Below are 71,644 nucleotides of genomic sequence, written 5' to 3'. Positions count from 1 at the left end.
GATATTCAGCATTTTGTGAATGATCTGTATCAGCATTTTATTTAAATGATGGCAGATAACATTCATTTAAAAACTGCAGAGTGTCAGCATGAGAGTAAGGTTTGCTTTGTAAAACCTCAGGGAGCTATTTTTAGTTCATTTTTTATTTAAAATTTAACTTGACTTTAAAAAAAAAGAAGTTGCTGCGAACTTGCTGTTTATGATGTTGAAAGTTCAGATTTGATTAAACATTTGCTAAAGGCGTTTAAAGTTTTGCGTTGGAGTTAGTTATATTCCAAATTCTAAATATTGACAAAGATTTTCATTTTTACTGTAAATGCATATCGGTTCCAAATATTGAGCAGTCTCATTAACTACTAATAATCGGCATCGGCTCTGAAACATCGATATGGGTCGACCCCTAGTCAAAACACACAGGAACTCTCCGAATTTGAGAGCCACATAATTGTAGCAGTTGTAGGAAAAGTTTTACCCAAATCACAAACTTTAAAGAAAACCTGAGAAAGAATAAACGTTAGAAACCATCGAGCTGAGAGGTCGAAGTACTGGTAGTATTTTAAAGAAATGCCATCAAGTTTTGTTAAATACATTTTATCATTATCATTTATACTCAAAAACTGTTGGCAATAGTATGTCATTGAAACACTTATGATCTCCTGTAACAAAAAAGTTTTGCGCAGTAACGAAACCCCCCACGTTTGACCGGAGCGCCTCCTCCCGGGAATGTGAAGGAAAGTCCAGAAAACGGGCGCGGCTGGGAGGGGGCTGAGACAAAATTACTATTACTCACTATGCATATTTATACACACAGTATGAAGAGATTTTATACTTTGCACTCTCATGTCAAGAGTTGGACCTGAATCATTTAAAAACACTATCAAATACCCATAATGTAGTGCTTTTCAACTGGGGGAAAAAAGTGTTTTTTGGGTTTAGTTACTCTTTGAATTAATCTTTTTTTATATGCAATTTTTATACACCTCCTCAGTTACATGAGTTAAATTGTTTTTGTAGTATTTCTTTCCCTTTAAATGTATATGTGATATAAGTTTTATACCTCCGTGCAAGGAGAAGCTGTGGCATTATGTTTTCGGGTTGTCTTTCCATGTCATTTTTTTGAATGTAAGATCTCAAGAACGCCTTGAGGAAATTTCCTTAGATTGGGAACAAATGTCTACTTGGACTCAAACATGAACTGATTAGATTAGTTGATTAAAGGTTAAGGTCATGATGACCATGTGAAGGTCTCATCTTCTTGGTTGTGATATCACAAGAAGCCTTGATATGAGGGAATTTCTTCAAATTGGGCTCAAACCACCACTTTGACTCAGTGATGAACTATTTAGATTTTAATGATCAAGGGTCAAGGTGACATTGTTCTTGTGTCCATCTGATTCTCATGAACATATCTCAAAGAGGCCTTGAGGAAAGGTCCTCAAATTTGGCAAAATGTCCACATGGACCCATTGATGAACTGATATATATATTTTTTTGTGAACAAAGATCAAGGTCACTATATCCTTGCATCCGTCTCATCTTGAACACAACATCTCAAAGGGGCCTTGAGGGAATTTCCTTAACTTTGGCACTGATGTCCACTTGGACTCAAGGATGAACTGATTAGATTTTTGGTAATTAGAGGCTAAGGTCACCGTCATCTTGCGTCCGTCTCATTCTTTTGAACATGATATCTTGAAAAAGTCTAGAGGGAAATTCCCCAAATTTGTCACTAACGCCGACTTGGACTCAATTATAAACTTTTATGATGAAATGTCACACGGATGTCTAAAATGATAAAGTGATGACATTTTATATTTTAAAAGGTCGCGTTGACATCATAATGTTCTGCAACAACAATTTTCTGGCCGTCGTTCATCTTTTCTCAGGAACAGAAGGGGAGACGTTTCTTCAGATACTGAATTGTTGACTTATCTTGAAACTGTGATAACTGTGTAGATCTTCTGCCGGGTTGAAGATGTGTGTAAAGTTTCCACATTTTGTAATTTGTATTTTCTTTGCAGCAGCATCCATATATGAAGCATTATCTTCTGTCATGGCTACATGATTTTGGACAATAATGAATGTAAACTGTAACTTTACTGGTTCATGGAGGCACACAACTGCAAGGTGGTGATTTTTGATGTTGTCATGGATTGAAAAGGTGACACACAAACACATACTGTAGATGGTGCTGTCAGTGAATCAGCCTTTATAATTAATGCAGTGATCAGTGTCCGAACGTGGGCAATGAAATGATTTCTTTTTTTAAGCTTTGTACTGTGATTATTTAAGAAAGCCAAATTCACCCTGAGGTCTAAAGCTGTAAATTCTGTTTATTAAGGTCACAGATGAGCACGACTGACATCAGAGGTAAAAGTAGTCGTAGTGAAGAAAAGTTATTTTCAGAGTGTTACCATATAAAACTCAAGAGCTGTTTAAACGTTGCAGCTCACCGGCTGAAGGTTCAGTGAAGGTATAATTTGTCACTGATCAGTGGAGGAGCCGTTTCATGTTGAACAAATATCTTAGCACATGTACTCGAACACTGTATTTACGAACAACAATGACTGTCCTTAGATGAGCTTGTATGTAAATTCAACATAGATATAAATCTTGAACACTTCTAATAAATAAAAAAAAAAAACATAAGATTTGGGGTATTCTTTGATTACTTTTCTTGTACGCTACATACAGTTTGACTTCCCTGCATTTTAAAAAGGAAAATATTAGACTTTTTAGGCCACAGCAGAGTTTACAAAGTGATTTGACAAACAAAGCAATGCAGAGGCATTATTTTAAAAAAAAAAAAAGCCCAACAATACTAATAAAAGTAATCCCAAACTAAGGCCAGACAAAAATTAAGATAGAATTACACAAAGTAATATCGGCAAAAACATATTAAAAAATACAATAATGTAACAAAAAACAAAGTAAATGCATGTATATGATAATAATAAGTTTAGTTTAGTTCAGTTCAGGACTTTTATTGTCCTTCAGTGGGAAATTTGGTCTGCGGTTGGTGGTACAAAACAATTTAAAAACACAATAAACAGGCACACAACCAAACTTGATTAAAAAAGCCATCCCGATCAACAGTAAAAGTAAACATACCGATGAAATTCACCAAAAATTGTCAATTAATGGAGTGAGCTTGGTTAACCATTTCTTCAAAAAGTCATTAAAACATAGAAATGTCAATAAAAGAAGAGATCAGTCATTTCCAATTTAATAAGCAGGATCAAGACAAAATAAAAATATATACATTAAAAGATAAAATTGGTTTTAAAAAGTGATTTAAAAGATGTCCAGTAAAACGTTAGTAACCGTTAGAACTCGTAGTTAAGGGAACGGTTGCTTAGTAACGCTTGGCCGGTTCGAGGGTTCGAAGGAGCACGCGAGCAGGAGTAAGGGGGTTGGGCAAAGAACGCGACGCTCCCCTCGCTTCTGATTGGTTGCTGCCCGGCGGTTTTCGCGCCAACGCGCTGCATTGTGGGGAGGGTTAGCGGAAGTCCGCCGGGTCGTTGGGGGAAGCTGTTGTCGTGTTTTGGTGTTTTGGGTTGAAACTCTGGAGGTTTTTCTTTTAATTTTTAACGTAAACTTTTAAAAAGTGATATTCTGAACGGATGCGGGGCGAAGAGTCGTCGGATTCGGAGTCGGGGAGGATGGAGGAGAGCTCGGTGCGGAGGAGTTTGGAGACGTTGTGTCAGGAGCTGAACATGGACGAGCAGACCGCCACTGAAGCCATGGAGAACTTCACTGCCATCTGGAACACATACACGCTGGAGGTGACCGATAATAATGTCATGAAACTGATTATCATCTGTGTGCTGACTCGACCTGCTGCGCAGAAACAGACGTGCTGAGAAATAACGAACTTTCCTCGCGCTGTGAACTTCCTGCGGGGTTGCGCGTGCGACACAAACACTGTTTAAAGGGCTCCGACCAGCGCGTGTTTTCATTGTCCAGCGTTAACACTTAACCCTGTGAAGCCCGAGCAGACTGGCCTGATTTCTGTCAAAAACACTGGGAGAAGGCAATGAGCAACAAGAGAAGAAGTGACCAAAAAAATAGCAAAAAGTACAAGAAAATGACCTTTTATAATTAGTTAGAAAATAAATAGTTAAAAAAACAACAACGACGACAAGGAAATGACGTGGAAAAGTGCTTAAAATTATTATGTTGTAACATAATTTTAAATACGTAATTTTGATCGTTATAAATATATTATTTCTCTTGTTTTTTTTAATTGTTTTTTTTTTTTTTTTTTTTTAATTTTCCTTAGTTTTTTCAAAATATTTTCTAAATATAGGCTACTATGTTTTGTAATTTGTGGATCATGTGTTATGAAATTGCTCATCGACTTTTGTCCTTTGTGTTTTTGAAAGAAACTGCAACACTTTACTTACTGTTAAATACTTGTGACAGGCATCTGAAAGCAGCATAAGAAAAGTGATGTCACTTCAGGTTTCAAAGGGTTAAACCTACTTAGGGACTGTTTGGTCTGTGTGAAGGGGTGGTGCAAAAAGGGGGATGCATATCAAATATATTTTTTAATTGTTTTTTTTTGATAATTTTCCTTAGGTTTTTTTTTTTTTAATTCTAAATAAACAATTCTTTTGCAATTTGCGGATTATGTGTTACGAAGTTGGAGGGATTTGTGCTTTTTATGTTGGGTTAGGATAGGGGCATGTAAATTTGAATGGTTGTGTTTTGTATTTATCTTATCTCAGATTTTTAAGGAAAACTCGCCTTCCAAACTCCAAACCCATTTATTACAGCCTGAAACTGTAAAAACAGAAATTATTGTTGGATTTTCACATTTCCGATGAACCTTGGACACACCATCTGTGACAAATGTGAGCTTAAAATAGTGATATTTCATCAGTCATTTAAATCTACTTCCATCTAAAATTTGGACAAAAATGAACAAATAAATTAGCTTCATTGTTGTTTAACATATTTATACAACCAAATGTACTGTGCTGTGCCTAAAAAAATACACACGTCATACATGTAAGCAGCAGCTTAAAGCATTATTGATTTAGTGCAAACTGACATGCCACGATGTGTCCATCAGTGCTTCTCCTCGTGAGACTGGTTCCCCAACTCTGGGCCAGTGATTACATCATCATCATCATCATCATCATCATCATCCTCAGTGTTGAAGGCTGGGATCAATCAGGCTTTACAGCCACTTCATTACGACTTTGCTTCATGGTGTCAGATAAGAGGGGAGTCGCAGCAGCCACATGCTGGTTAAATGGAGTTTAATGGCACTTAATCAATGTACTCAGCTAACAGCTGCTTTGGCGTCTTTCTACAAAGTGACATTTACCAGTTTGAATTATCAAAGCGATTCATTAGTCACTTTAGTGGCATAATTAAGCTTTTTTAATTAAGAATTTTTTATTTATGTTTTGTCACTTTTGTCACTAACCATAAATTTCCAACATCGTTTCCAGTTAGCTCTCTGTTGATTGACTTATAAATTAATGGACTAATAGTTTCAGGAAAGATCAAATTAAATAAAATAAGGTTGGATGTTCTTAAGTTTGTGTTTGTATGCTTGGAGTGGATCATCGAGCATTGAGCTTTCTGATTATGCAGAACAAAGATAAACTTGATGTGTTTGAATGTGTTTCTGTGTTTGTGCAGGGAGAGGTGGTGCACTGGTTGGCCTGCTCTCTGTATGCAGCCTGCAGGAAGGGCTCCACTCCCACGGTGGGTAAAGGGTTAATGGAAGGAAACTGTGTCTCCCTCACGAGGATCCTGCGCACAGCCAAACTCAGGTCAGTCTCCAGCCCATTTTACACAGAGATTGCACTGTAGGGTCGCCACAAAGTCCCTTTTTTAAACCAAACAACGGCTGCATCATGTGGATCAGGTGTTTGATTTTAGTTAGCATGCTGACATCGCAGAAACAAAAGGAGTGTGACGTTTAACACAACAATGTTGGCCTTTTGTGTGACGTTTAACATACACATTGGCAATGCATTCTGAAGAATAAAAATGGCATAACATGACAATAACAGTATTTACTGTCTTTGTTATTATCTTGTCCTCTTCTCGGAGGGTAAGGAGCGATCGAATCTCATTGTTTCCCTGATTTGCTGACATGAACAGTTGTCGTTCTTCCTCTTTTAGTTAGCCACTAACTGCTGCTCTCTGCTTTTTTAAGTCTTTTTTTAACCCAGCACTGGGTCGCACACATAACTTAACTGAATGTTTTATATAGAATGTGGAGGCGTAATGGCAGCAGTCCAAAAAACAAAGATATTCAATTTATATGTTAAAAAAACGACAGAATCCTCTTTTGAGAGGCTGGAACCAACTTTTCTGGCATGTTGTCTTGAAAAACATTTTCAAAAAAGCTGCAAATCAGAATTCTGTGGACCAACTACTCGAACAATAAACTGATTATTGTAGCTGTAGTTTAACATCCAGCTTTGTTTCTTTATGATGAATTGAAATCTTTTTAAGGTTGTATGAAAGTTGTTTTTTTTTTTTTTTTGATGTATTAAATTTCTGTTTGTGAAATCCTGTTTATCTATGTATATTTCTGTTTTATTGTCTTCATTTTTAATCTTGATTTGTCCTTTTAATCTTTTATCTTATTCCTTAATATAGCTTTATTTAACATTACAACAATTACTGTCAGTATGACTTACTTCCCTCATTTTAGTCTCTTGCATGCTTTGGTTCTTAAATTGTTAAATTGTTTTTTCATATGTTGTTTACACGTTCTACTCTTGTTCTCTTATCTTCAGCTTGTCAGTCTTTTGAGAAACACTGAACAGCACTGACTTGTATGAAAGATACTATTGAAAATAAACGTGTTGACGTTCTGGTATGTCGCTCCTCACACGTTTTGTCCCCGTCCTCCCAGTCTGATCCAGTTCTTCTCTAAGATGAGGAAGTGGGCCGACATGTCCAACCTGTCGCAGGACTTCAGGCTGCGCGTCGAGCGACTCGAGCGCAACTTTGAGGTTTCCACTGTGATTTTCCGCAAGTTTGAGCCCATCTTCATGGACATGTTTCAGAACCCGCAGGGAGGCGAGCCGCCACGGCAACCACGGAGCAGGAAACACAGGTTCCACACACACACACACACACACACACACACACACACACACACACATTTATACTTTATTGTTATTCTCCCTCTTGTCCCTTCCCTTTGTCTTTGTTTGAACTCTCTGACCACACACACACACACACACACACACACACACACACACACAGACACACACAGTCCCTCAGGGGCCAGTCTAACCAAGTGTGTGTGTTTGGCTCTGCAGGCGGCTGCCCTGTCACATCAGCGATGTGTTCAAGTTCTGCTGGACTCTGTTTGTCTACACCAAAGGTACCAAGAAACAACCAGCTCAAAGCGCCGTCTCATTTTTACTGACGTCAGTGAAAATGTTCAAAACGAGACTTTGTCAGAACCTGAAAATGCCCTAAAATGCCATATTTTCTTTTCGCAAATTCCTCCACAATGAACCAAGAATCCAGATATGGCAACGTTTTAGTAAAAAAAGCTTGTGTTTGGGAAGTACTAAATAAAGTACATACGACTAGATAAGTAAGATTTAGTATTATACTATAATTTCAATTTATAAATAATTCAGTGCTGAGGTATTCAAGAAAAGATAATAATTGATGTACAAATGAAAATTTGCGGATGAGGTATTTTTAGGCTCTGCTTTAGTTTTTGGTTTTCATTATATGTTTAATGGACCAGAAATGTCTGAAAGTCCCATAAACGTCCTAAAATTGTAGAAATGTCCTAAAATCATACAAATGTCTCAAAATTCTAGAAATGTTTTTAAATTGTAGAAATGTCCAAAAGTTTTGGTTTTCATTATATAGTCAACCACTTTATGTAGCTGAATGCTTACAGTGTTTCGTTTGGAGCTAAAATTAATGAATACTTTTAACTATTAATCTGAAAATGATTCCCTCTATTAAGGCAAGTTTATTTGTGAGACACACTTCAGACACAAAGACAATTCAGAGTTCTTTACGTGAGGCACAAACATACATAACAGAATATTATAAAAGAAAGAGCAGCTGCTCTTGTGAGGATGCAGATTATTTGTGTGTGACGTATGATGTGTATTTGTGAAGGTAACTTCCGTATGATCGGTGACGACCTGGTGAACTCGTACCACCTGCTGCTTTGCTGTCTGGATTTGGTGTTTGGCAACGCTCTGCTGTGCGCCAACAGGAAGGACCTCATCAACCCGACATTCAGAGGTAGGCCTTGTTTGAGTCTTACATTTAAGGCAGCAACGAAAACCTGGTCTTCAGTCAGAATGAGTCGACTGAGTCTACTGGCATGTAAGCTTAATTATCAATGTTTTTGTGTGTGTGTGTGTGTGTGTGTGTGTGTGTGTGTGTGTGTGTGTGTGTGTGTGTATGTGTGTGTAGGTCTGCCTGCTCTCTACCGTGCTGATGGCCACGTTTCACCAGACGAGCCTCCCCCGTGTGTTTTGGAGAGGTTATGCGAGCTGCACGACGGGCTGGTGGTGGAGGCAAAAGGCATCAAACAACATTACTTCAAACCCTACATACAGAAACTGTTCCAGAGACAGGTACACACACACACACACACACACACACACACAAATGTATAGATTCATTCGGGCACGAAACATGCGAGGACCCTCTTGAAATGCCAGGAATTATTATTTTTCTCCCCGGTGAATTGTATTTTTGGAGGCCTAGACATTCCCGAAAACTCATGACAAGTGGTACGCTCGTCCGTCCTGGCGAAAAATTTCGTCTTTTGGTGGTTTCGGAAACAGGCGTGGCAAAATGGCAGCACCCCCTAATGTGTAGTTTAACCTACATTTATGAAAATCAGTACACTTATGTATCACGCCCAGACGCACAAAAAAGCCTCTTGACCCCCCCCCCCCCCCAAACCTGAAATTTGGTGCTGATTTATTGCGATTTTTGCGCCTCGTACTTTTGCAAACTTGTCTTACAGGATTAATCCGATGGACTTCAAATTGGGTGTGTCCAATGCTAACCCCTTCATGATTAAACCCTAGCAAAACTTTTACGGTTTTCCCGTGGTGCGGCGTACAATTTTGATGTCTCGCCATTAAACAGGATATTGTGGTAACTTTGGTGTACATTGTCTGATCTGCCTGAAACTTCATAGGTTTGATGAAGGTCCCGCCCTGAACACGTCTGCGTGACAATATTCACCAGTCGTAATAGCACCACCTAGTGGCTACGGGAAATGATGTTTTTACTTTCCTGAACTTGGACAGCCCGCTCCAGCGCGCGGACATGTCCAACAGCCAGGTCCAGCGCGGTCCTGTGCGAATTCCCACTCCAGCACGGACATGTCCAACAGCCTGCTCCTGCGTGGACATGTCCAAAAGCACGCTCCAGCATGCAGAAATGTCCACCAGCCTGCTCCAGCGTAGACTTGTCCAAATGCCCACTCCAGCTTGACTTTGTCCGAAAGTCTAAAATCCCTGAAACATGTTTGGGGCTGCTGCAACTGTCCCCTGGCCTTCTGTTATTTTTGCAAAAGTGGCCCCCAAGCAAAGCAAGTTGAATCTCCCTGACGATCTTCAACCTAGGTTTTATTTATTTGTTTTTTCCTAAGCAAACGTTCTACGTTTCATTATTGTCATTGTAAACTCTTGCTGGTCTTTTCCCGATCAGATCCTGAAAGGCAACGAGGACCATTTAACAGAACTGCTGGATCCTCAGAACTTCATTGATAACAAGTAAGTCAGTCAGCGATCAGAGGTCAACTCACAGGGAAAAGTCGCGTTTTTCCGTCTCCAAGTCAGCGTGTCTGAATTAGAGTTAGTTCTGAGAGATAACGCAGTGTTTGATTGTCTGTCTTTGTGTGTGTTGTTGTTTACAGTAAAGCCATTAACAGGGAGTATGAGGAGTACGTGTTGACGGTGGGAGATTTTGATGAGAGAGTGTTTCTGGGAGCCGACGCCGACGAAGAAATCGGGACTCCAAGAAAGATCATTCAGGAACCATCTGTGAGCCAGACGACTGCGCAGAACCAGCTGCAACAACATGTACAGAAGGTACACACACACACACACACACCTCACACCTCAGCAGCACTTTTTTCCCTTTCTTTTAAAGATAATTTTGGGGCTTTTTAGAGATGACATACAGCAACTTATTATCATAATTTCATATTTAAATTATCATTACATTTTAATCACTTTTCTCCAAGAATTTTTTAACTTATTTGTTTGTTTGTTTTACACTTTGTTTGGGTTTTTTTGTTGTTGTTTTTTTCATTTTCAGGTAACTTTCTTAAAACTCTTTTTCTAGCAGTTTCTCTCAGCTTGGCCCACTGAGGACAAAAATCTTACATCTCGTTAATAAATTCACAGTCAACACCATGTAAAGAAACAGAGAAAAAGCAACTTTATAGAGACACACAGACGGCTAAACTCTCTGTCTGCAGTCGGGCTCTCTCGCGCCCTCCACCCCTCTGACGGGACGAGTTTACCTGAAGGAGAAGGACCTGCTGGTCACGCCCGTCTCCTCTGCGACGCAGAGCGTCAGCCGGCTGCAGAGCATGGTGGCCGGGTTGAGGGCGGCGCCCAGCGACCACCTGATGCAGATCTTCAAGTCAGTTTCTTTTTATCTCTTTCTGCTTCTTGTTGTTTGTTGCAGTCGAGCAGCGTCAAGTAATTCTGAACCAGAATAGAGTCAAATAAATGAATGAATGAAAATTTATTGTGAAAACAAAATACACAACAAAAAGATGAATCAGTTCCAACAAATAAGCAGAATAAAGTGAAAAGCATTGACATGCCCGTAGAAAGAAGTTTACACTTATTTAATTCTACCCCTTCAGTCATTTTTCTTAATTTTAAAGAAATATAATACATATACACATATATATTCATAAACCCACCTATTTATGATAAAAGTGGAGGATTTTCTGGTCGAGTAGAAAAACTTTGGAGGAGAGCAGATGAGACTGCTGTGGGTTTTTTTTACTGTAGATTTGTTTTGTTTGTCCTTTATTCAAGAAACAAGAAATGTGGAACGTTAGCGGTCATTATGACATAATGTCATTTTATTTCGTGAACAGACATACCATGTACTGATTGTAAGCATGAGGCCTATTACAGCACTTAATAAATTACAAATCATTCACCTTAATAAACAAAACACAGTAAAAAAACAGTGAGGATGTGCCAGCAAACACATTCCTTATTTTAATAGATATATTCCACGAGTCTTTCCACGAGACTGCTGTAGATTTAAGAAGCAGAATAACATTAAATTCTAGAAAATTGTTGTAAAAGATTAGAGGCAAAAACAGAAAAAACGTATTCTGATCATCACACCTGGAGCTGCAACTAAAAGTCAATCAACAGAAAATGAATCAGGAAATATTTTGATATTTAAATAATTCTTTTTGTATTTTTTGAAGCACAAAACATCAGCATACTCAAACTTTACCCAGAATAATAACAGTGTGTCCTGTGACGTAAAGGTCGTGCTCCAGAGATCCCACAGAGTCCGTCCTGGGCAGAGTGAAGACGCTGGGACAAACCTTCAAAGAACATTACACCAACGACTCCGAGGACATGCCCGGCTCTCATATAGGTACAACACGCACGCACGCGCGCACACACACACTCACACACGCTCGCAGGGACAAGCTGGGACAAATGACTGTAATCTGGAGTCTGTCTCTTTACGTGGACCTCTTACCTTTCGTCTTTTGTTTCAGACTTTGCAGAAAACCGTTTGAAGCTGGCGGAGGTCCTCTACTATAAGATCCTGGAGAACGTCATGGTTCAGGAGACCAAACGGCTGCACGGCAAAGACATGAGTGTAAGCAGCAGCCACACACGTGTCTGTCATGTCTGTCTCTTTTCTCCACAATTAGTGAATTTTTTAAAGTTTTTTTTAAACGTGCTGTTTGTAAGCTGTCTTAATGTTCTCAATTTTTCAACTAGATGTTGTTAAAAAGTATTAACTATTAAGGCTTTTTGAGTATAAAAACTGTTCCCAAGAACATTAATGTAGAATGTTTTATTTGATTTTACATCAACTGGAAATATTTTATATCATAGTTCATAAAAATTGTCCAAAATACCAGAAATCTCTGCTTTCCCTTCATCCTTTCATTAGAGACCTCCACATGTGTTTGCACAGGATTACATCCCTTTTTAATATAAGTGTGCGTGTGCGTGTGCGTGTGCGTGTGCGTGTGCGTGTGCGTGTGCGTGTGCGTGTGTGTGTGTGTGTGTTTTGTAGGTGTTATTGGAGCAGGATATCTTCCACTGTTCCCTGATGGCGTGTTGTCTGGAGGTGGTGCTGTTCGCCTACAGCTCCCAGAGAAGCTTCCCCTGGATCATCAACATCTTCAAACTCTCCCCATTCTACTTTTTTAAGGTTAAACAAAAACACACACAAGCACACACAAACACACACACACTCACACACTTTTACATCTTTAGACAGATCAAATTCATGTCTCTTTTTGCTGTTTGACTCTATTTGCAAAATAGTTTAAACATAAGAAAATGATTTATCGTGTGTGTGCGTGCGCATCTGCATGTGTGTGTGTGTGTGTGTGTGCGCGCGCGCAGGTGATCGAGGTGTTTATCCGCTCAGAGGAAGGTCTGTCCAGAGACATGGTGAAGCACCTGAACCTGATCGAGGAGCAGGTTCTGGAGAGCAGAGCGTGGAGCGCTGACTCCGCCCTGTGGAGCGCCCTGCAGGCTGCTGGGAACAAAGTCCCCACAGTGGAGGAGGTCAGCGAGAAAACACACACATTGTTATTGTGTATATAGAGGAAAAACAAAATGCAGGCTGCTTTGAACTGTGGAAATATAGAGATGTATAGAAGTTCATTTGCCAAAAAGTATTGATTTTAACTTTCATTTTCTTTTCTTTTTTTCTCGCAGCCGCACTTTGCACGTGTGTGTGCGCAGTGTTTTTCTATTGTGTGTCATCCAAAGTTACAGCGCCAGCTACTGGCCTGGCATGCATATTGCAGCGTTTTCACTTGTTTTTTGAGGATCCGTGTGCACAAGAATCCGAAATGTTTTCATATAAACCCTTGTTTTTTTAACGCAAAGGAAAGACTTGTGTTTTCAGTCGGGCTGTTGTCGTCAAACGTGTCCTGAGACAAAGTAAAAATATACAATTAAGAGTCCTTAAATTCTATATGACGCGGCGAGTTTGGCGTCATGGTGGCGTGATAAGTAGCAAAGGAAACAAGAACAAGAGAATTAGTTAAAACAAAGCTTAAAAACGGTTTTATCGTTCTCAGTATGTCCACAGGTCTGACTTCACTTTCAAATTGTGTATTTTCAGGACAGTATTGATATTTTGAAGTAACTTATTGTGCTTAATCAATAGACCATTAGGTTATTAAAATGCATTTCTGTCTTACGTATCAGTTAATGAGCGTGTTTGAGTAACGGCTCATCACAGCCGTCCTCACAAACTTTCCTCCTCTTATTGATGCTTCCTTTCTCTGTCTTTATTTAGTTTATTTCTGAAATCTTACTCCTACTTTCTCTCTCCTTCTCTCATTGGCTCCCTCTCCTCGTCTGTCTGCAGGTGAATTTCTCCTCCAGTCTCGACACTGGTTCTGGTCCTGGTTCTGGCTCTGGTTCTACCAGCGCAGGTCAGTCCCACCTGCCTCTGGTCGCCCTCTCCCCGATCATCCACCCCCGCATCAGGGAGTTCAGATCAGGCCTGGGCAGCGCACGGAAAGGTGGGTGTTTGCGTTCATGGATTTTGTAGTCTCACATGAGCTGTGAGGCGTTTCTCTAGTTTTTGGGCTTTTATCGCACAAACACGCGGTCACACATGTTGCCGTGAGAACTAAAAACACGCAAAATCAAGAGAAAAAATGATCAGTACAAAATGTCTCTGAAAATTCAACAACTGTCACTACCTCATTAGCAGAAATAATAAGTTCAACTCATAAAAAACCCCTCTGTGCCTCGTTGGTGGCGTAAACTGAAAGCTCGTAATTTTATCTTCACAATTCATCTTCTGTAGCAGTTGGACTCCTCAGCCTCTGGTACCTCAGAGGTAAGGAGTTCAGCTCCGAACAGTAAACAAGGGACTTTATCAGTTCTGGTTTTCCAGTACACAGTTATATTTTTATAATAAAACTATAATTAAACTATATGAATGTCAGTTAGCTAAAAACACACAAAAATTAATTAATTCAACTCAAATCTTAATAATGAAAATGAAGGGTTAACTGCCACTCATGGCAGATATAAACTAAATCATCTGTTTCCTTCCTCCAGATGTGCCTCCCTCTCCGCTGTCGGTCCACGACAGGTACAGCTCCCCGGCGGCCGGCAGCGCCAAACGGCGTCTGTTCGGCGACGATCCTCCGGCCGCGACATTAGGAGCGCCCTCAGGCCTGAGCCCGATGTCGTCGCCGGCCAAGAGGTTGACGTTTGGCTCGACCAGCACCCTGAAGATCGGAGCTCAGGGCGCCCAGGCCACCGTCCTGAGTATCCCGCTGCAAGGTAGGCGACACATTCACACCTTTACACGAGTGAACTCTCCCTCTCTCTTCCTCCCGCTCTGTCTCCTCTGTCTCTCTCATTTCTAAATATCATTTTGAATCTACTGTAATTTAATTGTTTTTTACGACATCTATTGCACATCTGCCCGTCCTTGAAGAGGGATCCTTCCTCGGTCGCTCTTTCTGAGGTTTTTATCATTTTTCCCCGTTATAGTTTTTTTTGGGATGATTTTTTTCTCCTTTGCTATGAGGGTGTAATGACAGGGGGATATCATATCCTATAAAGCCCTCTGAGGCAAATTGTGATCTGTAATAATTGGCTTTATGAATAAAACTGATTGATTGAGAATATAAAGGCGATGCTGATGCAAAAACGACTGCTGTCAGAGCCCCTGATGACAGTTTCATATCTCTGCCTCACGTCTGTATCAGCGTCCTGTGACCTTTTGTAAAAGTCACGGTGTCAGTCAGACCGGGTGACATTTCTGTTTCACTTTCAACACAAAACAAGTCTGAACTGAAGCTTCAGCAGCACAGAAAGCGAAACATGCAGAGACACAAAGATAAATGTGCGTGTTTCTTTTACTTCTTAAAAGATCACTGCTGTAAATTTAATGTCTTCATCTCTTCTGCACAATAAAAAAAACAGTTTTATAAACTATGAAATGCAGTGAAAGAGCTCTTTTTGCATTTTTCTCTCGTCAGATCAGAGTGTCCTACAGTGAGACCTGCTGTTTGTGCCTCAGCTGCACGCGAGTCAAAGCCTTTAACCCCGACAGGCTGAAAAAAACCTCATAAAAAACATTTTTTCTTATCAATAATTGTGTGTGAATGTTTGCAGGTCTGAACAACGACCGCACTATCACGCTGATCCCGGTTCAGCCGTGCGACTCCTCTGGCACCATCACTGCTCAGTTCCTGCTGAACGCCTCCCCGAGCCGCATCGCCACCGCTCCCACGACCTCCGACCCCCAGACAGGAAGCGGCCGGCCACGACGCACCGGATCACTCGCTCTGTTCTTCAGGAAGGTCAAAAAAACTTTATTTTGAATGTGATTTCAGCAGAAATTGAGGTTGCTGCATGTTGTACAGATTGCAAAACCCTTTGAGTGAAGTAAATGATTTTGATCACAATGTGTTAAAAGATAATTTGCTTTGAAATTAAAATGTTTCAGATTAACTATTTTTACATTTGTCTATCTGATCTGATCATTCGCTGCACTTTTCTGCAGGTCTCTTCCTGAAAATCTGTCCAGGAAACAAAAAGAGAATTTAGCATGAGATATTTCATTGATTAAGTCTCATTGATATTGCTGTTATGACTCCCCACTGGAGCTGCAACTAATAATTATTTTAATCATCGATTAATACGATTTTTTGTCACCATTAATCATTAAGTCCTTAAGAAGTTTAAATTTGATTCTGTAGAATTTTATTTGTGTTTTTATTTTATTTTATTTTATTTCCATATGAGGAGATTAGTTTCCAGTTAGTGTGATAGAATATATAAACTTCCAGTCGCTTTTGCAGTCTGGTATTTTTCTACACTTGTTTCATGTGTCAGTCTTCTGACCAGCTCGTCTCCTGTGTGTTGCTCTGCAGGTGTATCACCTGGCCAGTGTCCGTCTGAGGGATCTGTGTGTGAAGATGGACGTGTCGTCGGAGCTGCGAGGGAAAATCTGGACGTGTTTTGAACACTCTCTGGTTCACTGTACCGGTCTGATGAAGGACAGACACCTCGACCAGCTGCTGCTGTGCAGCGTCTACATCATATCCAAAGTGAGAGAGATTCACGTTTAACATATTTGACCTCACAGAGAAACATCTTTCTGACAGATAAAGAAGGTTTTTAATTCCTGAATCTAAAATTTGTCCTTGGAGGAACCGATACGATACGATACGATACGATACGATACGATACGCTTTATTGTCCTCGTAGGGGAAATTACTCTTTGACTCAGCAATCATTAACTTCATCATAAAACTTAAAAATTTTATTCTGTAGAATTTTTATTTTTATTTTATTTTTAGGATGTTTTCAGGATTTTAGAACATTTTGGGGATTTTAGGACATTTATCATTATGACTTTGTCATTTATATAATTTCAGGACATTCCTCGAATTTTAGGACATTAGGGCCTTAACCTGAGCCTCTGAGCCTCTGAGCCTCTGTCGGGGGGTGTGGGGAACTCTCCACTGGCACTTTTTTTATAGAAAAGTTTTCTCTATGCCAGAAAAGCTGAAGCTTAACCAGGTAGAAATATTATTAGGACTTCTCTGCCTCGATTACAGAAACCAGGTTTCTATTTTACACGACATTTAAGAAATCAGCCGACTGAATAACACTGACCTGTTTTTAATTCCTGTGGTTTTATCTTTCCTCACAGATCACCAAAGAGACTCACACCTTCCACGACATCATGAAGTGTTATCGCAGCCAACCACAGGCCAGCAGCCATGTGAGACACACTCACACACACACACACACACACTCACTGTCATACAACAACCAAACTGATAATGATACTAAAAAATTCATTTATGTGGTTCTTTTATAATATTGTAATATTATTGCATCAATTTACTTCCTTTAAATGAACAAACCCTGTGATTTTTGTTTTTGAATTGATTGTCACGCTACAGTACAAAGTTTGTGTTTTAAAAAGTGTGTTTGTTTGTGTGTGTGTGTGTGTGTGTGTGTGTGTGTGTGTGTGTGTGTGTGTTTGTGTGTTTGTGTGTGTGTGTGTGTGTGTGTGTGTGTGTGTGTGTGTGTGTGTGTGTGTGTGTAGGTTTACCGCAGCGTGTTACTGCGTCACACTCCCAGAGAGCCGGTGACTGATGAGAACATGGAGGTGGATCCTGTTTCTGGTGGTGAATGTAAGATGTGCTCTCTGTTGGTCACTTTCACTGAATTTATTAGCAACATTTCAATCTTCACAAAATGCAGTGACTAACTTGGCAAGAAATATTGCAGATATTGCAAGAAATTAGTCAAAGGTGATAAGACAAAATGACCTAAATTTTTTATATTTTTTAAAGGGTGATAATTATTACAAAATTATCAAAAATCCAGAAAACCATATATATTTTCACTGAATTGTGTTTTAAAAAAACTATGTTACAGAAAAAAAACCTTTTTGTTGGTTATTTTCAAGTAATTTTCCTGCAACTTTTTACTAATTTCAAATTTCCGTTAAGTAGTAATAAGTTTCCGTTGCCGTCTTCTCGTGTTTTTGAAAGAAGTCAAACCAGTTTGCTCAGGTTTTAAAGGGTTAACAGACTAATCGATGTGCTGGTATCAGAATAGCTGGAGCTCACACACGTTTGCCAGTTTTATGTGATAAGTTATTAAAACAGTCGATGTGTGTTTTATCAGCCGCAGAGAAAACCAATCAGGTCTCAGGAGAAACGAACTCCGACCAATCAGGGGAGGAGGAACGCGGTGACCTCATCCAGTTCTACAACAACGTCTTCGTCCTGAAGATGAAGAGCTTCGCACTGCGATACGCCGTCCACGATAACCGGGTACGACACGATGACCCGGAGCAGAAATCTGGGTGCAGTATAGTGAAATTAACACAATACATTAAAAGTGTGTGTGTGTGTGTGTGTGTGTGTGTGTGTGTGTGTGTGTGTGTGTGTGTGTGTGATCCTCCAGGCGGACGCTCCTCCTCTCTCTCCGTTCCCGTCGGTCCGGGCTCAGCCTCTCTCCCCTCGCCGAATTTCCCAGAGACACTCGCTGTACGTTTCTCCTCACAAGAACTCTGCAAGCTGCCTCACTCCGAACTCCTACACCTACAGGATCAACAGCAGCCCGTCCAAGGCAAGAACACACACACACACACCCACACACACACACACACACACACACACACACACACACACACACACACACACACACACTCTCCTGATGAGTAGAGGTCGACAGATTATCGGCCTGGCTGATTATTGGGGTCGATATTTGGCGTTGATGGTTATTTGTATGAGTTTTTTATTTTATTGATCGCCGATGAACTCAATTAATTAAAAAGTGGAAAGAAATTGTCAGCATGGGAGGAACTTTTACTTTGTAAAATCTCAGGGAGATTATTTTATTTATTCAATTTTTTAAGTTAAATTTTCACTTTAGTTGCTGGGATGTTGATGTTTCAGTTTTGATTAAACTTTTGCTAAAAGCATTTAAACAAATTTTTGTGTTGGAGTTCTTCATTTTCCAAATTCTTAATATTGACAGAAAGATTTAGATTTTTCCTCTAAATCCATATCGGTTCCAAATATTGGTTATCGGTCTCATTAAATACTAATAATGTGTATCGTATCGGCTCTGAAAAACCAGCATCGGTCGACCTCTTCTGTTGGGTTCAGTGATTTAAGCAGCCCGTTTTTGGTTTTTAAGTTTTGCGGTGTATCGCTGCTGCTCACGCACAGACACGAGCTGACAGGCAGAAACGCGAGATCAGCTCGATGTGTGCAGCAGATTTGCTTTGTCGTCGATGACGTTACCCCTGCTGCCTGTTCAAAAATGTCATTTTTCTAATTACAGAAAAATAACCAAAAAAAATGGCACTATTGGACACCTGTTAGTCCAGATATGAACGGTACCCGAAAAAAGAGAGCAAATCCAAAATAAAGACAATTATTTAACTCTTTCTTCCTCTTCTGCCTCGTCCCTCCGTACAGGAGTTGTCCGACATTAACCGGATGATCCGTCAGGGCTCTGTGAGCAGGAAGCGGGCCTTCACCATGGAGGGCGATGTGATGATGTCGTCATCCTGCGACTCTCCCAGTAAGAGGGCGTGTCCGGAGAACGGCAGCAGTCCGGACGTGCTGCTGAAGCGGCTGCAGGACGTCGTGTCCGAGCGGCAGAGTCACTGACGGAGCGACAGACGGAGAGACACGTCAAGACATTCAAGTACTGAATTAACTTTCATTACAGAACTTTAAATTTAATGATGAAAAAAGACGCTAAGAGTCTTTTTTCATCAGTTTAATTGTGACCTTTTATGTGTGATAACCCGAGAGTCATAGAACCTGAGCTGCAGATAATCGCATGATTCGTGCCATTTTATTCTGTCCAAATAATCCACCTAGAGTCTTGTCACAACCCCATAAAATCTGGATTTGAATCCAGTAATAATATCTAAAATGTGACATTCGAGCCCCATCAGGAATCAAAACACACAATCACGACACACTTTACCTGTTTCACCTTTTCACCTTCGAGGACTTTTTAATTTCAGCCGAACTTTCACTTTTCAGCATCTTCAGTCACTGTTGCACCAAACTGCGTGTGATAAAAGCCTCCTAACTCTTACAAAAGTCCCTAAAAATCTCTCTAAAAATCTCTGAACTTGTATAAAAGTCTCTACTTTTGTAAAAGTCTTTTAACTCTTCTAAAAATCTCTTAACTTTTATAAACTTTTATCCCACAAATGCAGCTGATCGCGCCCACGTTAGTGTCGCACGATTGTTTCAGTGTTTAAAGTCAGAACTTTGAACCAGATGGCAGCACAAGCAGGTTTTCAGGATTTTTGTTTTTCCAGCAACTTTTGTTGAGGAAAAAAATACTTTTTGAAGAAAGGAAAGATTTTGTGAAAGTTGCAAAAGCTAGTTGAAGATTTATTTTATTTTTTTCAAATTCAGGTCCGTGTGGTAGAAACTTTTATTAAAGCGCAGTACTGAATGCTTGTATTTCTCGGTGTTACAGACGACGAATCACACTAAGAACTAAATCACTCAACACTTCAGTTTATTCTAAGCTTTGAGTCTGACGACCTTCTTCAGCTGTTTTCATCTTTCATTTTACTGATGTGAAATCAAAATTTGGGTTGTCATGACAACAGCGGAGCACAGATGTTCTTTTAGCCTGGGTCTAAATCGAACATCTCACCCTGGCAGTGTTTTCTGCAAACACAGATAAATAAATATATAATCAGAGTTAAAAGTTTAAATAGTAAAAAGTAAAAACTGACGCTGGAGTTTGAACCTGATGTTGATGATAAATATCGAGGACTGAAAAAGCTGAAAGCTGATTTCAGTCACATCCTGAAGTTGTAGCCCACCGTTCATCACATCAGGTCGAAATATAATTGAAAGAAAAATGTCAAAAATTTGAACCTTAAATTTGTGTAAATAGTTTCTTTAACAGGATTTGACAAATCAAGCTCTATTGTACATTTTCTAGTATTAAACAAGTCTTCCACGACTATTTTTTCAGAGGTCTCTACTTTTGATAGAGATTCTGTCGCTGAGGGAAAATAATTCTTTTACTAATAACTTTTACTGTGTCCTTTTTTGTGGTTATGAACCATTTCATGTAAAATGTTGTGTCAAAAGAGTGCTCGATTGGAGCAGCATTTGTTTGTGTTGAGTGTGTAGTATCTACACATCTTTTTTTTTTTAATTGAATTTAACATTTTAGAAAACAATTTAATATCCGCTGCTTTGTTCACACTTGGTTTGCTAAAAGCACACGAGCAGAGAAGCTCGTGAAAAACTAACCATTTTCCCGAAATGCAATAAAGTGTAGGTTTTGCTTCCAGACAGCTTAAAAAAATACAATAATGGATGTGAGTTTGTAAGCAGGGAACACGTTTGTGTTATTTTTGTAACTTTTCTGATCTCTCTTCAACCCACAAATTTGTATTTTCTACAAACAGTCAAAGTTTTTGTACAATAAAATATACTTTGTGTTCGTTCATTTGACTTTTTAATGTTTCAGTTGTTTTCCTCGCGTCTGCAAAATGTTCTTTAATATGCATTTATTGATTTTATTTGCTGTTTCAAAGCTTCCCACACAGGATTAAAGTTTAGAAATACTGAATTATTTTTATATTTCATATGCAAAGTTCAGTCTAAAAAAAAAAAAAAAAAAAAAAAAAAAAAAAAGTCATGTTTCAAATAGCAATTTCCAGGCCTTCAAAAGTTTTCAAAAAGTAAACATGCCCTGAAAGTTTTGGAAAAGTCATGGAAATTTGTTTTCACAAACCTGTATAATAACATGATATGTTCAAGGACACAAAAACAAACAACTGTAATTTCAGTTTTTACAGTTTCAGGCTGTGACAAATGTGTGTTTTTTCATGATTTTTAAGTTGTTTTTTTTTTTTTTTTTTTAAACTTACCAAAAATGTATACAAAAAATTACATTATTTAAACTTAAAGTCTTTAAAAAAAAAAAATAGAATAAAACATGCCTTCTAAACCAAATATTTTTTAAATAAAAGAAATCACCATTTCCTTTTTTTTTTTTTTTTTTTATTTTTGTGATTTGGAATTATCATGAAATTTCCAATAAGGAACCGTTAAGGATAATCGAGGGTCATGTCAGAGTGCGTGTAGTCCAGAATATTTGCCTAAAATCATGGAAATTTCTTGGTATAATGTGCATGAACTGAAGCGTTCACAGGCCCCTGAATCAAAGTTGTATCATGGCAGACTTTGTGATATTAATATATTGTAGCTTTGATCAAAGACTCGATATAATATTGCATGATCGATGTGTCAGTTTTCACCTCCTCTGATTGGACCGTGTGGTAAGTTTGGCTGTTTTCTCTACTTTGTATATTTGCTTTCTGTTGGCCTTAAATGACTCATATTCAGTCTTTATTTAAAATGATATAATGATATACTCACCATGTGTATATGTACAAGTGTTAAGTGTAGTAGTAGTAGTAAGTGTAGAATAGGAAGTTTATCTTAACTTTAACAAAGTAATGTCATTTGGAAAGTATTATAGTATTTTCAGGCTTGGAAACAAAACACTGGAGCTTGTTATGAAACAGTTACTGTCTTCACTAAATCTTGAAATGTTTCATTTTACATATTTGAGGTATTTTCTTGGAGTTCAAATACCAATAATGTCTTGGCAAAGTATTGTGCTCATTAATCAAAGTTTATTTGGTTATTTTAATCATTTTAATGTGTGTTGCACATACTGAATGATTTTTTTGTGTTTGCATGTTTGGGACACTGCAGAAACAACACGGCAGGCTCCCTGAAACAGGACCGAAGGTGACGAAAATACTAAATTCATATTTTCAGGTGAGTATCAACTAATTAAAACATAGTTACGAATATTTCATTTCATTTCTGCCAATGTATCCCCCGAAATCCAACACCCTCGATCTTTAACGGTGCATTGTGTAAGAATTAGGTGAACGAATCACTGTATTAAAATTGAGTCGCATGCCTTTTTTGGTTTTGTAAAGCTGAGTCATCTGTAATTAAGTTTATGACTCGGGTCCACACCTCTGCTGCTAGTATAGAGCAGTGATACTCAACATTCGGTCCATGGACCAAATCTGGCCCCCGATAGAGTGCTGGCTGGCCCCCAACCATTTTCTAATTCACAGTGAAATAAAGTAACTAATGCTGGGAAATGTTTTTGCAATTAAGCTGTTCATAAGGTGCCATGTCGTAAAATCAGAGACGTGTCCTTAAATCCTAGAGATGTCGCAAAATCCTAGAAACGTCCTAAAATCCTAGAAATGTCCCAAAATCCTAGACATTTTCTAAAATTTAGAGATATGTCCTTAAATCCTAGAAATGTCGTAAAATCCTAGAAATGTCCTGAAATCAAAGAAATGTCCTAAAATTCTAAAAACGTCCTGAAATCTTACAAACATCCTTCAATCTGAGAAATCTCCTGAAATCCTAGAAATGCCCTAAATCTAAAAACATCTTAAAATCAAATGTAAAATCCTAAAAATGTCCTAAAATCCAAGAAATGTCCTAAAATCCTGGAGACATGTATGGGGCTGCTGCCACTGGCCCCTGGCCTCCTGTCATTCTTCAAAAGTGGCCCTAAAAACAAAGCACGTTTAGAGTCCCTGACTTACGCTGATGAAAACACTGATTCGCTCCCGTCACTTCGTCTCACGCATGTGACAAAAAGCCCCCAAATCTCTGAATGTCATAATAAGGTAAACAGATTTCTGCAGCGGGGTCTTAGAAATGGAGCTCTGCATATTGCTTCATATCCCCGTGAATTCAATATCCGCTCTCCGTGCTGTTAAACTGAATACAATGACCTGATCTAAAATTAGCCGGCTCAGTATCGAGGCCACCTCGGTGAGGAGCGCTCCCTGGTTTCTCTCCGCGCTGACTTCACTTCCTCTGACCTTACGTCTCCGCAAGGTCAGCGTCTGATAATCTGCCCGAGGCGGCAGAGACGGCGATCCCAGCCGCCGTGACACAAGATTATTCAACATTTCACGGGCGGCTGCCTTTTTACATGGATGACTTCTCGCAGGCAGCTGGTGTTTCCTTCTCCGAGAGACGGAGCAGTGAGTTCAATACCTGTTTGTCCAATACAGAGACAGTCTGTGGTGTCCTGTGTCTTCCAGAGACTGTTTTCTATCACTTTGAACTTTCTTTGTTTTATTTTATTTACTAAATAAGCTGTCCCATTGTCAGATTCACTCTCTGGGCCCCCAATGATGATGATGATAACAATAATAATAATAACAATAATAACAATAATAATAATAATAATAATAATAATAATAATAATAATAATAATAATAATAATGACAATGATAATGAAATGATAATAATGATAATTAATAATGATGAATAATACATAAATCTAAAAAAAAACCAAACAAAATCAGTAAAAGCAAGACAGACAAGCATGAAATGTGCGTAAAGCAAACATTAAAAGCAGATTTAAAAAGGTTGGTAAGATGAATATTTGCTCAAGGCCTCAGGACTTTCATATGCATTTAACCCTTTGAAACCTAAAAATGTTGTTTTGATTTCTTTCAAAAACAAAAAGCAAGAAAAGAAGAAATGACCCAAACATTTGCTAACAATACCTGGAAAAAGAAGATTTTATAATAATTCTTTTAACATCATTTTAAATTTGTAATGATGATAGCTATGGAAACAGTTTTCCCTAGCTTTTTTCCTGGCTTTTTAAAAAAAAAGAAAATTATAACCATACCTTTTGACAGTTGACAGAATAGGAAATTTCTCTCGTCAGACACGAAAAAGAGTCATTCAGCAGCTATTGAACATGCATGTGCTGTAACAGAGTATCACTAAAGTGTGACACCAGATTTTGCAGAAAAGTATCAAAACTCGATATAAATGTACGTTTCCACTGGAGAGAACCAGCACGGTGAAAAAAATCAATCTGCCCATCACAGCGTAGAATTTGGTAAATACAGCTTCAGCAAATAACCCTTTTATTTCCATTTTATCCCGTTAGTTTCCATGGAGAGTTTCCACTGAGTACTATTGAAATGTCGCAGCCTTGACCAAATCAAAAACGGCCCAATAACAGCGGTGACAGTTTTCTGATGAACCTGAGAGGAACATCTTTTATTCAGCACCACGTCGTGAAGCTGCAGCGTTTGAACCAGCTTTTCTTCTATCATAGATTTTTTTGTACGACTGTTAAATGTTGTATTAATAACAAACTGTTGTTCACTGTGTTGCAGACATGAACCTCGTCAGCTCAGGATTAACGGTGAAGAGGACGAACACGTCACGGTTCAGAGCAGCACACACATCAGTACGTCGTACAAATCACAATCTTTTATTCACGTGAAAAGATTTTTTTTTGAATGAGAGGAGCTAAGAGAGAAAAAAAAAGATTTTTTATGATGACGGCTCGCTCATGTCTGCACTAGATATGTGTTGCCATGGAAACGGGCACGGTTTCTCGCTCTCTGTGGAGATTTTAATCTTTTTTCACACGCCGACATGCAGCAGATTTTTCAATTCATCCTCCAAAATCTCGAGGAGAGCCAAAGGCCAAAGTCACAGCATTGTTTTTGAATTCAAAGCACTGTTTCTGTTTTTTTCTATTTGCAAAACAGATTTAATAAGATGGAGAACCAGAAGGTCACAAATTTAGGTAATTTAACCTTTTATGTATTTCATGATAGTATTTCCTGTTTAGTTTGCAACCTGCTTTGTTTGAGGGCCACTTTTGCAAAATGAAAGGAGGCCAGGGGCCAGTCTCAGCGGCCCCATACGTGTTTACAGGATTTCAGGACATTTCTAGGATTTTAGGATTTTCTAGAACTAACCGAGGTTTTTAGGATTGCAGGACATTTCTGGCATTTTTCCAGGTTTTTGGACATGGATGCATGCATACAGGATTTTAGCATTTTTCTAGGATTTTAGGACATTTCCAGGATTTCAGTACATTTCTAGGATTAACAGATGTTTTTAGGATTTCAGGACATTTCTGGTGTTTCCAGGATTTTAGGACATTTACATGATTTTAGCATGTTTCAGCATTTTAGGACATCTCCAGGATTTCAGGATATTTCTAGAACTAACAGATGATTTTAGGATTTTAGGGCGTTTCTAGAACTTACATGGTTTGGGGATTTTAAGTCATTTCTAGGATTTTGGGATGTTTCCAGGATTCTAGGACATATCTGATGTTTCCAGGATTTCAGGACATTTCTAGGATTTTAGGATATTTCTGACATTTCCAGGATTTCAGGACATTTCTATGATTTTAGAACGTTTCTAGAACTAACAGATGTTTTTAGGATTTTAGGACATTTCTGAGATTTTAGGGTGTTTCCAAGATTTTAGGATTGTTCTGGGACTGGGATGTTTTTAGGATTTTAGGACACAAGATCTCTATGATTTTAGGACATTTCTGGGCATTTCTAAGGTTTTGGGACTTTTTAGGACTTTTCTATAATTCAGGACATTTCCAGGATTTTAGGACATTCGGGCTTTGCTTTGCTCTGTAGGCGGATGCAGGGGATCCTCCACTGGCATTTATTTTTCTTTTTTAATAAAAAAGCTCTATTTTGATGCTGTTTTTTGCACTCTTGCACCTTATGTATAGTAAAAGTAACAAAACACTTCCCAGTGTGAATCAATATAGTTTTATTGTGATTTGGAAAATGGTTGGGGGGCCACCTGGCACCCTACTGGGAGCCATAAATAAGTATCACTGCTCTGGATTAATAAATAGCACTACAGGAGAAAGTGGGGAAATGATTTGGGGGTGAACTGTCTCTTTAAGTTTTATCTTACTGATTGATGTCACCCTTTCATCTATTTCCCCACCACACCTTTCTGATGACTCCACCAGCTCTTCAGACACCAGCAGGGAGAACCACGGGCTGGTTTTGCGCATGGTCAGTCTCACCCCCCGGTCCTCTCCCTCCCTCCCTCTGCATCCTCCTCACACATGATCCAACAGCATCCATCTCTCCGGATGCGATGTCTCACAGCCGTCTGGATTCCCGCCTGGTCGCGGCTTCAGCACCAGGTAAAGACCACGCGCTGTCATCCCGGCACCTTTACGCAAAAACCTCTCATCGATAATCCTGCAGATGATCGATTATATCCGCGGTGTTTGTTCGGATTCAGCGGGGGGAGCTGGGTGGATGCTGCCTGGATACTGAATCCATCCCCGGTGTTTCCCTCCGGAGAGAAATCGGCACTTAATGTTGCTCGTTTGCATATTTTCTCCCAGAATAAGATCCTCCTTTGACGCTCCCTCCTCTCTCTCCGTGTCCGTGTTATCTGCAGTCAGATCGGGGTAATGAATAACGTGTCAGTCGGTGTGCTGCTTATCAGTCAGATATTATCTTTCACACACACACACACACACACACACACACACACACACAGGCGGAGTGTAGTGGTCCAGGTTTTGGGCTGTTTGGCGCATCACAAGGTCACGGTGGTGCTGACGGCCAGATTCCTTGCTGCCCACGGGCTCCCAGGCGCTCCTCTGCGGGGCCACGGGGCTCGATCTGCGGATAAATGATAACTGTGTCAGTGGGCTACTTTAGCCTGGAGCTCCCCGGAGATTAACGGGCTGTAGAAACTATAATAAAACTATTATATCATTCATTCAATTATAGAAAATAAGAAATTATAATAATAATACAAAAATGTCACATTTTATGTCTTACACCCCATTGTTGGTTAAATTATGTTAGAAATGCTAGATTATCCAGCTGTAGAAACAATAAAAAATGTGGTTGTCTTTTAAAATAATAAAATAATAATAATAATAATTAGATTAAGATTAAATGAATAAATACATAACAATACAAAAATGTTGCATTTTATGTATGAAGTTACACCTCATATTTGGTTAAATTATGTTAGAAATGCTAGATTAACTGGCTGTAGAAACAATAAAAATGTGGTTGTCTTTTTAAAAAAATAAAAATAAAATAACAATAATAATAATAATTTTGATTGAGATTAAATAAATAAATACATAATAATACAAAAATGACATATTTTATGTCTGAAGTTCTGCCTCATAATTTATTAAATTATGTGAGTGTGTGTGTGTGTGTGTGTGTGTGTGTGTGTGTGTGTGTGTGTGTGTGTGTGTGTGTGTGTGTGTGCGTGCGTGCGTGCGTGCGTGCGTGCGTGCGTGCGTGTGCACATGAACAGCGTTCACACCCAGAGCTCAGAGGTGTTAAAATGCAGAGTGAGAGTTCATTCTCTGTAAAAATGATGCATGATTTTAAATATTTGCAAATGTACCGTTTGTCTCACTGTTACCTGTGCCTGTGCTAAGTGTGTGTGTGTGTGTGTGTGTGTGTGTGTGTGTGTGTGTGTGTGTGTGTGTGTGTTGTGTGTGCGTGTGTTTTACAGATGTGTTGGATTTAGGATCTGATTTTAACTCTCTGTAGTGGTCAACGGGAAGTGAAAGCAGTAATGGTGATTAGAAGATATGGAAATGAATAACTATCAAGGTGAGATGCAGGTGATTCAGATGTTCATGTGATGTTCTGTGTGTGTGTGTGTGTGTGTGTGTGTTCCCCTCTGAACAGGCCTGCAGCATTAACTGCTTTAATGGTTTTATTTAGCTTACTGAGATTGTTTAGAAGCTTGCAATAATTTTATTTATTTTTTTAGTAATTAGTGCCATAACTAAATTAAAACTGCCAAAATACAGAAGGCTAGTCGAGAAACTAAGTAGTTGTTTTTTATTTGTTTGTGTGCGTGTGTTTGTTTGTTGTTGTTTTTAACTGTACTATGTGTGCATGTATGAATATATATGTTTGTTAGAGTTGATTATAAGTAATAATTTATTTGTTAAAAAAGCATAAACACAGTTTAGAAAAATAATAAATGAAAGAGATACCATAAATATGACATAAAACCTCAGTATGTTGATCATGTCTTTTAACAGATAAAGGCCTTTGTATTAGACCTTCTCTGCTCACTCAGTTATTATTTTGTCTTTTTTCAGTGAGGATATCGCAGAGAGGAGGGATGGTGAAGACATGAGCACATCCAACACATATCGATGGAGTCCTCTTTTAACGCCGTAGAGCTCCGGGAGCTGCGGGGCGGAGGAGGCCAGCGGGGCGTGTCCCCGACGCCGGCCTCAGCGCCCTGGACAGCGGCCACAGCGTGCTGCGCCACCCGGGGCTTCGAGAACGCCTCCTACCAGCAAGACGAGGAGCCCGAGTACCAGCATCAAGGCGCGGCTGCGTCTGCGGGGCTGCCCGCCATCAACCTCAGCCAGCAACAAGGTGAGATCAGTTGGGTGTTTTTGTGTGTTTTTGCGCTCACATAAATGTCTTTAGTCCGGCTCAGATGATAAAATGTCTTCCCGAAACCGTTTGAATCCGCCAAGTTCAAATTAACGGACACTGACATAAGATACAGCTGAGGGGTTAATGGCTAGCTGCTAAAGTTAGCAACAAGTAGCGAGGTCGTTACCGGAAAACTTTAGCCGCGAACAGCCCGCGAACAGCCCGGGATGTTATTACTTAACCCTTTAACAAAAACAGTCAAATCAGACAGAACTCCAAATGAAACATATTTTTATTGCAACACGAACGTTACGTAACAAATAACAAAATCTTCTCAGATGTCATTGATTATATCCATGAATGCACCAACATGATGGCCTAAATCCCAGCAGGGGGAGCCAAAAAATGTTTTAAAGATTTTTTACAAGTTTTTACCAATTTTAAACCAGACAGAATCACACAGTAATATATATATATATATATATATATATATATATATATATATATATATATATGTATGCAACAGAGAAACATGGAAAATAACAGTGATAATGATCATACTAATAAAACTTAAAATAAAAAAGATAATAAAAAAAATATGATAATCATCAAAATAATCATAATTAAAAGTTAAGGTAAAATATATGATAAAGCAAAATAAAAAAAATCAATACAATGAAAATAATATTGATGTCTATTTGTGCACATACATATACCCATGCATACATACGTATCTACATACATATATATATATCACTACAGAAATTTTTCACATATAGGAAGTGGACTAAACATTTGAAACAGTGCTGTCTCCATGACTGTGCACTGCACGCCGTCCAGAATCCTAAATACAAGCTTACACTGAATCCCAGGTTAAACAAAGCATGATGGACGGGATAAACCGGGACAGCAGCAGATTGTGGAGCTAACTTGTCGCCGAAAAGCCTCAAGCTCTCGAGCCCCGAATCGATCAAAGTCTGAACTCCGCCAGAGTGGTGAATTACAACCAAACAGGAGCACATAAAAGGTTACACGGGGAAGTCATTTTATGTCAGGAATTCATTGTTTTATTGGAAAAGCGCTGAAGAGTCTGGTTACACAAGGAGAGATTAATTTATTGTGTAACCGGAGATTAACGTTAACAGAAAACATGATATGCTCATAAAGACATCAAAAACCTTTTAGCCTGAGGCTGAATAATTACTTTATGGTATGATTTATTTTTCTGAAATAGTTCGGTTGCACTTAAATTAAAATAGTCGTCTCATGAATTATCCCAACAAATACTACTAACAAATGAACAAATTCTCTCTAAATATATATAAACAGATTTAATTTCATGATATTTTGGAACAAGAATGAACAATATACAAATGAAAAAGCCAAAATAATCAGTTAACATCAAAATAACTCAGTTTTCTTACAATAAATGTCTCATTCTCGTTATAGTAGATGAAAAACTCACATGGAAATACCACAATGAACTGAGTGACTAGCTTTGCTACAAGATACGACTCATCTGCTTCTTTCTTCAGAAAATATCAGCTTCTATTGATTTTTAACATGAATATAAACATATAGCAGACTTGTGTATTCGTGTATAAATATGTGAACCTAACTCGTGTCAAGCTGAGTGTTTTCCAGAGCTTCTTTAAGCATTTCTCAGACGTTCACTCATTCAACGACTTTTATTTTTCGTATTATTGAACCTTTTGTAATCAATAGTCATTGAAACGCAGAGGACCATCTCTTTGGAACAACTTAGTCCCATCTGTGCGATCGCTATCGACATTATTGTATCAAAAAACATCTGAAAAGTTTCTGATTTGCAAAGACTGATAGGATTTCATTGATTTCTTTGAAATGCATCTCTCTTTGCATACAAACTTTTTATCCTTTTTTTGGCTTCTAACCTCTCCTGTGTAATGATTAAACTTTAATCTTCTTTTTTTTATATATATATATAAACGTGTATGTGCAAATATACTAAACTAAACCTTTCTTTACAGTATATTTCCATGGTTTTTTTTTTGTGGCAGCCACTGTGGACCAGATTGTTGGTCAGATGCCACTTCAATGAGATGTTGAATTATTAATATTATAAAATGTGACTGATGTCGACACTAAAAGACTCTTTCTTGTATTTGTGCCTGTTTTTTCTCCGTCTTTCATCAATAATGGGTTTATTCTTGCTCATTATGCTGCTCTGATTTATCCTTTTTTATGCCCTATCTTGTCTTTTTTTCGTGGTTTTTCTCTTTGTGTTTTTCTTTATTTCTTAATTCTTTCTTTCTTTCGTATCTTTCTTTCTTTTGTTATTTGTTTTTCTTTCTTCTTTCTTTCTTTTTATTTGTTTATGTATTCATATGTTTATGTCTGTGTTTCTGTCTTTCAGGGGGAGCAGCAGCATCAGGAGCTGTCTCCGCGATCATACGATGAGGAGGAAGGAGGTGGAGGGCAGGAGGAGGGCCAGGATTTCACAGAGTTCCACCCCGCCGACGACCACTCTGCGGACTACGGCTTCATCTTCGCCCTGGTGTTCCTGGTGAGCGGCATCGTCCTGGTGGTCATCGCCTACACCATCCCCCGAGAGGCCAAAGTCGACCCAGACTCCGTGTCGGCCCGCCAGATGGAGAAGCTGGAGATGTACTACGCCCAGCTGGGCTCCCACCTGGACAAGTGCATCATCGCGGGCCTCGGCCTGCTGACTCTGGGGGGGATGTTCCTGTCCGTGCTGCTCATGGTGTCCATCTGCCGGGGCGAAATGTACCGACGCAGGGCGGCGTTTGTTCGCCCCAAGAGGACTTACGGCTCCATCAACCTGAGGATGAAGCAGCTGGCGACCGGAGAGGCAGGAGGCGAGGGAGGGGACGGAGGTGAGGAGCTTTGGGTGGAACACGCAAAGACAAGGAATAACATACAGCCAGGTCCGAGCCGGGACTCCAAATCAGAACCAGGACCGAGCAGGAATCCTCCTCCTGCTGCTGCTGCTGCTGCTGCTGCTCAGTCCTCCTCTTCTGCTGCTGCACACAGAGTCAACTAGCTGTCCTTTATTTTCAACCTGCCTTCCTCTGAGTGAGGTGCAAAATGGGGATGCAAAATGGTGCTGCTCCCCTTGGTTTGTGCTGACAGGAAAAGCACATGTTGGGCACAAGGCTCTCTGCTGCAGAGCTTTAACCCAGCGTTTTGGGAAGAACCAGTTAATGAGATACTCATTCAAACCAATCATAAAGGATGTAATACTTAACAAACGAGGGCTCGATCCGGTAGAAGATTTGAGGTAAGCTTACAATATTTGGGCGTGGAAAAGAGCACATTTGGAGGTGAATGGTCGTATAATCAAAGTTCAAATATAAATCAAAGTATGTTAATCAGTAAACAATGCTTTTACAACAGAAAGCACATTGTGTCCGACAGCCCTGGTGGTTTGTCACCGCTGCAGAAATAACTCTTTATTTATGAAGTCCAGAACAGCATTTAGCCATATTTTAAACCCTAATAATAATATCTGACTTGTCATGCTGCTGCTGCTGTGAATATCACTGCAAATCTATTAGACATTACAGCCATCTGATAGAAAGTGTCATTACTGGACTGTCTAAATGAAGTATCGTGGAAAGTTTGATGCTAGCCCGCACACAAATAAACAGAGGCAACAATTTTTTTAAAGTAATAATTCACTCCGGTGAGACGTTTACACTCACCACCTGCATCAGCAATACACGGACGATGAAAGTAAAGAAGATAAATAATCTTAAAACTGTGTCACCACTGGCCCTCTGAAACCTGCAGGAACCTAAATATCAGGCAAAAAGGGTCAATTTAAACCTGCATTAAGCAAAGCAATATGTTTAATTGATAAAATGAGTCATGTGAAAGAAACGCTGAGTATCGACATGAAACTCTGCAGCTTTATGCTTTATTCATTATTTGGTTCTCTGGCTGCACACAGACTTAATGGTTGAGCTTCTCAGTTGGTTCTCTGCAGCCTTTTCCTCGTAATACTGTGACTTAGTTCTCATAATATCACTCCCTTCTCCCTGTAATATGACAACTTTATTATCTAAATACTGTGACTTTCATCCTTTTAATCCTTTGAAACCTCAACAGTTTGGCTTGTTTTCTTTCAAAAGCATGGAAAGAAGGCAGTGAGCAATGAAGGAAGAAGATATGCAAAAATCTGCAAGAAATTAGTGACAGGTATAAGAAAATTACCCAAAAAATTAGTTTTTATTTAAAAAATTGGAAATGTGCAAAGAAAAAGAAAAAATGCAAAAAAAAAATATAAATAATTTTTTAAACATAATAATAATAACAATTTTTTTTTTGTTTTTCCCTAGCTTTTTTCTTTTTTCTAGAGATTTTTTTGCTAGCTTTTTAAAAATAATTTCTCAAAAAACACCTTTTCTCATTTTTTTTCATTTTTTAATGTACGTGTGCTTTGCAAGGCAGAAGCAGCAAGCAAAACACTTCACTTTCATTGAAAACGATCCGCCCTAAGCTGTTAAAACACACTGACTGATCGGGGCCAAATGCAGCTTTAGTATTTGACATTTAAAAATATTTTGCTGATTTGTGTTCTCCTGTGAATGCAACAGTGTGATCAGCCTTTATTTACCAGAAGGACAAATGTGTACGATAAAAATAGACAGCTTCTATAATGAAATACAATAAGATACAGAGTGAAGAGGTGACTCAGAGCTGATGTGTTGAGGGTGACACACATCACCCAGAAAGCATTGCATCAGCTCCAAGAGCTCTTCTTACCAGATTTGCTCGTCAGTAATCGTCCTCGTCCTTCACTCGAAGATGTTTTTTGTGTCTTTGTGGGTTTTTTCTCCCCGCAACACGAGCAATGAAGATTATGTCTCTGCGTCTTGGTTGCAAATCGATTCCGTTTTTTTATTACAAAAAAAAAAAGCAGACTGGGTTTAATCACAGGAATGTCTCCACCAGGCTGAATCGATTTTCGGGTAGTCAAGTTGAGATTGCACATGTGTTTGGAGGGCAGACAGCTGGAAAAGACGCGTCGTTATATAAGAGAGACAAGAAAATCTGTGAAGTGAAGGCGTGAAAATCAACACTCTCACTGCTGGTGGCTGAAGAAACGCTGCCTTCAGTGAATCCAGCGTCACATCGAGATACAAAACAACCCAGAACTCAGCAGTCACATATCCGAGAGTCTCATGCTGCATCACCAAAAAACTGTTGCCTCATGTTTACTAATCAGCATTTTTTGCTAGCATCACTTTCCAGCAGCATTAGGAGCGAGTCTTTGTATCATGTTGCAAGTGAATATCCACCATCAGCAGCTCCTTTGTATGAATAGTTATATTTATCTGAGGCCCTGAGTGTTCGGTGGATGATGAAAGGAGCTATTGTGCTAAAGGCTAGTCGCTGCTGCAGTAAGAAAACCTCACGATACTAGCTACGCTGTAAACGAGCGGATTGTACTTTAAAAAAATCTAGAATTGCTGTGAGAAGGGTAAGTGAATATAAGCATCAGTCTTAATTTATGTTTATTTCATAACTTATTGTGAAGTTTGCTTAAATTTTAGTTGTATGTACTTTTGTGAAGTTGTGTCAACTTAAAAATGACAACTTTAATTAACTTGTTTTTTCTAAGTGATAGCAACTTAAGATTTTAAGTAAACAAAGTTGGTCAGACTTTACCAAAGAGTTTTTTTGTATTTTGTGTCATGATGAGAAGGATTTTGCATGCACTATAAAAGAAAAAAAGATTCGGCTCAACAACAAACAAAAAAATGCATCAGTTTGCATCAGCAATTTCTGAGTTATGACAGCTTATAATGAACTCATGTGCTTCAGGTGCACTACACTGAGTTAGGAGAATTAGCGCGTCTTCGACAATCAAAGGCATTTTGTTTTAAAACAAGAAAATGTCATTTGTGTCGTATATTTGTTTTGCCTGCAGGTTCCTAACACAGTTTTAACTGTCTGAATGTTCAGTGGGGGAGGGGGATTTAAAATCCTGAACTGAAGGTAGAGAAAAGTTGAATTATCGGGCCAATTTCATTAAGTTACTATAACTTGAATTTTGTTTTAAATCAGTTAACACAGTAGTTTGAGTTTAAATTGCACACAAAAATAAATAAAGATAAAATAAAATTAAAATTAAAAACGTAATCTTAAAATGTTCAGTTTCCAAAATACTACTTAGTAAATACTACTATCAGTTAGGTCAGACTAACTTGGTTCGTTTGAGTTACTATCCCTCAGGAAGAACGAGTAATTTCAACTGTCATTTTTAAATTGACTTCACAAACTGAAAAACATTTTAAGTAAACCTTACAAATAGGTGTAAAGTAAACATAACAGAAGAATAGTTATATTTACTAACTTTTTTAAGGCAATATGTTTCCTAGACTTTTTTTAAAGTCTGATCAACTTGTCATATTTTACAGTGTATCGTGACTCTCTCAGTTCATAAAATCTATAAAAAAAAATTCAAAACTGCTCTTTAAATACAAAATAGCTAACTTATTTCAAAAAAAGCAAACATCAAGGTGCTTTGTGAGTGTTTTTTTCTATGTGACTGCAGCTCTTAGTCCGGAGACGAAGCCGATTTTGACTGGAATGAACCTTTAATGACACAGCGCCTACTTACCTGTATTATATGTAAACAGATGTTATTTATGTCATGTAAGGATACAATATGCCTTAATGAGTTAACACTGACACTGTAAATTGTGTATACGCGAATATTATTATGCTAATGTATTAAGGTCTGTATAGTGAGCCAGTTAGCCAAGGGCAACGTAGCCACACACACACACACACACACACACACACACACACACACACACACACATAAATGTCCACATACGTCAGCTGACCTCACAAACCAGTTTGTGGCTCCGTTCTTGTGAGGACATCTCGAGTCTAACGTACTAATCTCAAGCTGTTTATTAGAGTATGTCACTTTTTGCAGTACAATTATACAGTAAATACTACACAGACATGCTGGATGTCAAGGACAAAAGCTAAACACTCAGAAACCACAAAGTGTGCAAAATCTCGTCACAGCTGGAGCAATTTTTTTCAGTTTGCAGCAGCTTAACTAACTGATCTAATCAAAGACACAGCTGATGAACAAAACATTTGGGCTTCATTATTTAACATTTAGATAAATTTAATAACACCGACTTGAAGGTGGAGGACACCCCATGACAGAGGACCTAGCTATGTCCCTAATGTCCTAAAATCTGAGACATGTCCTAAAATCCTAGAAACATGTATGGGGCTGCTGCGACCGGCCCCTGGATAGATTTATTAGTAAATTTGCCAATTAATTAATTAATTAATTAATTTGCCATTTTATCACCCAGTGTTTTCAGCTTTAGTAGATATGCAGCAGATGAAATGCTGACTGTAAATGATGATGATGATTAAAAAGGAAGCACACTTAGCCTCCCTAAAATGTGCTGCAGGAAATTCAGAGTGTCCATTACAGATATTAAAAAGCAAAATGAAACGATGCATACTGGTTGGTGCTGTTAGTCTTTGAGGCAGCAGGGTGATTTTACAGAGTGGACAGTCTTGATCCGCGCTGCAGTGTGTCTCTGCTGAGGCGTCCTTGAGTATAAAAGACTCGGTTCTGCTGCTTCTGGTGGAAAATGTGCGGCTTTATGGCTAAATCCCAAAACGAAACATCGGCCTTATGTTTGGGTGCTTGTTTGGACTCGACTGTGTGTGGTTTGGAGAAAGTGGTGCAAGTTTTTGAGACTCTCCACCCCAATAAAAAACAACAGAAAGTGCCCAAAAGATCACTGTTTGCATCCCGATTCCCTCCGACAGTCGACGGTTTCTTTTAACCTTCAGTTCAGTCAGTCCAAAACTGTGACGAAGTTCTTATTTTAGAAGCAAAGTCAGACTTTGTCATGATGCAATAGTAAAAAGAAATTTTAAGTAGCATCTCTGCAAAGAGCAACAAATCAAAAAGATTTAATCCAGCTCACATTCCCTAAACTTGACAACTATAGTTGTGTAAGATCTCAAAATGCTTTTTAAACCTCATTTCCACTGCACAAAAAAGACTCTAACACCTGGCTATTTAATGCAATGGGAATGCGTAAAATTGGCATTCGGCTGTGGCTCAGAGGTAGAGTGGGTTGTCCTCTATTCAGAGGGTCGGTGATTCAATCCCCAGCTCCTCCACTCAACACGCTGAAGTGCCCTTTGGCAAGGCACTAATCCCCAAAATGCTCCTGATGGCTGTTCCATCAGTGTGTGAGTGTGTGTGAATGGTCAAAGACCTGAGCAGCAGGTGGCGGCTTGTACGGTAGCCTTGGCCACGAGTGAATGACTGTGTATGTTAATGTAGGAACTCGTAATGTGAGAGCACTTTGAGTTGTTAAAAAAAAATACTAGAAAAGCACTATACATTAATCCATCAATCATTTCAAATGACTCTGCAGTTCGTATTTACCGACTCAGGCTCAGATCGGCGTTGATGGAAACACAACGTGAACAAGTGAACGTGCTAATTTCAGCTCCTTAAATAGCGAGATGCAATGACGCACAACCACTAATAACATCTCCTCCAGAGCGGCGCTAAAACATCGATCCAAATTAGTCTGCACCGAGTTTGAAAGACAGACTGAAGGAGTGAGACTGTTTACCTGTTCCTCGGTCGAACAGACACACCAAAACAACCCACACACACATACTAGTCTGCTGCAGAGCCGTGTACACAGCTCTGCTCTACTGGTAGTGGGTTTACACGTGTTTAAAAAAACCTGCTAATTGTGGCGGGAAGAGGCTATTTGTATTGTTACAAATAATGCAGTTGGAAAATTTATAGGACTTTTTGCAATGTTTTGAATGTTTGTACTTAAGATTTCAGCGGTTAACGGTTAACTGGTGATCATCTGATATATTCACCAACTATACAGAATGATGCAGAAACATCTGCATGAAGATGCTACTAGATGTTGTAGAGCTGAGACTTATCTGTCCAAAATTACGACAGTAGAGTTTGCTTTTTGTACATCTCTAGTCTGCAACAATAGTAAGCAGCGCACAGATGATGATATTTCTGTGACTTCAGTGTGATTGAGAGAAACAGAACTGTGAAGTTAACAGATGCAGAAGAGTTTTTGTGAGAGTGAAAGAGATAAAAAGATGAGGGAGAGCTGATAGGATGCGGCAGAGACGCTGGATGACGTGAGGTGATTCTTGAAGAGATTTTCCATTTCGTGGAGGAGTGACTCTGCACGAAGCGAGGCGCTTTCGACGAAAAACATCCCCTTAACGTCGATTGTTGTTGGTAGATCAGGTTCAGCCTGCAGGTCTTCATTAGGAGGTGGAAACAACAGCAGGAACACAACACGAATGGGAATGATTGTCTGTGCAGGTCGGACGCACACTGCTGGAAGAAAAGAGCTCTGAAAGCATTTTTAGTGAGTTTAGTGACAGACTGATGGATTGAATCAGGTCGGGAGGAGGCAAAAACATTGTTGATTGCTTTTGTGTAAAAACTCTTAAAGGGGAAGTACGCCAATATTATTCATCAAGTGTGTTTCCAGGTGAAAACAAAGTAGTGTGAAGCCCAAAGTGTCTCCAGGGAGGGAGCTGTGTGATGTTTGATGAATGGCCTCAAGTGATGGAGTTGAACAGGGTTTATATGGTCATGAAAAACCTGGAAAAGTCATGGAATTTACAAATTGCAATTGCCAGACCTGCATACATTTGGAAAACTAAATATAGTTTTGGAAAAGTCATAGATATATGTTTCATAAACCTGTTTAATTGCACATGTTTTCAGGGAATGTTGTAAATTTGAAAATCAAACCATAATTTTAATTTTTTAATGAAAATTGCAAGACGGTATCTTTAAAAACACCAAAAACTATAAAAAGCAAAAAATTTACTTTTAAACTTGCAAAAAAGGGCCAAAAGAGAGCGCGTCTTCATATGGTGGTTAAATAAATACAATATACAGCCATATAAAATTGTATTCCTCAACCCAAAGTTGAATTTAAAAAAGCATAGGTCCCTCCCCAGTGCTTATGAGTTTATTTGATATCCTGTTTTTAAATTTTATTTTGGTGAACTCACCATTTTATTGATGAGAATCACTGAATGAATCAACATTTACTCGAACTTAAAACAGAAGATTGTATGAACAGATGAAGAACGAGAGTTCGGAGCGTCTGAAAAAGAAACTGAACTATGTTTCTGTTCGTCTGTGATGCGTCTGAATGTCAAGACACGAACACGAGCACCTTGACCAAAGTCACACAGAAAATCAATCTTTATTCTGTCGGCAGCACAATGACTCCGTTACCATAGAAATAGTCTATTTATATCAAGGACTGTTGGTGCTCAGATGTCATGGAAAGTCCTTGAGAGGGCACCACAGAGGAGACGATCTTACAAACTCTTAAAACGTCTAATTGTTTCCCCAAAGAGAGAAATATATGAACCTTAGGGGACAAACAGAAACCCTTCATGGGAATAAATGACACATTTTTACTATAAATCATCTGTTGGTGGAAGTTTTCCAGGAACCAAAGCTTTATTTTACACCAGACCAAGGACAGCATTTAGCTGAGTCATCAGAAATAGCTGCCGGAAATCAGAAGGACAAAGTCACCTAAATAAAACCTCAGCATTTAATTTTCTATTCAGTTTGTTGCCACAGTAGTTTACATACTAGTACAGTGATGCTCGACTCACAGCCCGCGAGCCAAATCTTAACCCCCACAGGGTGTCAGGTGGCCCCCCAAACATTTTCTAATTCACAATAAGAAAAGTGATTCATAATTAAAATAGAGCTTGTTTATCAAAAAATGTTTAAACGTTGAGCAAAACCGCCTTTAAATGTTTAAATGTGAAGTAACTTTTTCGGACTGAAAGCCGTCATTGTTGCTGTGTAGTCTGACTTGCATTAATATCATCACTCATCATCACAGTCGGGTGTTTTATTTTGCAAAATATTTGGGATTGTTCAGTACTTTTAGAGTAGCCCATTCTCATAAAGTTTACTTTAGTCTCCTAAATTTGCTTAAAGTGCTCTTTTTTTGTACGCTCTTTGGGAAGCATTTAGAAATCTGTGGCTTTTTTTAATTTATTTATTTATTTATTTTTTATCTTGTCCACACAGGCTGCGTCACTGCTGCTGTTAGTGTGAGTTATGACATGAAAAAATATCAATTAGCATTTACACGTTTGATTATGTTTCTAAATGTTTCGTGTTTTTCTCAACATTTAGTGTTTAAACATTTAGAAGTCACCTCTTTTCACTTTCCACCACCAGTTTACTGCTTAAAAAAAATTCAAAATGAAGCATTTGAATACTGATTTCGATATTGATTACCATGGCAACAACTGAAGCATCAATGCATTCGAGTCAGCCTTCGTAACGATGCAAACTGCAGAAATCATTAAGGGTTTTCAAGTAACAGCCTTCATGAGCTTTGTGTGAAATCAGCGCTCTGATTTACAAGACGACACATGATTCTGTTTCTCTGCGGATGCAAAAAAAAAAAGTCCACTCTCCCGAACAAAAACACTCCCCATCCCCACCTCCCACTCCTGCACACTGAGGGGTCAGAGGTCAGAGGTCATACACAGTGTTCCTGCAGCTGCTTGCGATTCAGTACTTGACTCAAGGACACTTCAGCAGCAGTTTGCAGGGTCGTGACCCCGAGCTGAGTCTCATTAATCACTACACATCCTGCTGCTGCAGAAAAAAAAAACTCCTGGTGAAAATACAAGCTGCTGAAAATAGAGCAAAAATAAGAGTTTACGCCTAAAAACACTCCAGCTTTTGTTCTGCTAAAACTAACCGCACACTGAAAGACAGAGAGGTCCTTCCTGCTCACAGGATGCTTCCCTTTATGTGCAGATATGCACAAATATACAACACACACACACACACACACACACACACACAGCCGTAGCATTTTACTCAGAGACTCAATGAATGTACAAATTAATGCTGTAACGCAGGAGGAGGTCGCAGCAGTGTCACGCAATATCACAATATGTCGGTCACATGGTGTAAACAGTCACATGATTTCAATGCAGTTGCCGTGGAAACACTATTGTATAAACATTCCTTCTCTTTTTTTTATTATGTGTAAACATACAGAGTTAATACATGTGTATTTATCGAGATGAAGCAATATTTCACACAGGTGGAATTCTGGTTTTAGGCTAAAGCTGTACTGTAACATTTTTAGCCTTCAAAATAAAAGCAGGGACAAGACGGATTCAAAAAGGATTTTTTTGTCACATGCAGCAAAAAATTGAGTTGCCCTGACCCACCAATGTGCTGACTAAATTTTAATGAACACACAATTAAAAAAAAAATAAAAAATAAAAAGCACCAATACAGGAAAATCTCTTTCACTAAAATCTGTGTAATTTAAATTAAACTGTGTGTAAATTTGTGCAAATGTGTCAGCATGAATTATCTTCCCATAACAAGAGAAAGTGATAGAAAGTTGTTTAACCCTTTGACACCAGAGCAAACTGGATTGATTTCTTTATAAAAACATGGGTAGAAAGCAATGAGCAACTTAACAAGACATGGCCAAAAAAATAACACAAAAAAACCCAAAAAGAGTTACAAAATTACCTGAAAATAAGTGGAAAAAAGTCAAGAACAAACAAGAATATGGCCTTTAAAGATGAACACACAATTAAAAAATAAATAAATAAATAAAAAGCACCAATACAGGAAAATCTCTATCACTAAAATCATTTTTTTTTCTTTAACATATTTTTAATTATAAAATTATTGTAATTATAAATAAAATTGTCTGGACATTTGTCCCTGTTTTTTGGATAATTTTCTAAAAATCTACTAATACACTCATTTTTTTGGAAATTATCTTGTCACCTCTTAGTAATTTTCTGCAATTTGTGGGACTTTTTTTTTTGCACAGTTGGTCATTGCCTTTTTATCACACTTTCCAAAGAAATCAAGCAAATTTGCTCACAAAAAGGTCCAGAGAGCGTGTCAAAGCTGCACTACAAGAAAGGAGGAGATGATGAATTAAAGAATTAAAATGTTTTTTAGAAGAAGGAATTATTCCATCAAGGTGAAATATCGCTTTAAGAAACCAGAATGAAATGAAATGTTATATTAGAATCTATGAAATGTATGAAAAAAAATATTATGTGGCCTGAGAGAGAAGATGTGTTTTGTGAATCAAAGATGTGAATCTTTTTGCAATCAGTACCTGACAGTGATGGTAACATTTAGCACAGAAAAACATGGACTTAAAGGGATATATCACTTTTATTTTAAGAGGCTTTTGACTGTCAGCTGGTGGAAATGTTTATGGATTACAGAGTTGTTATAAAGAAACTGATTTCTGTTGTAGATGTTTGATGTAATGTACATTATTAAAGTGACATATCCCTTTATTCTAAGGGAAAACCAGGGTCTTTAAACTGTTAAAGAGCAGACGGGGGACGTTTTATATTTCAAATTAATTTTTTTCTTTGCATAACTGTAAAATATGAATTCCGGCAAAAATACTATTTAAAAGTTATCCACTTTTTTGGAGAAAAATTGGTAAAACATGAGCTTTATATGTTGCTTGATTCAGATCAGCTGCCAAATAAAATTTGCAGCTGATCTGTATTGAAGCAAATAAGAGACCAAGATATTTTAATTCTTACAGCTACGGAAAACTTAAAATCAAAATACTTTCAAATGTAAATACTTAAAATACAGTGAATTCATAGCATCAAAATATTTTATGGCAAATACATATCTGAATTTATTTGAAATTAAAATATGAAATTTCCAAAGATGTTTTTTTACACGTCCAAAAATTTAAAATTTAAAAAAATTAAAATTATAAATAGACTTTTCATCTTGAATTCTTAGATCTGAATTTGACCCATAAAATTCAACTGAGTTCTTTTTCTACTTAATCTTTGTATCTGACTTTGACCAATCACATTTAAGCCACCTGATTTTTTTTTTTTTTTATTTCTATTTATATTTTTGGTTCTACATTTTTTGAAAATTGTTATTATTCTGCTTTTGATTGAATTGCAAATCAAGAAAATTAATATTCTTTTTCAAAGCGGTGAATCTAGAACAAATAAATTAATTGTTTAAATACATGAATTCAATGGTGTTTAAATATCAATTCTGTTTGGGTCCATGCAGTTCACCTGTGTCGATTATGACAGATTATGCCAGATTATGCCAGTTTGGCAGGTGATCTGAATCAATATTTCAATTTTTTTATGCTTTGAATTCAGTGGTGTTTAAATTTAAATATTTTGGTCTCTTGTGTGCTTCCGTAGGTCTGTTTCAGTTTGAGGTGGTGTGTTTACACAGAAGTTTATCCTTTTCTCACAGAATTATAATTTAACATGGGATCATTTTTTAAATCCACATTGTAATGACGCCTCTATAAGAGTTTACATTTTTTTGGCACAGACTGAATAAATTGAATTTGGTTCAAAACAATCCAAATATTTGTTGTTATTACAACGTCAGCTCTACAGAAAGTAAAAACTGAGCTCTGTGTTCATTTAAATCACTTTTTTGATCCCCGTTTGCTCTCAGTTTGTGAAGAGCACAGTTAACTTGTGTATTGTGTGTAACCGCAGTTGTTAAAGTCATATCATAATCTGACATTTATTAATTTACAAATCTTTAAAGTCCTGCTCAAGATGGACTCACTTTCCCTTTTAAATCAAATAAAGATGAATGTAGAAAATTTAAATGTTCTATAACTGGAGAAAGAGAAAAATCCTATAATATATTCTCAATCTAGAAACGGATTCATTGAATACAAATATTTATACATGTATCTATTAACATATCTATATGAATTTCTCCTCATTATTTGGAGAAATGGGCTCATCTCTACCCACAGTTTTAAAAACGCTGCTTTGTGTGGAGGTCAGTGAATCTGCATGTTCTGTGACGCTGTAAAGGTGTAAAGACGTTCCTGTACATACTGAGGAGCTGTGTTCTGTATGTGACGACGACGACGATGGTTTTTAAATATGATTTTGTTAATGTGACCAATAAAATTTCTGTTTTGCTGTCGTTTTTAAATCCAGTGAGTCTGACTGCGCTCTGTGTTTCTCTCTTTCTCTCTTTCTCTGAATTTTGATTTTGCATTTAATGGTACTCAACTTATGGTCTGTCAGCCAAATCTGGCCCCCAAAAGGGTGCCAGGTGGTCCCCTAACCATTTTCTGATTCACAATAAAAATAAAGTGATCAACACTGGGAATAGTTTTTGTACTTTTAGTGTATGTAGGGTGCTAGAGCGCATAAACAGCAACAAAGTAGTGCTTGTTTATCAAAAAAGTGCCAGTGGAGGATCCCTCACACCCCCTGACAGAGGTCCGAACTAAGATCCTAATGTTTGATTAAATATCACATTTTTAAGCTCAGACTTGGTTATTGTTTTTTCTGATAAGTGTTTGTCACACATGATGTGTCCATGGACCGCTGGAAATAACTTCTGTTTTAATAGTTTCTGGCTATGATAAGTCTGATAAATGGTCCTAAAACCAAATGTCCATAAATGTTTGAAATGTCCTTAATCCAGAGAAAAAAAAATCCTACAAATGTCCTAAAGTCATCATAATGTCCAAAAATCCTAGTAACGCCCTAAATTCCTAGAAATGTCCTAAAATCCTACAAATGTCAAAAACTCCTAGAAGTGACGGTGAGTCCTATAAAATACAAAAATCCTAGTCACGTTGTAAAATCCCAGAAATGTCCTAAAATCCTAGAAATGTCAATAAATTATAAAATTGACCTAAAATCCTAGAAATAAAATTGTTTATCAGTTTTTATGACATTTCCAGGATTTTAGGACATAAGGCTCTTAGCTTGCACCTCTGTTGGGGTATGTGGTGGATCCTCACTGTCACTTTTTTATTGATTTATTTTTAATAACCAAGCTCTATTTTCATGCTGTTTAATGCACTCTGGCACCTTTTGTAAACTAAAAGAACAAATATAATTCCCACTGTCAATCACTTTATTTTTATTGTGAATAGAAAATTGTCAGGGGAGCCACGTGGCACCCTATCAGGGGCCAGATTTTGCCTGCGGACCGTAAGTTGAGTATCACTGTCCTAAACTCTGCACACTGAACCTTCAAATTAATTTTTCTGCTCATCAATCTAAACTCATTAAGTGAACAAATGAGTTTAGATCTTCACGTTCTTTTAGCTGAGGTGTCTCCCACTTCTCTTTGTTACCTCCGAGACTTTTCTAGCACCCTGACTGGAGAGTCCACCTGTGGTCACTTCAGCTGATTGGACCTGATTAGGAGACACACACACACACACACCTGCTGATGTGAGATCTGACTGCTGAGAGCAGAAACAAAAGACTCGAGGTGGAAGAGACAGCCTGCAGAGCTCAGAGACTCGACTGTGTGTAAGTTACAGCAGTTCCTCCTCACTGTGTTTGAAGTCAGTTTGTGGAGTTAATCCAAACGTGTGTTTGAGGATAATAGTAATCCAGCTGGGCCTAACACACACACACACACACACAGACACACACAGACACAGGTACCCCTCTTCTCGTGTGTTAATCCCTCTGTCAGTCTGTCTTTTATTGCTTTTCTTTTTTAGGTGAAGTTTTTCTTTGCTGCTCTGTCAGCTCGTTTTGGTCTTTTCTCTGTTTCACTAGTTATGATGCAAACTATTTATAAGATAAGACTTTATTGATCTACACAGGGGAAATTCAGGAAATAAATTTATATATATAAAGAAAGTTAAAAATAAAGAATAATTAGAATTTTACCAAATGAAAACATGTTTTAAAAAAAAAAAGCAATTGGACTTAAAAATAAAATTCACGCAGTGTACAAACAGACTGTACCTGAACAACTGCCTCCAGTGAATTTCCTCCCTGTGTTGGGTCAGAAACTTATTTCCATCTTTATTCAAAATGAAGTTTTTAGTTTGGCTTTGAATGTGTCATAACAACTTTCACGTTTGCAGCTGGGTGCAACTTAATAATGTCTATCAGAGTAGAAAAACCAAGATGGACAATATTTATTTCCATGAGTTGACCACATCATGTGTTACCAACACTGCATGCATTTTCCTCAAGTTTATATATATACATATATATACAGAATAAATCTGAACATTTACATGAAATGAATTCAACACATCAGCAAAGATAAACTGGCCTTTTCATTTCCAAAAAAAGAAAAACATTTTTAGAAACTGCACACACTGATGACCAGGTCACTGTTACCCATGACCCCTTGCATAACTGAATCAGCTCACACTAAATCCCTGTGCAGCATTTTTGTTTTGTTTGCTTGTTTTACATATTTGCTAATTACCTGTCTTATTATTCCAAGTGTGCAGACATTGTGACTCACAATTGATCATTTTGTTACTTTTTGATTCACACCGTCCACCTCAGAAACATTAAGTGAAAGTGAGGTCGACGTGAACACTCTGAGTCACGCTACAACAAACTACGCAGCTTCAGTCAAAAACAAATAAGAAAACACCTGGAAATGTGAAATAATTATCTTGTGGGAGTCAGTTTTGTACACTATGTGTCGTAGGCGTTCCTTGCTCCGTCTCTCTTTGAGCCAAGGGTCCCCTGACCTAAATGATTTTATGACAATGCGCTTTTATGATGATGGATAAATTATATTTCAGTCCTGTTGTTGCATGAAACAGTGGATCTTATTGTAGGAAGGAGCTTTTTTTACGTTTTTATTGTAATAAAATATGCATGATAACCCCTTACCCCTTTTTTCCCTCCCATCTTACTTCCCCCTCTCTCTCATAATCATCACTGTCAGTCTTTTGTCAGATTTGGATTTTAAATAATTGCCTGCATGTTGCTCTTTGTCTCTTTTTGTCTCCCTCCTTCTGAGTCTTTTCATTTTTGCGTCCTCAGGATGACTCATGTCGCAGAATAATGTTTCCCACGAGACAAAAGGAGACCCTCACGTCTCTTTCTTCCCACAGAGACAAAGAATCAACTGCAGCCACCTGCTGAAAGTGAGTAAAAAGTGTTTCTACAGACACATCAGCAAACCTCTGTCACACCCTCTATAATTAAAATTAACAATGTCAGTGAGCATTATTTGCATCCCCCTCGCTAGTTTTACTCCCCGAAGAAGAAAAAGCAGGAGCTGAGACTGTTTAAGTGGTCATATAAATTCAAATGGTCTTTTTTTACAACGTGTTGGAGCATAAAAATATGTAAATGAATGAAGAAACAGCTCAGTTCAGCGGCTGAATCTGAATTAAGAGTCAGAGGAAGACGTGCGCCGACTGCCCAAAGAGACGAACGAGACAAACAGATTCAAGAGACAGAGTGATGATGATAATATTTCTGTCTGCAGGTTTAAAATCAAGAGCTGAGAGCAAAATACCACATTGTCTGAATAATAAAGCAGGAAACACACAGAGAGCTGAGAGGAGACGTCTGATTGCTACAAAATGTTCTTTAGCTGAAAAAACACATTTTCTCCTAAAATTAACGCGACATAAACACCGATATTTAGCATGCAGGTAAACATTTGATGTGGTCACCACTTTGATTGTGTCGGGATGCTAGAATTTAGGACATTTCTTGGATTTTAGGACGTTACTAGGATTTTTGGACATTTCTAGGACTTTAGGACTTAAGGACATTTGTAGGATTGTTTTTACATTTCTAGGATTTTAGGAAGTTTCTCTGGTTTAAGGACATTTCCGAGATTTATGGACATTTCTTGGATTTCAGTACATTTCTAGGAATTTAGGACATTTCTGGGATTTTACGACGTTACTATATTTTCCGTACGTTTATAAGACTTAACGTCACTTCTAGGAGTTTCTGAAATTTCTAGTATTTTAGGGGATCCTCCACTGGCACTTATTTGATAAACAAGCTCTATTTTGATGCTGTTTAATGCACTCTGGCACCTTATGTTCACTAAAATTACACATCAATTCCCAGAATGAATCAGTGCAGTTTTGGATGATAACACAAACAACAGTTAACAACAATGACTCGAATGTCTGAGATTTTTATTTTGTTGTGACATATTTTATCAACCATCTTGTTAAATAAACAATCCAAACAAAAACAACCAAAATAACCATATTAATCTTTAATAAAGTCACAACAGGAACTCAAGGACCTCCTCTTTATGAATAAATTCTAAGATCTAAACAGATTTAGGAAGCAGAGGAAAAAACCTGCTAATGCGTTGTTCTTTTTCGATAATTAAACACAGAGTCGGGAACTTTTTCAGTTATATACACAAGCTGTTCATTAGCACATCAGAAATAAACAATTAGAAAACAAACCCTCTTTAAAAAACAAAACAGGAGGAAATAAAAAGGCAAGCATTTTTACTTTGGGGCCACTACACCAAATCAAACGCTGGAGGAGGTGAGGATGATGAGGACGCCTCCTGGCTTCCTATTGGCTGGAGGACAGGATGTTGTGAGTAGCAAACAGGAAGTAGAAAGGCAGGGACTACATGAACATGTCGTCGTAGCCGGGCGGGGGCATGTGGTCCGGGTCCGGCCTAAAAACACAGACTCGAGTCAAATGTCACCGTCATATTCTCAGTTTTAAAATAGAAGTGACGAACAGTAAATGTTCCCAGATTATCGGCCGATTATTGGGGCCGATATTTGGCATTTTATCAGTATCAGCTTTTTAATTTAATGATTAATGATCGCTGATAAAAATTAATAAACACTCAACTGACACCAGGGAGGCCAGTCTGAAATACATGCAAAGAATGGGGGGAACTTTTACTTTGTTAAACATCCGGGAGCTTTTTTTATTCGTTACAATTTTATTTAAATTTTCACTGAACTTAATTTTAAAAAAAGTTTCTGGGAACTTGCTTTTTATGATCTAAATTTTGACAGAAATATTTTCATTTTTATTGTGAATGCATATCGGTTCCAAATATCGGTTATCGGTCTCATTAAGTAATAATAATCAGTATCAGCCCTGAAAAACCAATATCGGTCGAGGCAGGCTCTCTTTGACTGGCGTGGAGATAAGAGATACCTCGAAACTGTCTCTGTTAACTCTCTCTGCTTCAGGCTCGCAGCACGTTCGCGTAAAACGAGTTAAATAATCCTTTAAGCACATCATTTGACACTTAAAAATGAGATCGTGGGGGCGCTCCATGCACAGAGGCTATGTCATCCCCTCTTTTTCCCCCTTTCACACTTAATCTGCCCTATCAAATCAAGGCAAAAAGCCCAAAAAATCTTTAAAAAAAAACCCCAAAAAACGATCATGTACCACCCATTTCTGCCTTTAAAGAATAAAGGAGCCATTTATTTAATCTCTATTTAAGTGTAATATCTCACCTAGCCACTAAGAGGTTTATTTTACCTGCTACTGCAGGTCTGCAGAGATTTAAGTTCATGCCAGTAAACAGGTGTTACCGACTGACGGAAGCAAACAATATTTTAAAATATCAGTGTGTATCAAGATACTGCCTTAAAAATATTACGATATAATTTTCAGCAAATATCGCCCACCCTTAGGCTATATATTATCGATAATAAATACAGATGGACTAATCTATAATCTGTAATAGACCAGCGGTGAAAAACGGATTTCAGCAAATCAGAACCAAACATATAAACATTATTCACAGTGGAAACACCATTGTTTGATCTGAAGGAATTATTCTGCATTTCATATGTGAGTGAATGTCATCCTCATTAAAAATATAGAGAATTGTTAATGTTTAATGCTACCTGTGGTTTTATGAAAGCTTGTAGAGTCACTGAGGACCAGAGGACACAAAAACACACTCAGTACTTCACTGAGAGCAACAACAGCCACGCAGATAAAATAAATCAGTATTCCTGCTTCGATTTTCACATCACAGAAACTGTAGATGCCTGTGTTAAAAAATATGATGCTGTGCATACAGTAAACACTGCTGTGCCTGCACGGCTTCATTTGGTGGCTTTTTTGTGACATTAATTTGAATAAAGTGTTTTTATAAGGTTTTCACTCAGCTGACGATCTGTCATATACTGACACTGATTACAGAGTGTAGCTACTCAATGAGCTGCAAAGGTGCTTTTCAGCTAATTTTAAACCAAAACTCAGAAAAAAACAAAAAACAAAAAAAACCCTGCTTCAGATTCATTTAATCTTGCAGTATGAGTTACCATGGCGATCTAACCAGCTTAAAAGAAGCCTGTAGTACGGGAAAACTCCAGCTTCAGACTCAACAAACACTGATGTCGCTCTGCGGTGCCTCCGAGTGCAAAATTTACAGTTATCTCATTTAAAATAAGCAGAATATACATTAAATGCTAATATACATTTTCATGCTTTATCAAGTCACGATTTAGTAATGTGCAGCTCTCCTTTTAAGAGTGTGTGTGTGTGTCTCACCCCGGTCTGTGACGTCCGACGGGTCCAAACGGGTCGAAGCGAGCCCCCGGGGGAACAGCTCCGGGAGGCAGGATGTCCGGTATCCCGCTAGACGGATCAAAACCAGAGCGAGGATATCCCGATCTCAACGGGTCCACTATCATGCCGCCACCGCCACGAGAGCTAGGAGGAGGAGGAGGGCAAAGAAAGAAGGAGAATATTTCACTAAATTTGAGTAGAATTAATGTTTTATTACAGCGACACTCGACCCGCTTTGTTTGGGGGCCGCTTTTCTAAAATGACAGGAGGTCAGGGGCCCCTCGCAGCAGCTCCACACGTTTATAGCACTTTAGGAGGTTTCTCAGATTTTTAAGATGTTTTTAGGATTTTAGGATATTTCTAGGATTGTGGTATGTTTTTAGGATTTAAGGATGTTTTTAGGATGTTTTTAGGATTTTAGGACATTTGGGGGATTTTATAATATTTCTAGAATTTTAAGACATTTTGGGGATTTTAGGACATTTCTAGGTTTTAAGGGATGTTTCTAAGAATTTAGGATTTTTCAGATATTTTAGGATGAATTTAGGATTTTAGGATGTTTCTCGATTTTGAAGATGTTTCTAGGATTTTAGGACATTAGGGGCTTAGCTAGCTTTGTCCCAGATTGCGTGGGATCCTCCACTGGCACTTTATGATAAACAAGCTCTATTTTGATGCTGTCTGGCATTGTGAATTAGAAAATGTGAATAAGAAAATGTTGGGGGCCACTTAGCACGCTATTACTTGAGTATCACTGTTTTATTATTTGGCATGACGTTGACATCCCTCAAAAGTTCAAACCAGGAAACATCAGGAATGATAGAAAAAGCAATTCAGTTTTTATTTACGTCTGTTTAAAACGATGTAAAATGAGTAGTATTTGACTTAAAAAAATACTTACAAAATAAAACACATTAGCTGTATGTTACAATATTATTTTCATGATGCAGGAGATAAGAACAACCTGATGATAACTGACAACAAAATTGGTAAAGTAAATTTCTTTGTGACTCAGTCCTTTGGGAACAATCAAACTTTGACCATCATTAAACAGTAACTTTCTGCAGGACTTTCAGTGACGGACCACGTCAGGACGACAGAAAAATGAACATTAAAACTAAATGCAGACTGCGACTTGATTGCTTTGGTTTGGTATTTTCTCTTCAGCGTGCGTCCTGAAGGTTTTTGTGAATAGGGCTTCACAGTCGGCTGGCAGAGGGAGTCTGGACAAGCGCCAGTAATCCTCTGCTGTCTGTCTGTTACTGCGCCGACGGACTGTTCATCCCCCAAAATCCCAGATTAGAACAAAAACCACACTGGTGCTTAAATATATATCTGCAAAACAATTTCCATAAACATTATTTGTAAGGATTTATTATGAGGGAGAGAGACAGACTCACCCGAAAGGATCCAGATCTGCTCCTCCAGCTGCGAACGGAGGAACCATGGGGTCACGCCTGAGAGGAAAAAATTATTTAATAATTAATTTAAAAAGCAAAGGTGCTGCTGCTGGTATTTTAAAAGTTTCTCACATGTATATATGTGTAACTTTTCACTATTTTGAATTATTTCAAACTGATTATCTTTGGTTTTTTTGGTTGGATAAAACAGAAGAAAATGAAATCGGTATTTTAAACTTCATGATAACATTTTCTGGACAAATCAGCCAATATGGAAAAAACACTGTGGAATTGTGATTGTGCTAAAAACATGAAGTGCAATAAACGAGATGTGAGGACACAAAACAAGGATTTGTTGTAGCTGTTGGAATTATAAGAAAAGATGTAAATGTGATATTGTTAAATGAAAATAACTAAATAGCTGCAGTTCATGTTTATTTTGATGCTGATCTTTATAGAAAACATGCCGTCAGAGGCCCGCAGGTTTTGAAGGCATGTTTACTTAAAAAAAAATAATCTTAAAACATTTTTGGAAATTTTTCAAGAATTTAAATTTGGCCTTTTTTTTTTTAAACAACATTCTAGTGACTTTTAAACAAAACATTTATTTAAAAAAAATCCCCCCAAAATACAGCTACAAACTCTAAAATAAGAAATTGTTGAATTTTCAAATTTCCGATGGTCCTCAAACACATCGTGTGTATTAAATTTGTGAAAAAAAATTCAATTACTTTTCACAAACTTTCAGGGTATATTTAGTTTTCCAAAACTTTTCCTTATTTGCAATTTCCATGACTTTTCCAGGTCTTTCCATGACCCTGCATTTGATCTGATTTGTCCTGTCATCTGTCTCTCTTTGCTGATGCAGCGACCCAGAATCTACACACAAGTGTATAAAATTAAATTTATGACAAACCTAATCCTGTAACTCAACATTACACATCACATATCCCCATTCATAATCGCAGTAATGCCGTCAGTAATTAGAAATATTCACAGGGAATCACTCAGACAGGCTGCTTTGTGATGAAACTGTAGTAAAACATCTGCTTCTTTTAGACTCTGTGCGTTTCTCTCCTCCTCCTCCTCCTCCTCTTCCTCCTCCTCCTCTGCAGCCCTGACTCAGTTTTTGCTTTCTCATTCATCATTCCTCGTCTCTCTATTTCTCTTTCATCGCTCTCTCCATCCGTTTTTCTTATTTCCTCTCCCTTTTCGTCTTTTCTTTCTCTCTCAGATTTTGGTTTCCTCCATCTGTCATTGTTTTCATCTCCCTCTACTCCTTTTCTTCCTCTCCTCTCCCTCCCTCTCCCTCTCTCTGTCTGGAGACGAGGAGGCGACGGAAGCGAGGTCGATAAAGTGCTGACATCACCTCACATCTCATCTGATCGGGTCACAGCAAAGAGGACGAGGAGGAGGAGGGAGAGGAGGATGAGACAAGGAGTGAGAAACAGAGTGATTCAGTCTGCACACACACACACACACACACACACACACACACACACACACACAAGCTGCCTGAGCTCTGCCCTCATTTACTCTCTGCAGTTGCAGTTGACCAGCAGCTCCTCCGTCTAGACTTTGTACAGGTCACAAACTCTGTGTGTGTGTGTGTGTGTGTGTGTGTGTGTGTGTGTGTGTGTGTCAAACAGGAGTCTATTTTAAAGTAAGGTCCCTCGTGTATGCGGTGTTCTTGTTTGGCACACTTTTATCACCTGTGGCATTTAAAGGAAGAAAAGACGTGACCGCTGCTGTATTCATATAATCCTTGTTAGTTTAATCAGTTGTCGGGCTGCGACTAATAATCAATTTGATGATCGATTAATCTTACATGAAATATTCAGAGATACTTATCCAATTTTCAGCCAGCTTTTTATCAAAACAATGTGGGTTGAATGTGTAGATGAACTTCCCTCCATCTGACCAGTGTATAGATTTATTTACGTCACTCGGCGTTGTTTCGCTGGCTTTTATTCGCTGTTACTCGGACTACAGGCTGTGCTTCCACATCTTTGTATTACCCTCTAACCCTCTAACGCCGCGTCCACAGACTCAAAGAGAATGCAGATGATCAAACCCATTTTCTTAGAAAAAACAACAAATTATAAAAATTGCCCCAAGAAAAAAAATTACCTATTATTTTTTGTGCTCTATAAAAACACGTTTTAATTTTATTTACAACATTAAAAATCTGTGGTAAAATAAATACAAAACACAGCCATTTAAAGTTGTATGCCCCTCCTCTAAGCCTTTAAAATGATTTGACACGCTCAGTAGTTGAACATGAAGAGAACATGGGGAGAAAATTAGGAAAATTAAATATTTTTCATGATGAACATAAACAACCAAAACGCTGTCACACGTCGACGCATATTAGAGCTACTGAATGTTGTCAACTACAGAGAATAAATTCATTATTAAGCATGAATGTAATTTAATTTATCACTCACAACATATTTGCATTATTTTTCCAAAACTTTCAATGACATTTATTAGTTTCTTGACTTTTCAAGGTTTTCCATGACCGCTGGAAGCCTGAAATTTGCTATTTTGGTGTAAATGAGTCTGAAACTGCTGACATCAAGTTATCCTTTAATTCCCCATTTTTCTAAATTATTAACTATCTTATTTATGCATCAGCTGGAAAACAGCAAACACGCTATTTTAAACTGAGGAAATTAAATATTAGTACTTTTTTGGCACAAAATACCTCGTGGCTATTGTTGCTTTCAGCAGGTATTTACACGTGAGAGTATTTCTGTGTAGAGGGAAGTTTGGACGGACAGTGTCCTGTCTTCACTCACCAGTGTGGCGGCTGTCTGCTGGGGATGCGGAGGGGGTCGCTGTCCTCTCGTCTTCGTCTCTGCTCCGCCTCCTCGTCCTCCTCCCTCCGGCTCTTCCTCTCTGCCTTCTGTCCTGTCAGTCGGTCCTGGGGGGGCAGCAGCTGAGTCGTCACCTTCTCTGACAAACTGTCTGCGTCTTTGTACACACTGCAAAGCAAAAAAAAGCTTTTAACATAATTCATCAAAATAAGGTTTTGTGAGTACAGCTGGATCTGTGGCAACAGCGTCCTGTGTTTTCTGATAGTACTCTGATAAAGTACTGTTATGGAAAATAAATAAACTAAAAGTACTCTGTCATGAAAAAACGAAGTATAACCAACAGGCATCAACTAGTTTTACTTTCATATTGACTGTTTTCAAATCAAAATGCCAGAAGACAAACTTTAATGTGTCAGAAAGAAAACATATTTTCTGATGTGTTTTCTGATAACTTGGTCTGCTTAAAATGCAGGATTTTATTTAAAACATCTGGGGCCAGATGCAAAAATGTCATGTTTGCACAAAAACCTTTTTCCCACACATAAACTGTTTCATAATAAGGTAAAATGTGTGCACCTCGTGCCTTCTTCAGAGCAGGCATACACAGGATTTTAGAGACAGCTGCAGGTAATGTGATGAGATTATGAGAGGAAAGATGGAAAACAATGTTTTAAGGTCGTTTGCCAACTTTGACTGTTTTATTTTTTTGCAGGCTGCACAGCGTTCTGTAAAATGTCAATCAAAGGCACATTTAAAAAGTTATCTTAAATTATTTATGAGTGATACAATTCGGCATTATTTTTATTTACATTCATTGTCCTGATGGTGATTGTTTCATTTTAACATGTGAAGCATTTTGTAAAGTTAGTTTCTACATGAGTGCTAATATAAATGAATCATTTTTCATCCTTCTGACATTTAATAATAATAATGACGTTTGAGATATCACTGCAACGATGATTTGCAGAAATGTGATGAATTGGTTGTACAGATGCTACAAATATCTGCAGCCCAGCTGCTCGGACACCGCTGGAGAACTTCGCCAGTGCAACACAATGAGCGGGTTTCCAGTACAGATTTGTGCAAAAATTAAGCGATATCTTCAGAAATGTCGATAAAACACAATTATGAGATGACTGCTTTTCCACTGAGTGATGTTATGCTACTTTTCCTCTGGTGATAAATTTCCAAGAAGCATGGTGATGGATGTTAAAAACATTTGCAGGTTTATTTCTATTGCAGCCACCACACTAACCGTCATTATTTCCAACTGAAGGCTATTTAGGCGTGTTATGCGAGTGACAAAAAACCTGAAAACTTAATGCCTCCGGCCATGGCTGTCTCTGACACAAAGGCATAAAAAAAACTACGCCTACCTGTCAAACGTGTGCAACTGGTCAGCATCCACGTGATCGCTGATGTTCACCGTCAAGTCTGACACCTGCTGAGTGCCGCAGTTCTTCACACACAAACAAAAACAGAGTGAATTCATTAAAATGACAAAAAATAAATAAATCACAGAAACACGCCAGTAAAAGATCAATACCAGCTAAACATTCGTTTCTCAAGACAAAACTCAACACATCAGGCTAACAGCAAACTGAACAGATTATAACTTTAAAGACTGACTTATTATTCATAGTCTGCTGTTTTCATGAATAATGTCAGTGAAGAAGCTTCTGTTCGTTGTTGTTTTGTCTCATCGTGTCGTTGTGTGTTTGCAGATTCGACTCAAACATTTAACAAACCATCAGCATCAAACTGTCATTCAAAACACATTATGAATTGGTGGCGTCCACATTTCCCTGTACTTTTGTTTGGCTGTTCATACCATCAGGTTGAAAATTAAAGTGGAGTCGACAGCGATGGCTTTGAGCAGCGACTGGGTGTCGCCGTCTTTGGCTTTATATCGCAGACTGTACAACTCCTTGTTGCTGCTCCAGTCAGCGGGCAGCAGCTCGGACTTCTTATCACTGCTGCGGGGCTAAAGACGTGGAAAAAACATTAAAAAAGAGAGATACATAGAGGGGGGTTAGAGGACAGTAAAAATACATAATAATTCATCAGAATATGTGTTTTAGTCAATTGTAGCATATAACTAAGTACATTTACTAAAGTACTGCACTTGAGAAATCTGAGGTACTTGTACTTTACTCCAGTAAGTCCATTTTATGCAGCTTTATACTTCTACTCCACTATATTTTTCTGACAGCTTAACTTTGCAGATTTCCATCCCCTCCCTCGCCAGTAAAAACTGTGTGTCTCCAGATGTGTTGACATTGAAAATGTGTGATAAACTAAAGGAGAACATTCTCCAACTTCTTAAGCTAAATAAACTATTTTAAAATCTTCTTGGATCTGGAAAATGCATCATCAGAAAGCTGAAAAAGGGGCATTAATTACTGCACAGTGAAAACAGTGTTATAAAGAATAGTTGTCCCTTAAATCCCCATTGCACAGCAATTAATAGATAATAGTATTTCATACTTTAATTCTGCTGATAGTACGAGTGATGGTGCAGTTTTCACAGTGTTGTATTACTTCTTTCAAGGATCTGAATATTATAAGTCTTCCCCCCTGCCTGTAGTTTCATGTTGTACTGTTACTGTTATAGTGACTGGCCCCAAGTGGCACAACACTAGGTTAGCTAGCTAAACATGACATGACAGTTTTTAGAGCTCGTCCTAAAAAAAACACCAAATTAAAACAGCTGCTGTTTGATTCTGCATCAAAAAACACGACGGCTCATTAACAAAAAGCTCAAATATGTTTGCCACAAATATTACAGTTTGAAAGATGACGTGAGTAACGGTCATTTAGGAAGCTAACGCTAATCTAAACTGAGTAGCAAATTAGCACGGACAGAATTCCATTTAAAAACGGACAGATTCAATTCTTCCCGTAATAAAAAGATCAATAACTGTGGTGGAAACGAACAAAAAATATAAATCTGAATAATTAAGAAGTCAAGCTTCAATTCGGCTTTAGTAGTTTATAAAGGAGCACGTATTTTACTTAAAATCTAGTCCAGATACTATTAACCCTGCAACTCTCATCATATGAACTCTATTATATGTTTACTCGTAGATCAGTAAAAAAAATGTAATGGAAGTCTTCTATATGTATTAAAGAATATTCAATACTGAAATTATCTTAAATGAAAAAAATAAAGCGATGTTGACGAGTGATCACGACGTTAAACGGCTAGATTTTTAAACGGACTTTGGTGTATCGCGGTCTTTAGTTCGCCACTGAAGTTAACACATTAGATAATATTAGCTAACAGTTTCTATTTTTTAATTTACCTCGTCTCCGGAGCCGATGCACCTGTATCCTCTCTTTATCATTTCCCAGTGAACGAAACACACAACGGCGTCCTGTGGGCAGGTGATACTGCCACCGACACAGGTGTATAACACCTCCAAGCCTGCCATGTTTCTTTAATCTAAAAAACTATAACAACATCGATTCAGTTTCAGGAGCAGAATCGAAAACGAAAGTCTCCGCGAGCTCACGGCAAGACAACCGCTTCCTGTGCGGGCTTTTCAGCGTAAAAGCACCAGCGGACACTACTCAGGTTGACAACTCAACTTTCATACAAATAAATAAAATACATACATACATACATGATAAATAATTCGAGGCTAAAAAAACCAATTACCCAAGTCATTTACGGCCTGCGGGCCAAATCTGGCCCCTGTGCTTTTATACATAATGTGTCAGAGTGCATACACAGCATCAAAATAAAGCCCCCTCATTTCCTAAAATCCTGGAAATGCTCTAAAATTCTATAAATGTCCTGAAATCCTAGAAATTTCTTTAAAATTCTACCAACATGTATGAGGCTGACCTCCTGTAATTTTGCAAAAGTGTCCCCCAAGCAAAACAACTTCAGTAGTTGAGTATCCCCGCCCTAAAATATGGACATAATGATGATGATTTCAGCAAAAAAAAAAAAATTCTAATAAAATTTTGTTTGATTTTTAAATTTGTTTTTAGATATGTCTGCTGTTTATTCAACTCCATATATCCGTAGTAATAATAATAATAATAATAATAATAATAATAATAATAACAATAATAATAATAATAATGTATAATAATTCTCCAGAGCTTTTAACCACACTTCAAGTGAACTTTGAACCTTAAATTGAGATTTTCAGGCTGTAAGTAGGAAGGTAAGTACTTTATTTGCACCCAGGAGTAAATACTCATGTTACAGCAGCAGTACACAAACAAAACCACCTGGAACAACACTGGTTTAAAGAAGCAAATATCAAAAACAAAAGTGTCAACATAACAGTTGAAAATTTCCACATTGCTGCAAGGTGTATAAAACTGAAATTATTATGAGTCATAAATTAAAAACATATTGTTTTTGTTGTTATTATTTAATTATAGATTACACAGCAGTAGATTTAGTAGTTTAGTGGCAGTATCACTGATGGAGTTGGATTACTGGGTACTTTTTGTGCAGCAAGGTTTCACCATGACAGTGACAGTTAATTTTTTTTTAACAACAAATCTTTTTTAAATGAGGTTTACTTTTGTAATAATTGTTTTCTTCTTGGGGTTAGGTCTATTTGTGTAAACCTTTATTTAAAAGATACGCTGTATGCTTCATAATCGTTACACTGTTTTGAGTTTGTCAGTTGTTAAAAAACTGTAATGAGTGATTTTTGTTGCAACAAAATTAAAAGTATTCATAGCGGAATAACAGTGGTGCAACGTGTCTAACTTTACGCTTTGTCAATTGTGTTTTGATCCTATGCATAAAGAGTCCGGGGTGAAAACATGTAGGGTTTATGGTTCCGCTTTTTAATAACGTTTTTAATTTAAAAAAAAAAAAAAAAAAAAAAAAAGAAGAATTAGTATTAATTAGTAACTCTCAAAATAGATGAAAAAATCGAAGAGTAATCTTTTAGAAATTATAATGCACAAAAACACGAATCCATGGTAGACTATCCAAGTGGCGTCTGAAACAACTGCCAATTTCATTGTAATTTTAAAAAAAAAAATCAATTTAAAACATACTAATAGTACTAATACTACTAACTAATAGATAGCAATAATAAATAAATAAATTTTATTATTACTCCTAATATTGTTTTGTATGTTTCATGTTTTTCACCAAAAAAACCCTTGTCCCTTGTGTGAAAACCTACCGGGCAATATTCCTTTCATGATTCTGATAATATTAATAATAATAACCACAACATTAATATGATATGTATTGCTAATCATCCGTGTATATATATATTTCGATTCCCTTCAGTTTCCGCTGTAATAACAAAAGACACCATTTCCCATCGTGCACCTCGCAGGGCGGTGAGGGCTTCCTTGTGAAGATGGCGGCTCCCCTGACACTACTTTTGATTGTAGCCGTTACGGTCCGTGCAGCTCTGTACAGATCCAGTTTGGCGGACCTGATCTCGGAGAGGGTGGAGGTGGTGTCTCCGTTAACCGCCTGGAAGAGAGGTAAGCCCGGTCACAGCGGCTCTCCGGGGGCTTTGTCCCGGTGAAACGCGGCTCCGGCTGCCCGCTCTGCTCGGCGCTGTTCCCGGTGATATAGTGAGGTCGATAACCGGTTTAGCCCAAAAACACCAACAAACTGTCTCTGCCGATGACATTTAGAAACATCACTAACTCCTTTATGAGGGAAATATAACAGCCTCGATGTGATGTTAGTCATTTAAGATTTAAATGAGTTTTAATTCGTATTTTTTCTAACGGAGGTTCTTCATTGTGTTATGTGGTTCAAAGATGTTGGTGCGATACAGAAACAGTCTTTACCGGCTACATGAGAGGAGGAAATTCACTAAAGTACCATTTAAAGTGCCTATACTTCACTCGAGTGCTTGTACTGCCCCCCTGCTACTACAGTTTTAAAGAAATCACTGCACATTTTACTGTGTTTGACTTACCTTGCAGCTGTAATATGTAGACTAAGGGACTGTTCTTTATTTATCAGAGGAGGGTGATGGTTGGTCGTGACTTCGTTTTGTTATTAGGTTTTAAATTTTTAAAAGGTGCCAGTAGAGGATCCCTGCACCCCCTAACAGAGGTCCTAACTAAGACCCTGATGTCCTAAAATCCGAGAAAAGTCCTAAATTGTTAGAAATGTCCAAAAATACTATAAATGTCCTAAAATCCTAGACATGTCCTGAAAACCTGGAAATGTCTTAAAATCCAAGAGATTTCCTAAAATTCTAGAAATGTCCAAAAATCTGTAATGGATCTGGAATCTGATTTAATTCCCACAGAACCGCTTGTTACACATGATGTGTCCACGTGCTGTTGAAAATTTGAAAACCCAATGATAATTTCTGTTTTGACAGTTTTTGGCTGTGATAAATTGTGTAATTTTGGTAATCATAAGAAAACATGGTATGTTTTCTTAAAAATAAGTGGAAAAAAATACAAATACAGCCATTTAAAGTTTTATGCTGCTCTCTTAAGCCAAAATAAAAATCAAAAGTCACTCCCCAGCACTTAAAAAAATATTTGACATGCCTCCCCCTTTTTGCACAACCCCCTGATAAATAAAGAACAGTCCCTAACCAGCGTTGAATACTCTCTAAGTTCTTTATGATGTAAAGGGAGAGACATACACACACACACACACACACACACACACACACACACACAATTGTTCATGAGGCAGTTGTAACAGGAAGTTGCATCGGTGTTGCATTTAACTGACTTTCTGTAACGTGTTGTTTTGTTTGTTTGTTTGTTTGTTTGTTTGCAGTTGTTGAAGGTTTGGCGCTGCTTGATTTGGGAGTCTCACCGTATTCTGGAGATGTTTTCCACGAGGTGACACACACACACACACACACACACACACACACAGAAATATGCTCATGACATTTATGACCGAGGGTGTAATTTCCGTCCTGTTCTCGTCCCCCTCACTTTTATTGTGTAATGTTGATTTCCTGAATTAACCCTTTGAAACCCGAGCAAATTACCTTGATTTCTCTCAAAAACATGTAAAGAAGGCAATGAGCAACTTAACAAGAAATGACCAAAAATGAAATGGCCCAACCAGAAATCGGTAAAAAGTTACAAAATAAACTTAAATTAGTAATAAATAAATAAATAAATAAAAATAATAAATATTCAAATACAAGTGCAAATTGTTTATTGCTGTATATCTTTATATTTTATGTTTTTCACACACTTTACACACTCAGCTCATTATATATACTTACATTTTAAATATCTGAGTGTTAATTGTTTTACTATTACTGTATTTCGATTTTGTATTTATATTTTTATATACTTTTTGCTGGTACTTATATCTAGTTGCTATAATTTTCTATTCTGGGCATTCAGGGATCAGTAAAGTATTTCTGATTCTGAATATAATGAGGAATGATTTTTTGTTTTTAACAGCATGCACTTTTCATAATAACTGATGTGTTACGTTGCATTATTATATTATGTTTTTGATGTTTGGTTAAATGTTTAGTTTTGTATTCATGTGTGTTCGTTAAACAGTGTACGACAAATTTCAGAAAATATTCTGATAACAAACAAATAAATTAATTCAGATTAAAACTGATATGAACATAATGGAAATCCATCTGAAAACATTTTGTTGCTTATAAATCAAACTAAAGTGACGTCACGTCAGAGGAGGAATAATATCAGTCAGTAAAAATAATTTTAGCTGAAGTATCTAAAAACATGCATTTGACCGGAGGATGCCACATAAACATGCTAATGTCTTAATAAATGTAATAATAATAATAATAGATAAGACTTATATAGTGCTTTTTTAGGTACTCAAATACGCTTTACATGAAATGCAAAAAGAAAAACAAATACAGATGCAAAATAGAGAAAAACAAAATACTGAAAAACACTTAAACGTCCTTTACGTGTGTTTCTGATCCCAAACATCCGTCTCTTCTCTCCTCAGACGCCTCTCATCATTTACCTCTTTCACTTTGTGGTGGACTACGCTGAGATAACATTTATGGTGAGTTTTAGGACGTCAAACTGCTTTTTTTGTATTAATAAGCCAATCAAGAATCGACGTCATGGTCTGAATATTTCCGGCACAAACACTCCTCCTTTGAGCTTCAATAAAACGTTATAAAAACAGATTGTGATGCTAATGCTGCGGATTTGCTCCGGTTAATAAACAGGAGGATTTTCTGTAACGTGAGCCGTGATGGGAAAACTCAGCACAATAATTTAAACCGCTTTCCCCGTCAGAAGGACATTTCTGCCTGCGGTGTTTTGAAAAGAAAGCGTCTCTGTGTTTATTTTTCGGGGCTCAGCTGCTCGCTCTTTCTGTGTGGTTAGTTGGCAGATGTGATCACTGCTGTGGCGCTCTACATGACGGTGAAGGACTACAACAAACAAGTGGTAAGAAAACAATAATGTGGCCTTAAAAAACATACAGATAAAATGAAGGGACATAGATTTAAATATGTGGACATTAAAGGGAAATTTCTGTATTTTTTTAACATCACATGTTTTCCACAAATGTGTCTGTTTTGGTTTTTTGTGCTGCAGTAACTTTGCACTTAAAACCACAGTTTCAGATATTCGGGGAAACATGTTATCTTTATGTAAAATGTGTGATAATTGATCAACTCTGTCATCATTCTGCTTCCTGACAAGTAACATGTTACAATTATATTTTTGTTCGCTGCCAGCTGACAGAGTTTTTATCATTAAATTGTAGTTTGTATAGATAAGGCATTAAACTAAATGAAACTTTAAAACTGAGTGTGTTATTTAGAGTATTTGGGGTATTTTACGGTTGTTTTAACAGTAATTGTGACATGTTTGATGTGCTTTTGATGCCGTTTCAGTTCAGAAAGCAGAAATTTGCCCTGGAGGCAGACCGCTACCCCCTCGACTGTCTGGAGCTCATCAGAAGCCCCAAAGAAATGTACTACATCCCTCTGAAAGTAGCCATGTTGTGAGTATCTCACACACACACACACACACACACACACACATACATGTCAACATAAATAATAGGGGACTATAATGAATTTTTCTCCAAGAGGGTACTTCACACACAGCCACACACACACTCACAAACCTCCCGGAGTGCATTAAAACCAAGCATGATGTTACAAAAAACCGTGAAGAGACGCATAAGTGGTGGCCACTTTTGCAAAATGACAGGAGGCTAAGGGCCAGTTGCAGATTTTTTTTTAGTATTTTAGGACATTTCTCAGTCTTCAGGGTGTTTCTTGTATTTTGGGACATTTCTTACATTTTAGCATGTTTCTCAGATTTAGGATGTTTCTTTGATTATAGGACGTTTCTCAGATTTAAGGACGTTTCCAGGATTTTTGGACTTGTCTTGGACTTAAGGTGATTCTAATATTTTCGGAAGTTTGTAGGATTTAGGACGTTTCAAGGATTTTTTGACTTTTCTTGGATTTTAGGTGATTCTAGTATTTCCGATGGTTGGTTTGTTTCCTGACATTTCTAGGATTTGAGGACATTTTTAAAGATATTTTTGGGGCTTTTATTGCCAGTAATGAACAGGACAGGTTAAGTGTGAAAGGAGGAGAGAGAGAGGGGGCGACATGCAGCAAAGGGTCGAGGCTGGAATCGAACCTGCGGCAGCTGCGGTGAGGATACAACCTCTGTATATGGAGCGCTGCTCTATCCACTGAGCCTTCAGATGCCCTTTGAGGATATTTTTAGGATGTTTGTAGGATTTTGTAAGACATTTTATTTTGGCATGTTTTTAGGAATTTAGGACGTTTCTTGGATCTTAGAACATTTCTTGGATTTGATGGTGTTTTTAAGATTTTAGGATGTTTCTAGGATTTTTGGACTTTTCTTGGATTTTAGGACATAAGGGACTTAGCTGGGACGTCTGTCAGAGTGTGCAGAAGATCCTCCACTGGCACTTTATTTCTTTCTTTTCTTTTTGATGAACAAGCTCTATTTGATGCTGCTTTATGCACTCCGGCACCTTACATTTACTAAAAGTATCACAACAATTCTCAGTGTGAATCATTTTATTTTTGGATTAGTAAAAGTCTGGGAAGCCACCCGGCACCACGTGGCCAGATCTGGTTATCACTGCTGTAAATGGTCTGTCTCTGTTATGCAATGGAATAAAAAATAAATACAGACTACAAATGTAATTTTTATTGTTTTGTCTTGTTTTTGTATATATTCTTTTTATATTTATATCTTTATCCAGTAGTTAAATGTTTGTTATCCTTGTTTTTAGCTGTATGTCTGATTCTGTGCATTGAGAGCATGAAAAACTGTTCACTCAAACTTAGATACTTAATATATCAGATATATCCGTGTAATTTTATTATCACTGTTTCTTCTCTCATAGTTACCTGTTGAACCCATTCACCATCCTGTCCTGCGTCGCCAAGTCAACCTGCGGCCTGAACAACGCCGTCATCGCCCTCTTCATCCTCGCTACAATAAAAGGTAATTTTGGATCCATAACTTGACATTTATACCTGAGTGTCAGTTTTCTGTTGTGTCAACCTTGAAGTAAATAACAATGAAGACATGAAGAGATTATTTGATTTGAATGTTTCTGTGTTGCAGGAAATGTTTTGCTGAGTGCCATATTTCTGTCGCTGGCCACATATCAGTCCATCTATCCTCTCACTCTGTGCGCTCCAGCGCTGCTCTATTTGATGCAGGTATGAAACGACACGTGCATGTTTAAAAAGCATTGATCCTCCGTCATTTTCTGACCCCTTTTCTCTGCCTTTTTTTTTTTTTAGAATATTTGAATATAATCTTCCGGATTTATGCTTTTACACAGGGTTCCCACAGATCCATAAAAAGTCATTGAATTAATTAATACAAAATAAGGCCTTAATTGGTATTAACATGTCTTAAATAATCCTTTCAAAAGTCTTAAAAATGCTAAAAAAGTGTAAGTAGGACTTTTTCTGATGCGTCATTATAAAATGTCGAATTAATTGTTAATTTTTTAAACAAAAAAGAAAGGCAGAATGCCTCTCACATTAACAACACCAAAAAATCATGCTTCATGTTTCAGTAGATATTTTTTAAAATTCTCCCTAATCCTAAGTACCTGATGTCAGTTCATGTTTGTTTTTTTCTTCAGTTTTGGTTATTGTAAAATTTTATCTTAAATTTCAGGCTAGGTGGCATTAACCTTTTGAAACTGGAAATCGTCCCACCTTTCAAAAGTACTCAAAAATTTTAATACTGACGAAATTAGTGTGATTTCTTTCAAAACATTTGGAAAAAAGGCAGTGAGTAATTTTGTAAGACATGTCCCACAATTTGCAAGAAATTAGTAGATTTTGAAGTTTTTTTGTTGTATTATGTTGTTTTTGTTTTTTAAAAAACTGATAAAAAATGTCCAGAGAGCTATATTTAAAATTATCATAATAATTTATTTAAAATTATTTTTCAAAATGATATAATTCTAAGCAGACTTTTTGAGGCCATTTCCTTTTCTTTTTTTTTACTCTTCCATTTTTTTATTTTATTTTTTTATTTGCAATTTGCTAATTTTCAGATTATCTTGTGCATTTTACTACTCTGATGCTATGTTTGTGTAATTTCATTTTAGTTGCTGATTGCCTTCTTCTCACGGTTTTAAAAGACATCAGGTCAATTTTGCCCAGGTTACAAAGGGTTAAGAAAAGTCTTGAAACGTCTTCAGTCTCACTTGAGTTACGCTGTAGGATCCCTGTTACATGTGAAAAGTATATTTTCACTTTTGGTGTGTATTTTCCTCACAAGTTTGGTCTTAAATTGAATTTGAAGTGGTATTAAAACGTCTTGAACTGTTACTTTACTGTCATTCCATGTTTGTGTCTCGTCCTCCAGCGTCAGTACATCCCGCTCAACTTCCGGCGGTTCAGCTTCTGGTGGTTCATCGCTCAGTACGCCTTCATGTACCTGGGCAGCCTGTTCGTCATCATCTGCCTCTCCTTCTTCCTGCTCGGCTCGTGGGACTACCTGCCGTCTGTCTACGGCTTCATGTGAGCGGTGAACTAAATAAACTTAAGATAATCCTTTATTAGTCCCACCACAGGGGAATTTGCATTATTACAGCAGCAAAGGGACATCAAAGCAAGGTATGTACGTTATAAATAGAGAAAAAATAGGAATATAAATAGTAAAAAAAAAAACAAGATGCAACACTTGAAATAGGAATTTAAGCAAAAGGAAAAAAAAAAGATAGAAATAGAGCAAAAAGAACAATGTAAATAGCAAAAAAAAACAAGACACAAAACTCAACAGTAAAATAAATGTATACATCAATTACACATGGAAAAATAATTGCACATTATGATAAATTGCAAGTTAACTGCTCCTGTTTTTGTCTTCTTATCTTTGTTTTATCCCGTCTGTGATGTTGTCTTCTTATACTACTTTTTATATTATTTTTATCGTCTTTTATTGCTATTATTCTTTAATTTTCTAGAATTGAATAACTTTAATTTCCGTTTGAGATCTGCCTGCTTTATCACCTTTATTCCTTTTATTTTCTTTAATCTTGTCGTAAACAACTGTTTTTAAAGGTGCTATATGAGTAGTTATTATTATTGTCATTACTGGGAGCCGTGCTGGTTGTGTAGTCGGACAGCAGCAGGGAGGAAGGACCTGCGGCATCGCGCCGTCACACACTTTGGGTGAAGCAGTCTAAAAATAGTTAAAATAATTTGTATGACGTAACAAAACCTGACAGAAACTGAGATGATTTTGAAAGTCAGACTGATGAGAAGTTATTTTCATAAGATTGCGGCTTTAAATGTGATCAGATTTCTTTTTTTTTTAAATATATTTCTCAATCATCCAGCTGTGGTCGTGGTGTTGACCGTCTGCTTTCCCTCCAGTCTCTCAGTACCAGACCTGACCCCGAACATCGGCCTCTTCTGGTATTTCTTCGCCGAGATGTTTGAACACTTCCGCCTCTTCTTCCTCTGCGTTTTCCAGATCAACGTCTTCTTCTACACCATCCCGCTGTCCATCAAACTCAAGTAAGTCCTCATCGCCCGCGCACCATCCGACCCTCAGAGTTAATGTGACCTTTTTATGCCTCTGCGCTGATCGTGGAGGTCGGAGGAGTTATATTTTCAGGTCGTCTGTGTTTCCACGTGCATATGTCCGTCACACTCTTGTGGACGTGATGTCTCAGGAACGCCTCAATTTCCCGCTGACGCAGGATAATGCCATGGCAACACGGGCGAAATCAAAGCAATTTATCGACTCTGTTTATCGGTCAAAAATTGTATTATCGCCATCATCGGTGAGACGTCATAAGTCCCATTATCGGTCCGACACTTATCGTGCATCCCTTGAGGGAGTTTTCTCACATTTAGCACAAATGTCAACTTGGACTCAGTAATAAACTGATTAGAAACTGGTGGTTGAAGGTCAAATGTCAAGGTCACGGTGACCTCATAAAACATGTTTTTGGCCATAACTCAACAATCTTTGGTTCCCAGTTTGACACTGTGTTGATTGTATAGATCTTCTGTGTGAAGCATCCATGTGTTCACAGACATGGAGGCACACGACCACGTGGCCGTGTATCTCGTTATTAATCTGTACGTTTCGGTGTTTCAGGGAGCATCCGGTGTTTCTGATCTTCATGCAGTTGGCTGTGATCTCCATCTTTAAGTCGTACCCCACTGTGGGAGACATCGCTCTCTACCTGGCCTTCCTTCCTGTCTGGAGTCACCTGCACAGATGTGAGTGTATAAAACACAGAAGATGTTGCATATTAATTCTCACAAGATGCAATTAAAGACTCCTAATATTGAGTCTGATGCAATACAGTACAAGAAAGAAAAGATCAGTATTTTATCAGATTTATTTTATCTAAAACCGATCCATTAACCCTTTGAAACCTGGGCAATTGGGATTTTTTTTTTTTTTTGAAAACACAAAAAGAAGGCAATCGACAACTTTATAAGACATGACCCAAAAATCTGCAAGAAATTAGTAAAAAGTAAAAGAAAAATACCTAAAAATGAGGGAAAAAAAAGAAAGCAAAATAAACCCCAAAACATAAAACAACAAGAAAATGACCTGAAAAAAAGTATTTTAAAAATTCTAATAATTCTATTTACAATAATAATAATTTTAAATGCACATTCATGATAATTATGAATATTTTTTTTCTGTACATTTTTTAGCTTTTAAAAAAAACAATATTCTTTACCTACCAATGTCTTGCAGTTTGCTGGGACGATTCTCGCCAAGTTGCTCTTTGCCTTTTTCTACATGTTTTGAAAGAATTCAAAAACCAATTCACTCAGGGTCCAAAGGTTTTAATATTTATGAAAGAAGGGAATAGAAAAATGATGTAGATCCAGAAGAGGGAAGAGAAGACAAGTCTGGACCCTGAGGCGGGACCAGTTGAGAATCGCAGACATTAAGTGATCATGCAGAAACACAAAAGCCGGATAAAGCACGACAGCCTCTCTCCTGGTTTCTCTTCCTGTTCAGTCTTGAGGAACATCTTCCTGGTGTCCTGCGTCCTGCTCGCCTGTTCTGCTCTGTTCCCGGTTCTCTGGCACCTCTGGATCTACGCCGGCAGCGCCAACTCCAACTTCTACTACGCCATAACGCTGCTGTTCAACGTGGCACAGGTAAGACGGAGCTCGGGGGGAATTAGTCAAGCAAAGGTATGCACATTTATTTTCCAGGTCTCAGTGGCTCGGCAGTTAAAAGATGATTTTTTTTCATTGGAGGAAGTCATTTTATAAAAGTGTTGTGAGACTTATATCTGATTTTGTTATTAAGTATTCAGGTTGTATATGAAGGTTCATATGTAAGTTTATCAATGGAAAAACTTCACTTAAAAAAATTGCAAATAACTAAAGTTCTGTTTTTACAGTTTCTGGCTGTGATAAATAGTGCCATTTTGATGAGAATTTGAATAAAAATGCCTCACGGGTATCGAAAGCGTGTTTAAGTCAAACTATCACCAAAAACTTGAAAAAAATAACAAAAAAGTTTACCCAACAATTGCCAAAAAAAGTTAAATATCAAATATCAAACAGCCCTAAGTTATATTTAAATATTCAGTTATAATGCTGATAATGCAACTAATATATCTTTTAAAAATCTATTATATAGTAATAAAAAACACCTCGATGAGGAGTGATGATGGTCATGTCAGACAATGTCTGCTTGTCCTGGAGGAATCATGGTAATTTACTGGTAAAAATGTGTATGAACCCTGTATTTTCAGCTCGCTTACACCGTTATTTAAACCAACTATTTATGATTTATTTACTTCTTTTTCAAATGCTGAAGAATTGATCAGTGTCCTAACATTTGTTTCCCCGCAGATTCTGCTGGTGTCAGATTATTTTTACGCCTTCTTGAGGAGGGAACACCATCTCAGCTACGGGCTGTATCTGAAGAGGAAAGATGGCTCTGAAGCGACGCTCGTCCTTAAATAAAACACACTTACACTCATACACACATCGACACCGGGCTGACAGCTTCATCCAAGAAGGGAGAAACTGCTGGACGCCTCACTTCTCCACAACGGGAACAAACACAAACTGAGGAGGATAAAAGACGTTCAGAGCCACACCGATCCTCAGACGGGACATTAACACACACGCACACAGCGTGTGTCCAGTACGTCATATGCAAGACGTCACAACACTCAACATGACGGACACACGCAGAGACGGGATGTGGGAATCTTGTTTCTGCCATGTGAGACAAACAACTAAACATCCTCTTTTCACTTTCTCCTCCTGAGCGCTCTTATTTTGAAGCCTTTTTCTTACCTGGAACCTTCGCCTGCAAGGGTGGCTTTTATTTTGAAGCCTGCTTCCTCCTGACAGCCACTCATAGTGAAATTTTATTTTGACGCTCTGTTAATCCTGCAGCTTCGTCCCAGATATCTTATTTTGAAGCAAACAGCTGGTTTTTTTCTGGAAGGAATTGACTCTGCTCTGCTGGGGCTTTTATTTTGAAGCACCAGCTCATTTTTCTAGCTTTTTTTTTTTTTTCGAGAAGGAAACGTCACTCTACTCTGCTCGGGCTTTTATTTTTGAAGCCTCTTTAAACACCAAAAAATCATAAAAATGTGTAAAGGTCCCTCTGATTTGATCATTCCTGATAGCCAGTTCTCACACGCATATTTTATTTGAGGTGTTTCACGTTTGCTCGATTATATTTGTGATAAAAATGTTTTCCTTTATAGTGGAGAACTACTTTAGGGGTTTCTCTGGGAGCCTAAAATGCCCATTTATCACTCTTGTCCCTCTTTTTTCTCACCACTTTTGTGATTTTCAGTCTTTTTTTACACAGTCTGCTCTTTAATGAACAAATTACAGATCATCAGTGTTGTTATCTGAACTGAAAAACATTACTAACCTCATAATGGAACAGAAAACCTAACTTCCACTGCCTAAAAACAGAAATAATTCTCTAAAAAAAGAAAAACTGTTTATATTACCGCCTGATAGAAAGCTACTGTGATTCAAACAGTGAATGTGTTTTAACAGCTGCAGTCCTAAAGTTCATCAGGTTAACCCTTTGAAACCTGGATCGACATCAGTTTTCTTGTGCTGCCTTCAGAAACCTTTCAAGCATTTAAACTTTTGAAATGTGAGCAAACTGATTTATTTCAAAAACATGGAAAAGGCGATCAGCATCTTGGCATGAAAATGACCCAAAAATTATCTTTTTGAAGAGTGAAAATTTTAAGAAAATGATCAAATAACCCGAAAAAAGGATATTTATGATTACATTATACATTTAAAAACAGATAATAGAAATTTTTGTATAAATATATATCATCAATTTTCACACTGATTATTTTGTTAGTTTTAGTGTAGCACTTCCTTCCAGTGAATTTCCTTTTTTTTCTCTTTTTGAGATTTCGGGTAATTTTCTTGTAACTTTTTTACTCATGTCTTGCAAAGTCTTTTTGTCAATTTCTTGTGAAATAGCTCATTGCCTTCTTTTTGTGATTTTTTTTTAAACAAATCGGGCAAATTGCTCAGGTTTCAAAAGGTTAAATTGACTCTGCAGTGTTTTGTC

At 37.8% G+C, this 71,644-nt stretch overlaps 5 protein-coding genes across 5 annotated transcripts in view; 4 read left to right on the top strand and 1 right to left on the bottom strand.

Annotated features, from left to right (window-relative positions):
* The window catches only part of LOC121954112 (zinc finger protein with KRAB and SCAN domains 8-like), a 1,683-nt gene extending 1,593 nt beyond the window's left edge, over positions 1–90 (top strand). Inside the window, exon 2 of the mRNA XM_042501451.1 lies at positions 1–90. This exon is cut by the window's left edge and continues 1,197 nt beyond it. The gene's annotated coding sequence lies outside the window, so the exon portion shown is untranslated.
* A 3,419-nt stretch (positions 91–3,509) lies between these two features.
* rbl1 (retinoblastoma-like 1 (p107)) lies at positions 3,510–20,005 on the top strand. Its single transcript, XM_042495117.1, has 22 exons — positions 3,510–3,785; positions 5,656–5,789; positions 6,887–7,090; positions 7,299–7,363; positions 8,128–8,256; positions 8,431–8,594; positions 9,685–9,749; positions 9,893–10,067; positions 10,460–10,626; positions 11,504–11,616; positions 11,744–11,847; positions 12,274–12,411; positions 12,609–12,773; positions 13,588–13,744; positions 14,292–14,519; positions 15,360–15,547; positions 16,121–16,297; positions 16,906–16,977; positions 17,308–17,395; positions 17,895–18,043; positions 18,177–18,341; positions 19,199–20,005. The coding sequence occupies exons 1-22, from the start codon at positions 3,624–3,626 to the stop codon at positions 19,391–19,393; spliced, it is 3,204 nt and encodes a 1,067-aa protein (XP_042351051.1). The 5' UTR covers positions 3,510–3,623; the 3' UTR covers positions 19,394–20,005.
* A 6,700-nt stretch (positions 20,006–26,705) lies between these two features.
* tmem74b (transmembrane protein 74B) lies at positions 26,706–32,112 on the top strand. The gene is given in 5 exon segments (XM_042499198.1): positions 26,706–26,768; positions 28,159–28,221; positions 28,722–28,973; positions 28,975–29,007; positions 31,406–32,112. Coding segments are annotated over 3 exon segments (876 nt in total). The 5' UTR covers positions 26,706–26,768; positions 28,159–28,221; positions 28,722–28,778; the 3' UTR covers positions 32,054–32,112.
* A 14,796-nt stretch (positions 32,113–46,908) lies between these two features.
* On the top strand, positions 46,909–71,324 carry pigu (phosphatidylinositol glycan anchor biosynthesis, class U). The gene is made up of 13 exons (XM_042510262.1): positions 46,909–47,012; positions 59,950–60,103; positions 61,377–61,441; positions 62,553–62,612; positions 62,942–63,004; positions 63,457–63,566; positions 64,962–65,062; positions 65,186–65,283; positions 66,452–66,606; positions 67,465–67,608; positions 68,198–68,322; positions 69,083–69,225; positions 69,931–71,324. Exons 1-13 carry the CDS (start codon positions 46,917–46,919, stop codon positions 70,042–70,044), a joined length of 1,428 nt encoding a protein of 475 aa, XP_042366196.1. The 5' UTR covers positions 46,909–46,916; the 3' UTR covers positions 70,045–71,324.
* Positions 48,013–58,135, bottom strand: psmf1 (proteasome inhibitor subunit 1). The gene is made up of 7 exons (XM_042510275.1): positions 57,931–58,135; positions 56,457–56,609; positions 56,002–56,084; positions 54,608–54,793; positions 51,807–51,863; positions 50,389–50,550; positions 48,013–48,535 (listed from the first exon to the last, which is right to left on the bottom strand). The coding sequence occupies exons 1-7, from the start codon at positions 58,057–58,059 to the stop codon at positions 48,484–48,486; spliced, it is 822 nt and encodes a 273-aa protein (XP_042366209.1). The 5' UTR covers positions 58,060–58,135; the 3' UTR covers positions 48,013–48,483.
* Positions 71,325–71,644: the final 320 nt, after the last annotated feature.

The sequence above is a fragment of the Plectropomus leopardus genome, chromosome 2 (assembly GCF_008729295.1).
Source record: "Plectropomus leopardus isolate mb chromosome 2, YSFRI_Pleo_2.0, whole genome shotgun sequence".
NCBI classification, from domain to species: domain Eukaryota; kingdom Metazoa; phylum Chordata; class Actinopteri; order Perciformes; family Serranidae; genus Plectropomus; species Plectropomus leopardus.
Note: the sequence above shows the minus strand (reverse complement) of the source record. Positions and strands in the feature narration are given on the sequence as shown.

What these genes read in the sequence shown, in the direction of transcription:
- rbl1 (XM_042495117.1), top strand. Translation starts at nt 3,624, where the DNA reads ATGCGGGGCGAAGAGTCGTCGGATTCGGAGTCGGGGAGGATGGAGGAG. An exon ending in CCACGGAGCAGGAAACACAG is followed by an intron (nt 7,091 to 7,298) that starts GTTCCACACACA and finishes TTGGCTCTGCAG; the next exon opens with GCGGCTGCCCTGTCACATCA. An exon ending in CCTGAGTATCCCGCTGCAAG is followed by an intron (nt 14,520 to 15,359) that starts GTAGGCGACACA and finishes GAATGTTTGCAG; the next exon opens with GTCTGAACAACGACCGCACT.
- pigu (XM_042510262.1), top strand. Translation starts at nt 46,917, where the DNA reads ATGTCGCAGAATAATGTTTCCCACGAGACAAAAGGAGACCCTCACGTC. An exon ending in CATCCTCGCTACAATAAAAG is followed by an intron (nt 65,063 to 65,185) that starts GTAATTTTGGAT and finishes TCTGTGTTGCAG; the next exon opens with GAAATGTTTTGCTGAGTGCC. An exon ending in CCGTCTGTCTACGGCTTCAT is followed by an intron (nt 66,607 to 67,464) that starts GTGAGCGGTGAA and finishes CTTTCCCTCCAG; the next exon opens with TCTCTCAGTACCAGACCTGA.
- psmf1 (XM_042510275.1), bottom strand. Translation starts at nt 58,059, where the DNA reads ATGGCAGGCTTGGAGGTGTTATACACCTGTGTCGGTGGCAGTATCACC. An exon ending in CAGTTGCACACGTTTGACAG is followed by an intron (nt 54,794 to 56,001) that starts GTAGGCGTAGTT and finishes TTTGCTTTGCAG; the next exon opens with TGTGTACAAAGACGCAGACA. An exon ending in GCAGATCTGGATCCTTTCGG is followed by an intron (nt 50,551 to 51,806) that starts GTGAGTCTGTCT and finishes TCCTCCTCCTAG; the next exon opens with CTCTCGTGGCGGTGGCGGCA.